The 72,089-nt window shown below is 45.3% G+C and overlaps 1 protein-coding gene and 1 long non-coding RNA gene across 3 annotated transcripts; one reads left to right on the forward strand and one right to left on the reverse strand.

Moving 5' to 3' along the window:
* Positions 1-3,219: 3,219 nt before the first annotated feature.
* Positions 3,220-6,120, reverse strand: LOC126501327 (uncharacterized). 2 transcript variants are annotated; one of them, XR_007591644.1, is made up of 3 exons: positions 5,770-6,120; positions 3,986-4,114; positions 3,220-3,855 (listed from the first exon to the last, which is right to left on the reverse strand). It is a non-coding gene; the product is annotated as an uncharacterized lncRNA (long non-coding RNA). The 2 variants fall into 2 exon arrangements; XR_007591643.1 differs by having other exon boundaries at positions 5,603-6,120.
* Positions 6,121-6,218: 98 nt separating this feature from the next.
* Apob (apolipoprotein B) lies at positions 6,219-43,935 on the forward strand. The gene is made up of 29 exons (XM_050141959.1): positions 6,219-6,442; positions 6,769-6,807; positions 7,854-7,969; positions 9,065-9,210; positions 11,224-11,377; positions 12,051-12,206; positions 13,514-13,638; positions 14,280-14,365; positions 15,689-15,908; positions 16,691-16,918; positions 17,159-17,276; positions 17,400-17,546; positions 18,240-18,451; positions 18,700-18,937; positions 19,384-19,560; positions 21,115-21,306; positions 22,940-23,107; positions 23,581-23,792; positions 26,108-26,290; positions 26,893-27,014; positions 28,354-28,564; positions 29,049-29,224; positions 29,336-29,523; positions 30,414-30,559; positions 32,003-32,376; positions 32,858-40,303; positions 40,854-40,968; positions 41,077-41,260; positions 42,107-43,935. Exons 1-29 carry the CDS (start codon positions 6,361-6,363, stop codon positions 43,679-43,681), a joined length of 13,536 nt encoding a protein of 4,511 aa, XP_049997916.1. The 5' UTR covers positions 6,219-6,360; the 3' UTR covers positions 43,682-43,935.
* The last annotated feature ends 28,154 nt before the right edge of the window (positions 43,936-72,089 follow it).

Genomic DNA, 72,089 nt, shown 5'->3' on the forward strand with positions numbered 1-72,089 from the left:
AGGCACACACATATACACGTGAATAGGTGCACACAAGCCACACACACACACATGCATGTGCACATGTACAACACTCATACAGACACATACACACACACACACACACACACACACACACACACACATGCTTATGTATATGGAGGGGGGAGGATCGGGGGATCCACCAAGTCGTACATGGAAACGATGTGGTGCTTCTCCTTTAACAGACTCTTGAATGCCAGCTGACTAGAGAGTTACTTTATCTCCTCAAATCCCATCAGTTAGGCAGCCTACTGATGCAGTATTTACAGATGGATGAGCATGCATATTTTAAAGAGATACTCAAAAACCTCTAGTCCTTTAAGACCCCTAGCCTTTATGTTTCTATGTAATGAACCACAGACTAATATTCATTCTAAATTCAAACCCACAGAAAGTAAATTACATTTTTTTACTTTCATTAAGCAATAAATTATAAGTAACTATACCGATCCTAATTAAAGAGTCATCTTTTTATAGCAATCTCTGAGCAGTTTTATGAAGTCAAAACAGAGCGATTACCCCAGAATGAATATTCTACATTGTAAACGAAGTAAATCCAGTCCCGTTGCTGTTGCGAAACATCTTTTAAAAACCATGTATAGCATTACAACAGCAAAATGTCCAGATCTCAGCTTCTCTATTCTAAAATAATACAGTTAGTCGCAGGGGGATGCCTAAAATCATCTCCTTCTCTGGGACTCTTAATTCCTGCTCCTGCATCTCCATCTCCTTCCAGAGCTCTTGACAAGGAGCCTCCAGCCCAGAGCTCATGGCTTTTTGTGCGATCTACTTTTAATCCCAGACATGCCCTGCATACTTAGTGTTCAGTGTGTTGTGTGCAGCTGGAGTAGCCTGCAATTAAAGTGGTGACTTCAATTAGCCTGGCAGCCCTGGCCCTGACCCAAGCCTGGCTTGTGGTACTCCCCCCAGATCCCAGGTCACACTTGCCTCAGCTTCTCCAGGGGCTCCAGTTGGAGGCTGCATCCCAGATCGCCAGACCCTTCAAACATAATCCTAACTTGCTGCTGTCTTCAGTAGCACCGTTCAGCCAAGGACACAAACTCTGCCCAGCATCCAAGACTCTGCTCGGTTTCATCCCTTCTAGACCTGTGGACCACACTGGGCCTCTGCAGTCCAACTGTATTGATGACACAGCGTACATTCGTCCTACACTCAGGATCTTGACCTTCTCCTCACCTGTAAACTCTCAGAGGTCAGTGTTGAGAAGGATCCCTGAATCCTGACCCAGACTCTGAGGATCAGGCTTACTTGTGTCTCCAGCACAGGTCTTACTTTTCTGAGTGCACTTCCTTTCTGGCCCTAGTCTTATGAGAATATAAAGTCATGTGTTTTTTAAAGAATTAAAATGAAGGTGGAGCCAGATAGGTGATCAGAAGTAAGCGCTTGCTGCACAGATTTCCAGAATCCGTGGAATCAGCTGGACACGGTGGTTCATGTATCTAATCCCAGCACTCTTACAGCAGTGTGGGAGATAGAGACCAAAGAATCCTTCAGAAGCTCATGGGCCAGCTAGCCCGGAGTACACGACACAGCATCCAACAATAAGAGCCCCGCCTCAAACCAGAAAGGAGGCAAGGACCATCTCTCAAAATGGTTCTCTGTCCTCCACACACTCATTGGCACACACCCATGCATGCACACATGTGCACGCGCACACACATACAAATATTTTTAAAAGATTAATAAAAATCAATTGACAACACCGAGGTGAATGAGGTCAAGGCATGGATGAACCCTACCCAAGCTTGAATAAGAAACTGCAGAGGTTATGATGGATGTCCTTGGGGGAGCGTGTCTTCTCCGCACTCAGGAATCTGCTACCCTCTACTTTGTAGGCAGCATAAGCAATCTTGGAAGAATTGGAGAGCCTCTCAGAAACCCAGCCTGAACAGGAATCCTGAATCCTCAGCCTGAGCTCCGAACCACCACAAAGTCTGAAAGCAAGGTGATCTATGTATTCATTTCTTAATCCCAAAGTTTCCACACAGTCAGAGCTAGAATAAGCCTGGGAGATCATCTGAATCTGTCCTTCCATCACGGGGAGAGACTGACACCGGGCTCAAAGGCTGTCACAGGATCCAAGCTCGTAGCTTCTTCTTCTCTCATAGCTTCATATTCAGTGCACTTCCAAACTCCAAATATAAACCACACTTAGCCATGCTGAAGAGTAATCCTGACCCCTCTGCCAAGGGCTGTGGAACAAGCAACCGCCATGCTCTGCCTCACCTGGCGTGAAGCCCTTGTGCTTAGGAGACGAAGAAAATGACATGGAATGTGTGCACTGTGGCCCTTGCCTGCCAAGCTGATTGCTCTGGATAGCAAGATAACATGTGAACAAGTGAAAAAGTAAAGAATGTTATGAGCCAAAATATAATTAATTTTTTGTCCCTATTTATCACATGTGTGTAAAGATCCTTCATGATTCCTGTTCCATACTGACACAAACTGACAGGAAATTAGGACTGGAAGCCATGAGATCTACCTGGGATGGTCTCCAGGATGGAGGGAATGACCTGAGGTAAAGGGAGAGATAACCCCTCCCCCCAGGGAGCTCTCTCGTCACTGAATACCTCTGCCCTCTGACCCTTCTCCCCAGTAAAACCTGCCACTTGGCATTCTGACCTTATCTCTCGGGTAGCAGAAAGACAGGAGAAAAATGTTTGTTTTTGCTTCCTCGTGGGAGATGAAGAATCATTCACCTGTGGTGACTCCATTCAGCTGACACTGACGTACCTTAGAGCCTTCCACGGGAGACAGTCAGCAGCTGCAACTGTGTGTGTATGTGTGTGTCTATGTATCTATGTATGCAAGTTTTTGTCTGTGTTTTGTGTGTATGTGTGTGTGTTGTGCGTGCTTTGTTATGCGCATGTTTTGAATTGCTGGGCATGGTTCCATCTACCATCTCTATAATTCTTGAAATTTACTTCCTAGCTGCTGGGCATCATTTGCAATTATAATGCTGTCACCGGCGGAAAGGAGATAGCCTGATTAATCACTGTCAATACCGGTCCCTATTTACCACGGGAGTTTTGCTGTTGCTCTTGGAACAGGCTGACTGGGGATAATTTATATAAAAATGTATTTCTTCATTTTATATCACTGAAAACGTTTCCGTAGCATCGTGGTCACTGTACATAAATTCCCTGGAAGCAATGGGGCATAACTAAATGGCATGGATTCATTTATTATATTCAGCAAATTATGTCTGAGCCGCTACTCCAGCACTCCGGCCCCCACAAAAAGATGGAATGAAGAGTCTGCTCCCAGGGATCCAAATGGGGCTATTTAACATAGTCTGTTTCCTTAACATTCCATTGGTCACATGACTTCCTAATAGAAACCCCGGCGCCCTATGATTGCTCCATTGATTGTCCAAACAACAGGACTTTGCATCCAGGAGCTGATAAGTCCCAGTGACTAGCTGAGCTCAGTCTGCCGTCACAGCCATAACAGTTCCTTAACCAGCTTGCTCCAGTAGAGCCTCCATCTTCTTTAGACCGGGCAGCAGTTTTAAGCATTCAGAAATGAGAAATGCCAAATGGAGGATTAGTCGTGGTCACCATTCCTCACAGATGCCCTGCCCACACGCTCCTCTCCCTTGGCCTTGATTTGCCGCCTGTGTTCGCCTGTGTTCTGTTAACTCCTCTTCCTACACAGGGCTGCTGCACTCAGACAGGTACCCAGCAAACACATGTAACCACGTACACATGAGGAGTGGTCGCCATCTTCCTTTACCAAAGGCTTTTTCTTTACCAGACATCTTGCTAGGTGGCTTGTGTTTCCCACGATTTTCCTGGATTTTCAGCAAAATCCCTAGGAAGTAAATATTATTAATCCAGTGACCTCACAGAGATCTAGCAGGCTGATGTCACTTACAAACTCTGGTGAAACCAGCTAGACTCCAACCCCACCTCCCCCTGAGCCGAACACCCCCAGGGATTACCTTCGGAGCCACTGGCCCCTCGAGGGACCAGGATTGTCTCTGCTCAATGAGTTATCCAGGATCCCCTGACTCTCCTTTCTAGTTGAAATCTCTCTTCAGGTTGTTCTTTGCAATAAGCTGAGATGGAATCTGCTTAAGGAAGATGGATGAAGGTCACAGGGGTAGTCACAAACACGTCCAGATGGCTTTTAGTCAACCATCTAGGCAGATTTTGTAATTTAAGAAAGATCGACTTGTGGCCCTTTCAGCGTTTCTGAGTGTCCTCTGTTAGCTCAGCACTGTGGCATTTGCTGTGTGGGGCCTGTGCGCTGGACCCTGTCCGCAGATAAGAGCACAGGCTAAGCCCCAGCCCAGGGGACACTTTCCAAAGGCCATCAAGGAAAGAGAAGAAAAGCTGAACTCGGTATTTCAGAGACTGCAGAGATGATTCTCGACATCAAAATATCTCAGCATCTGCTCTGCATGCAGGCTATCAGATCCATCCCTGACACCCAATTCATAGAAATTACATCCTCCCCCACCCCCCCCATTGATGATAGTGCACAGGCTTCATCTGTATCCATCTCCTTATTTCTCTGCTTGGAAGTATTCTGCCCATTCTCTTTGGAGCAAGCGTTTATGGGAAAAGCAGAGGCCTCTCCTTGAACACTAACAGTTCTAGTCCACGCTCAGAGAAATAGGGTTTCAGAGCAATGATAACTTTGCTAGTCCTTCTGTGCTGTTGGTCTTGGCTAGCCCTGGGGTAAGACTTCTGCAATAGTCACCTTTAACCATATGGACGTGCACAGCCCAAAGTAACAAATCACTAAAGGGAGTTTAACCGCCCATAGGGAGTTTGTGGTTACAGACAACATCTAAATGGAGACAGTTCTGAAGGGTCAAATGCAGAGAAGGAGGAGATTCTATGGAGTCTCTTTTGAGGAAACCAGGGACTGTGTACACTTGGTCATGGGTCCCTAATGATGCCCTGGATTCTAGAGTCTAGACCCATCTGCCGGACTCATCCAAACACCTGAACAATATCGTAAGACACATGTCACTCTGGCTGTATCATAAACCAATCACAACTGATACCCTGTGGGTTCTGGACATAGAGGGCTTGCCCTGCAAGCGGGAGGACCTGAGTTCAGCACCCACGAAGAAAGTTCGGGGTGACAGCATACGCCTATAACCCCGGAGCTGAGAAGTCAAAGGTGGAGTCCTTGAAGCTTATTGCTGGTCAAACTAGTCAGTGAGTCCCCAGTTCGGTGACAGACCCTGCCTCAAAAGTTAGGGCAAAGATTGGTTTCAAAAAAACACTATAGGTTAATCCATGGCCTTCGTATGCATTTACACACAGGTGCATACACATCTACACATGTGTGCCCTTGAGTCTACACACACACACACACACACACACACACGACATACTGTGGTGACAGATCCTGACTTTTACAACTGTATTTCCAGGACTCCAGTCCGTTTGGTTCCACCCCCATTGTCCCTAGGCCATCATTCATAACCATTCCTTCCCAAATGCCCCTCTGTCTCCAAACACCCACCGGGATTAACACTCTCTCCAGCCTACCTTAATGGTTTTTTTTTTTGTTTGGTTTTTTTTTTTTTTTTTTTTTTTACCTGCAGCTTCTTCTTTATGAGGTAGAGTACCCCCAGCTAGTTTGGAGGTGCTGTGAGGACACAGCCCAGCTCAGACACTCAGCTTTCTAGGCCATCACAGCCCCACCTTTCATGACTGACACTGCCCACAGTGGACCGTGGGGCTGGTCTCGGAGACTTGGACTCACCAGACTTCCCAGGTTGCCCCCTCTTTCTCTTCCCTCCCCACGGCCACCTCTGCTGGTTAAATTAGTCAGGACTGGGCTGTCCATTCAAGCCCAACAGTCCACCGAAATGGGAGAGAATTTAGGAAGAAGCCTCCACCAAGACATTAAGAACAGCTTTTTAAATGGCTCCATAGTCAGAGAAGGAACAGGGTCCACTGTCCCTATGGCTGGTTGTTTCCTGATGATAGTCAGGGCAGGCTTAGAGGACAGTACGACCACCATCCACTGCTGAGCCCCCTGAGAAAAGTTTCAGGTGGTGGTGGCTGAACCAGCAGCGAGACCCCCATCAGACTCGGTCTTAGCCACCCAGATATAAGCTTGTGTGGAAAAGCAAACAGGCCCGGGCCATGCCCTTTGGACCTTTGGCAAGTCTCCCTAAGCCGGGGCCTCCTATAAAGGGAGCGCTTTTCAGGTGGCCGGGCATTCCCAGCAGTGCCTGCGGCGAATCGAGAACCTGTCTGGGTGCCACCTCGAGAGAGCCTGCGGAAAGAGCAGCGGGGCTAGGCCGTGGCCAGGCCAAAGCCAGGGTACCACCCCACCCATCCACCGGCCATGGGCCCACGGAGGCCCGCGGTGCGGTCGCCGCTGCTACTGCTGTTCGTGCTACTGTGCTTAGACACCGGCGTCTGGGCTCGTGAGTGAGGGGAGAAGGCGGGGAGGAAGTCAGGGTGGGACCAGAGCCCTCGGCTGTGGCATCAGGGAATGGACACCGGTGGCAGGGAGACCTCCTCTAGGTGGCTGGGTTTGGGGAGGGCAGCTGCAGGGGTTCTAGGGAAGGGGTGGTGAGAACTAGAGCTAGCAGGTGGCTACTCCGGACCCCAGGCGAGAGTCGGGGATGGGAGAGCTAGAAAAACTCTCAAGAGCCCTAAAATAATTAGGGTCTCTGAGAGGTCCATCCTGTCAGCTCCTGGAGCACAACGGAAAACACCAGAAAGCCAAGGTTTAATTTTTCTCTTACAGAAGATGAAGTCCTGGAAAGCTCCAGCTCGAACTGTCCAAGTAAGGCATTTCCTCACAGCGCACGCCGGGCTCCTCCAACTCTCTTTCTCCTCTCCATCCATCCTCCTCTGCCCCTGTTCCTAAGGGCCCTCCTTCCACACAGTACCCACATCCTAAGATTAGGGGACACTGCTCTGACCCCTGGAAGCCAAGGTTTTGTGTCTCTGCGCACACAATTTCCTTTTGCAAAGGGAAGGAGACTTTCTATATGTCCTTTCTGTCCTGTTCCAGCGCTTGGTCCAGAGGTGGGGTAGAGAAGAGAGAGACCTTGGGCATTGTGAGAAGACATTAGTGTGCTGTTTATCACGGACTTAATCATTGATTCCGAGTATGTGAAGATGAGGAAATGCCGACTTTAACCTTTGTGCAGAACTCCAGACCCCTCCTCCCCTTCCTATTTACCTGACCCTCCGGGTCACAGGATCAGTACTTGCAGGGATACGCAGTGTTCTCAGGAGCACGCCAGGGTTGGCCTCTCCTCTCATGGGGCAGCACCGCCATCTGGTGATCATTTGGCAGTAGTACATCTGGATTCGTAGCCAGTTATTTTTCTCAAGTCAATCAGAAAATTCCTATCAAGCATAGCGGAAAGAAACTTCCAGAAGTTTCTTCTTGGGGGTCTCCAAAAGTCAACTAGACAGCCCTAACAACTAACATTGTCTCAGGCATTTCAAAGTCAGATCAGGACATCATCTTCACACGGAGAAAACGCTTAGCCTTATCCCTTTGATAACTTTAATAATTTTTCAAAGTGTCTTTCTACAGATTTGTGTAGCTCTACTAATTGATACTTAGTGCCCTCCTTTCCATGTACTTTAGATTATCTAAAGAATCCCAAATAATTTAAAAAGCAGACTCAGAAAAAAAAAAAAGGTGCCGATGTTAATCTATAAAGACAAATTAAGCATAATGCAAAGTCAACTGCAAGTGACTTGAGTTTGGCCACCACTTTCATTCCCTCTGCCGCTGCCCCTCTCTGTCCAGCAGTAGCTGCCTTAAGAAAGTTGCTGCAGCTTCAGGGCTGACGTATTTTCTCCTCACTTCAGAAGATGCAACCCGATTCAAGCACCTCCGGAAGTACGTGTACAACTATGAGGCAGAGAGTTCCAGCGGCATCCGGGGCACTGCTGATTCCAGAAGCGCCGCCAAGATCAGCTGCAAGGTATGGAGGATAAGGGCGAGAAGGACCTGCAGCTACCGAGCCTTGTCCCACCGTGGGCCCCTCAGAGAACGGTCCAGCAGTTCCCAGTGTATGCTGGAACTTCAAACTACAATAAGTCACTGGAATGAGTAAACTGCCACAGAAAAAAAAATTCCAGACAGATTATTCTCCCGTTAGCTTGCAAAGTATTGGCCATGTCTTCCAAGTTGGTCACCGTCTAGGAGGCCCACAGGATCAGCCTGTAGGTCTGACCATGAGAGAGGCCAGTGAGGACTCCAAAGAAGGTAGTTACTGCACAAGAGCGCAGAACATGCAGCTTTTCTGATGTCAAACATAATATGGAGAATTTGAAAGTACTTGATTTGGTAAAATGCAATGTTACTTATTGAGAGACATACTCTATCCCTGGCTGCTACTGAGGTCTGTGCGGGGAGGAGGAGCCCATTTTGCTGAGCTGTCTTTTCCCTCTTGGGCCACAGTGCTGATCTACACACACAGATGGGCATTAGCCACAAGTGGCCGTTTAAGTTGAATAAAATTTAAAATTCAGTTCTTACTCTCACTAGCGATATTTCAGTATAGCCAACATCCACCTGTGGCCCATGCAGTTGCTTTAGATGACACCCACATAGAGCTTCTCCGTCGTGCCGGAGTGCTCTTTGAATAGCTCCAGAAAACAACCAAGAACCAGTTTTGAGCTGCCCAGGTTTGATGCTTTCAGCAGGCTCCTGTGGGTAGAGTTTGAGGGAATATCTGTGGGAAAACGTTTGCTTTTCCTGCTTGCTACTTTTTGTTGCTTTGTTTCATTTTGTTTTCTTAACTCCCCTGTGCATTTCTCCTAAGCAGTCACCCCAGATTCTTTATAAGTAAAATGAGTACATTTAAAACCAATGCCAGGACTCATAAACTTCTTAACTCAGGAAGGTGAGCCGTAAGCCTAGGGACGCATGAGATGTGCTTAGAATGTGTGGTACTGGGGACTCGATGACCATGTTCTCAACGCTTTCCCTCAGTTTCCTGATTGGAGACTGGGCTGCATGGATGTCCCCCATTCTGGGTGGAGAAACTCAGTGTGTCACTACTTTCCGTTCTCAGGTAGAGCTGGAGGTCCCCCAACTCTGCAGTTTCGTCATGAGGACCAGCCAGTGTACCCTTAAGGAGGTGTACGGCTTCAACCCTGAGGGCAAGGCCTTGATGAAGAAAACCAAGAACTCTGATGAGTTTGCAGCTGCCATGTCCAGGTAAGGCATGGGCTTATGTCTCCGAGTACCTAAACTTTGCGAGTGCTACTTGAGGCGAGCATGGTACACGCGTGTATGCCTGCGTCTGTGGAAATATGAGTGTGTGAGCCATGACAGGCGTGCCTCTCGGTGCTAGCATTTGTAGTCAGGGCTTATCACAGATCAGGTTACTGTGGAGTTTTCATGTTTATCAAAAAGAGGGAAGAATTATTGACCCTGCTTAGTTAAGTTTCCTTGATTATCATCTAAATCGTTCTGCCAACAGAGCTCACGGTTGAAGCACTTTTGCGACTCTAAAGCTGAGATGGTTTGTTTAAACAAGTAAGATCCTGTTTAAACTGAACAAGGATGATGCCTTCGGGTCTTCGGGTTAGGTCAGGCAGCACTCACTGCTCTGAGATCATAAACACAGCATGGACCCCCATGTACTTATGAGGGCGTGGCGTCGGTCCAGCACAGGACAAAGGAAAGGCAGTCTCCTGCCTGTGACTGGTAGGCGGCCACTGTGCACTGGAGGCTGGGCTGCCATTTATAACTGGCATCTCTCCCAACACAATAGTGAAAGTGCTGTTCCGATCGTCAAGCACTGTCAACAACACTGTTGGCTTGCACCCATTTAGTTTAGGACACATTAAGTGTGTGGAACACAAGTAGTTGCAGGGACATTAACTTGGTAGCAGGGGAAACTCTCTTCCCATGCCTATTTTTTTTGTGAGATTTGCTAAATGTTAGAATCTTGTCCTTTCTCTGAAAGACAGGCTCCCCCCACATCTATGTCTCTAATAAAGTAAGGCGCCTTACTTTATTAGAGACATAGATGGGGGAGAACTGTGGTGGTAGAGGAAGTAGCAGTTATTCTGTGGTCCTTTCTCATCTTCAAACACAAGAGGCTTCTCCTTTGGACCACAAGGACTTGCCAGACTTGCACGGCTGAGTCTAGAATACTCTGAGAGGTCCAAAGCTGTGGCAGACGGACCTGGTGTTGTTCTCCCAGGGGCTTAACTAAGAGCAGGTACAGCCAGGCCCTTGGCAGCTCAAGCAGTCCCCAACGGGAAGTCAGTTCCTAAGATCAAAGTTGGCCTGAACCTCCATCTTGGTCTCAGAGTGAATGAATGATAAAGTGATGTCCGACAACCGTAGGAGAAGAAGGGTCAGAGTCACTGGAAGTCAATACATGCACATGATGTGTTACAAAAGACTGTCTTAGCCACACCCAGAGAGCTACAAAACTTGAGATGGCACCCATGGCTACAGGGAAGGAAATATGTTCTCGTACACTAGTGGTAGACACAAGAGTCACTAAACAATGCCCAATCTCATCGACAGTATTTGTCCTTTGACATAGCAGGGCTCATCTCTGCGACTCCGGCTCATCTAAATTAAACAGCCATGTGTGAAAACAGATGCATAAGGCTGTTTATTTCTATATCATTTGTGGGACCAAAACAGAAGTCCAGGATGAGAGAAAATCAACGCCCTTAAGTGAGGCAATATTTAAGGACCCACGAATAACCAAAGGATGAAATGCTGTGTAGCCTTAGTAGGGACGCTAGTGGATCTACACCAAGTGATTCAGGTCTTCCCAGAATATAATTAAATGAGAAAATTAAGATGAAGGCAGGTACACATAATGCAATGTTCCTTGTGTAAAACATAAAATAAAAATCTCTGTGTTTGCATTCTTGCAAGTCTGTATAGAATTATATTAATGGGGTGATGACATTGAAGGATGCAGGAAGATGCCCATAGGAAGGGTGAGGATGAAAGAAGACAAGGGGAACAGAGAAGGGAGAGATGAGCCAAGCCAAAAAAGAAGGGCAAGGGGAAACAGAAAGAGAAAACTGACACATATTTGTAGACTTTGGGAAAATGTATGTGGAAGATGGACATATATATAAAGAAAATGTGTCTAAAGACAAACTGAACAGTTGCCCACATTTCTGGCTCCCTCTGTGGGCTTACACTGGAAGAAGGTCTTTACTGTGAGCATGCACCTCCTTTCTCCCGGGACAGGTTCGAGCTCAAGCTGGCCACTCCTGAAGGGAAACAAGTGGTCCTTTATCCCGACAACGATGAGCCTAAACACATCCTGAACATCAAGAGGGGCATCATTTCTGCCCTGCTGGTTCCTCCTGAGACAGAAGAGGACAAGCAAGTGTTGCTCCTGGTGAGAAGTTTAAAGGCTGGTGACAGTGGCCTTGCAAAGTCCTCTTCACATGTCAGAAGCCATGTTTTCCCTTGACGGGCAGTAGAGTGGTTACGTGGGAAACCCTGGATTGATATGAATACCAAGGATCAGAGTCCCCCCATGTCCCCAGATCTTATCAATAGATCGTCTTGAGCAGGTTAGTGGTGCTGAGTCTAATGTTAAAGCTTTTCCTGGGGTCTCTTAACCAATCCATACGCTCTGGTTAAGGGGTTTTTTTTCCTGTGCTCATAGTTTAGCACAAGAAAGTCTTGTGTATTTTAGACACCAAAAAAAATGGAATACATTGTATTTCAAATCAACCTCAGAGAGAATTCAATGTACTCAGACACAAAAACATGAGCCCATCCTGTGTTGTAAGCTCTCAACTACACTTTGCCTGAACAATAGAGAGTCAACCTGCCTGGCCCTGCCCTGGGAACCACCTCTCCTGGGTCTGACCATGCCCCCTCCCCTGCCATACCAGCCGGCCTTTCATAGCACTGCTACCCTCTTCCTGGGAGCAAAGAAAACTCTCCCTCGCAACAATCCGTATCCCCCCTGCCTCTGTCCCAGGCCTTTTTCAGCCCCTCTCCAGCTCCCGAAGTTGTTTTCCCATACTGAGCAGACCTGACCTTACCTTGGTCTCCCACAGGATACCGTGTACGGAAACTGCTCAACTCAGGTCACCGTGAATTCAAGAAAGGGCACCGTAGCAACAGAGATGTCCACAGAGAGAAACCTGCAGCAATGTGATGGGTTCCAGCCCACCAGCACGAGTGTCAGCCCTCTGGCCCTCATCAAAGGCCTGGTGAGTCTTGTACCATCTCATCATACACAACTGCTTTCTGTGGAAAATTCTGGAATGGTCTAGCTAGTATAGATCTCAGGGAAGATCCTGTCTAGCTTGTCCACTATGTAGACTCCAGTGGGACCCCAGGACCAGAAATGGGAAAGACTACCAAGGCTGAAGGACTGTTATTAATTATGATGGACTGGATTTGGGTGCTGGACTCCTACCCCAGAGCTTGGTCCTTCCCGATATCTCTCTGACACAGTACCAAGCCATCTACCTGTCTATCTCTGAGATGATGTATTTGTCACTTCTCTTCCCCATTCAAGATCTGGGTGTCCTAAGTGAAGGACCCATGCTCTCTCACCTTTCTCAGTCCAGGAAGTGACATGATGGTGTCTCAGCTTCCTGTTCTTCCATCCCCAGTAGATGCTACTAAAGCTAAGTCCTCCAGGTCCTGTCTAAGCCACCCTCTCAGTACTAACCTCCTTTGCTGCCACACAGTGTCCTATAGTACATGTTATCTAAGTTTTCCCAGTCCCTGTAACATGTTCTAAAATATAAGTCACAGGTTGTCCTGGTCAACATGAACTGTTGAGCAATTCCTGCCATCTCTCCCAATCTTCCTAGACATTGTCCTTGAAGCTAGAAAGAGATAATCTGATAACCATGGGGACCAGATTTATACAAGGTCAATGCACTGGTTTGGCATCTGAGAATCTGTTCTGTGCTCATCCTTGCTCTGGGTAGCACTGAGGGAAAGAGGAAAACAGGAAGGAAGAAAGGAAGGCAGGCAGGCAACTGAACCATGGACAGTGGACAGCATCCCTTCAAGGGATGTGGCAACAGAGTTTACATACCTGCTAGTAAAGGACACTGCACACTATGGTTGATAAAATAATAAACTTAATTGTGCAGAGAAGCATCCCTAGGCCTGACCAGAAAAGATCAAGCATCCGCCATTCACCTATTACACTGGCAAATTCCACAAGGAAGATGTGGGACAAACCTGCAAAGTCCCAAGCTTGTATAAATGGAAGCTGTGAGGTGTGCACCTGCATGAAAGGTTTTGTAGGATGCAAGGTGCCCATGTTATACTTGATGGACACTCCACGGGTATCGAACAAGAAGAGTCTCCATCCTTGAGTGTGCTGTCTTCTGTTCCCTTAGCTAATGTCAAGTGTTGAGTTCTCTTTCTTTCCCTGAGTTCCCTCGTGCTGCAGACATCCATCCTCTACTTCCTTAAAGACAACCCCTTGTGGCAGAAGCCTCAGCTTGAAATCCCGGGGACTGACCAAAATGCTCTCCTCTGCTCCTGTTTCTAGGTCTGCCCCTTGTCAACTCTGGTCAGCAGCAGCCAATCTTGCCAGTACACCCTGGACCCCAAGAGGAAGCACGTGTCTGAAGCCATCTGCAATGAGCAGCACCTTTTCCTGCCTTTTTCTTACAAGTAGGTCACCTGCTGCTTACAGAGCTCATCATTTAATGGACTGATGTAACTAAGTACCTCCTGGGTGTAGTTCAGACAAGGCTGGTCTTAGAGAAACCTATGGGAGATACAAAGCAGAGTCCATCTCAGTCCTGCTTTTAAGTTAACATAGAATTTCCCAGAAAGGTGTTGAACATTGGAAGGCTTTGAGAACAACAGTAGGTATCTCAGACTCAGACCTGAAGGGTTTGTAGATCCATAAAAATTGTGAATTGTATACTCTATGGTGCTCTACTTAGGTTTTCATGAAGGATTTAAGATGGAGACTTATATATCCAAATCCATGTTAAACAGTGACGTTCAAGTGACATTCATTAGATAATTGTTATGTCCTTGAGATTGTACTAAGAGAGCTACAAAAGAGTTTCGATGCTCAGCTGTACCCTAAACCCTCTGGGAATTCTAGATGGGTGTAGAGTATAATACAGGAGAATTCATGTGCGCAGGAAGAGGTGGGCCCTACCCACTGGAGGATCAAGATGGATGGATTTCACCATCCTTTGAAAAGTGACAGAATAGATGAAGACCTTTTACCTTGAAAAGGAAAGCATTTTCTTCAATAACTGGTAATCCATGATGCCATGTACTTCCTGTGTTGCCAGGAACAAGTATGGGATCATGACTCAAGTCACACAGACACTGAGGCTTGAAGACACACCGAAGATCAACAGTCGCTTCTTCAATGAAGGTAAGACTTTATGTCTCTGTGGAACCAGGAAATCTGCCCCCGGGTACCAGTCATGGCTCAGCTCCCTGTTCAGTGTCTGTGGACCAATGTGGACTCTGGCGTTCTGGCCGCTAGACTGTAGCTATCAAGAAAGTATTTCAGGGTGCTAAGCAGTTGTGGGACAAAGTGAAGGGAGACAGTATCCACAATCATCTGGTATTATATGGATAAGAAATGGGAAGTCTAAACTGGATGTGAAGCTCTGGTAATGCTGACAACATCATGTATCCATAAGACTCAGAGCCATGATGTCAGATGATGTGAAACAGGAAAAGGAAATACAGAGTCAGGCCAAGTAGTAATCTAAGAAATTGATCTTTAGAGATAAAAAGAACTTTAGAGAATTCCAGTCTAACCCCAGGCCAACGATGCTTTTGTATGTCAATCAGGCATCCCTTGGATTTGTGCATTATTTTTATTGTTGTCTTGATGGTAGAGCCTATGAGTTCAGTGGGCAGAGACATGTGCTTCCACATCCATCCCACAGAGGGAAATGACACGCTGTGGAGCTTTATGAGGTAGTCTCAGTCATAGGATGAGACCTAATTCCAATCAAATTCAACACTATAGTTCATTTATATGAGCTGGTGGGACTGCAGGAGATCTTCCTTTCCACATGCTGCTAAGAGGTCCAGGTTCCAGTGGAAGACCTGATGGGTGAGGACCACTGAGCCTCAGTGTTGCTATGGTAGCAGAAGTAACCTCCTTGCCACTCTTTGAAGCACAGGATGGTCTGATGCCAGATTCACAAAAGCCTGGCTTCAACTCCAGGTTGAATCTCGCTGATCTAGAGAGTTCTTAGGTAAGAATTCTCAAAGCACTAGACTGGAGAGGCGGTTAAGAGCACATGCAACTCTTCCAGAGGAACTGAGTCCAGCTCCTAGCATCCCCACTGGGTGGCTCACAACTTCCTGAAACTCCAACTCCAAGGGAACTGACTCCTTCCTTTGCCCCTTGTGGGTACCTGCACTTGCGTACACAAATCCACACAGAGATACACACAAATCAACAAATAAACTGTTAAAGAATTACCAAATTGAGTTGCTCATATTATTTCCCTTCTCACTTTAAGTTGTAGAACATTCTTCCCCCCACACCGCCAAGGAAGGCTGTGATGAATGAGTGGAAACATCCAGCTCAGAGTCTGATGTCTAATAAGAGTTGAGAAAGAATTAATTGCCTTTTTCCCCCTCCCCTGATTGATTCCTACGCCATTTCCAGCTTAGACTCAACAAAGATGTTGAGCTACAGAAGCAAAACTCATTGACACTTCTCTTCGTCCAGGTACCAAGAAGGTGGGTCTGGCCTTTGAGAGCACCAAGTCCACATCACCCACAAAGCAAGCTGAGGCTATTTTGAGTACTCTTCAAGAACTGAAAGGACTGTCTGTCTCGGAGCAGAATGCTCAGAGAGCAAATCTCTTCAATAAACTGGTTACTGAGATGAGAGGTCTCAGCGATGAGGCGGTCGCGTCTCTCCTGCCACAGCTGATTGGAGTGTCCAGGTAGGTCTTTAATGGTGGTGAAGCAGATTCTCAGATGACCTACAGAAGAAGTAGAACCTTTAGCCCAAGAATCTTTGGAACTATTTAATTGTCAACCCACTTAAACAGTTGATCAGCTAATATCTACCACAGGGAAAAACCATCATCCTAGGAGCTTAGAGTTCCATAAGCAACACACACACACACACACACACACACATCATTGAAGCATCCATGCATCTGTGTGATAACACGGAAGGGTACTGAGTGGCTCCCACATTATATGGGTATCTTCTAATTCCTTATGCTATTGTGAGCAGTATGAAAAGCGAGAAAGAAAAATTCTGAACCTTTCTTGAAACTTTCAGGCTAGTAGAAAGAGAACTCAGGGGAACAAAATAGTACAGTTTTTCTACTTACCACACAAACAGTACTTGCTCTACATGCTGAGAAGGTCACAGGAGGGACTGAGGCCATGAATGGACCATGCATGTGCTGGCCAGGCACAGTTTATGTCCCAACAAAAGGACAGAGATAACCATCCTCATTGGCTTCCAGTCTGAGGGTTCTTTAACTTCCTTCTTTCCATGATGTCTCTGCCGTGGCAATACCCCTAGGGTGAACACCATGGTGGAAGTCATCGTGGTTCCTGGGCTCTGAGCTGTAGTGTGAAAGATGGTTAGCTCCAGGTAGTGCAGAAAGGATGCAAGGACTCTCCTGACAGGAGACAAACCAGGAGATGAGGATACTGGGTTCGACGTTATGGTCCTCTGTGTAACTCCATTCTGCACATCTCTCCTTAGCCCCATCACTCTACAAGCTTTGGTCCAGTGTGGACAACCCCAGTGCTACACTCACATCCTCCAGTGGCTGAAAACGGAGAAGGCTCACCCCCTCCTGGTTGACATTGTTACCTACCTGGTGGCCCTGATCCCAAATCCTTCAACCCAGAGGCTGCGGGAGATCTTTAACACTGCCAAGGAGCAGCAGAGCCGAGCCACCTTGTATGCCCTGAGCCACGTGGTTAACAAGTGAGTCTTTACCTCACCTTGCTCCATCCTACATCACTCCTCCTGGGAGCAAGGGAAGCACTGGGTCTCTGCTTCAATGGCGCTTTCCCTCACCTTCGAATCCCAATGCTTTTTCTTCTGGTTTTCTATTGTTCATATTGAGTGAGAGCTTGAAATAAGGACCAACAAACACAAGTTTGGATTTTAACAGAAGTTTAACTATGCTTGCTAACTTGAAATCTCTGTTCCTTTCCTTGGTAGCTATTATGATGCAGACCATTCAAGGAGCCCCGAACTGCAAGATGTTGCTAGTTACCTGTTGAAACAGATTGACAATGAGTGCACGGGCGATGAAGACCACACCTACTTGATCCTGAGGGTATTCTTTAAGTCTTTTGCATTATTATATTTTACATCATTTTACATCATTACAAAGTTGCTCATTCTGGATACCCCTTACTTCTGCACTGTGATGAGCTCTGGTTTCATTTCTCCAATGAAGGTCATCGGAAATATGGGCAGAACCATGGAACAGGTAATGCCAGCACTCAAGTCCTCAGTCCTGAATTGTGTGAGAAGTACAAAACCGTCGCTGCTGATTCAGAAAGCTGCTATCCAGGCCCTGAGGAAGATGGAACTGGGAGAAGAGGTAAAGTGTGCCGTGGGGTTCTAAAAGTGAGAGCTGATGCTGGCCAATGAGGTTCAGATCGTATGAGGACATCACTTTTCTGTTTCACCGTCAGGGCCTCCCTGTACCACCATCTAGGTGTCAGCTTCAGTAAGCCCGTTGACATACTACTCTGTGCACATGAAAGACACACCACTTTGTAGCTCATCCACATGCAGAACACAGACCGTTTTTTCTACATGCTGTCCTGCTACCAAGTTGACTATCATCTCATCTTGCGAAAACATTGGTACTACACAATCTCATCAAACCAGATAGTGAATTAGGATCCAACCCGAGGTGACAAAAAATAACTCCAGAGCATTAGAAATACCTTCTCCAAACTCACTATCATTTTCCATCTTTGTCTTGACAGCAAAATAACCTACAATGAGGCAATTTCATCTTCACTATGGCGCAGGTCATGAGCTGGTCAAGACTTGAGTGCTTTAATGAAACTGAGCTCAGCTCATAGTCTATACAAGTCTTCCGGGTGCCATTCCTTGGGCTGGTTGCCCTGGGGGATGCTGAAAAGAAGACTAGGTATCAGCATTTGTGGCTATTTTAGACAGAAATTAGAGTTTCTTGTAAAACACCAGACACACCAGCATCAGCCGGGCATGCTCTGTGTCTTGGCCAAAAGACAGCGATCTCAGTCTCCTCTTTTGGCTGCAGGTCCAAGAGATCCTTTTTGATACATTTGCGAATGGTGATGCTCCTGTGGAGAAGAGGCTGGCTGCCTATCTCTTGCTGATGAGGGGCCCTTCCTCATCAGAAATTCGCAAAATTATCCAGCTTCTCCAATTGGAGCAGAGTGAACAGGTGAAGAACTTCGTGGCATCTCACATCGCCAACATCTTGAACTCAGAAGAACTGTATGTCCAAGAGTAAGTAAGAGTCATTTTCCCCCATCAGCCACTGAGAACCCTGGGCTGGGACACCAGTCCCTGATTGTGGTACTGCCCGTCCTCGGGGATTCTTAAAAGTGAATTGCGCAGACCCTAAGCCAAAGTCTTGGGACTTCTAAATCTACATATCTTAGTAATTAGAAATTCATAACTGAGTAGGATATGAAGAGACAACCAACAAGTAACGCAGGATTTTTACTCAAAGTATATTCTTTCCTTTCATTTAGTCTGAAGAATTTGATCAAAAATGCTCTGGAGGGCTCTCAACTTCCAACCATCATGGACTTCAGGAGATTTTCCCAGAACTATCAAATCTCCAAATCTGTTTCTCTCCCGTCGTTTGACCCAGTCTCTGCCAAAGTGGAAGGGAATCTCATATTTGATCCAAGCAGTTACCTTCCCAAAGAAAGCATGCTGAAAACAACTCTCGCGGTCTTTGGACTTGCTTCAACTGATCTCTTTGAGGTATGTGTGAGAGGATCTCAATAGTTAACCCATCCAGTACAATACCATTGGCCTCCACTAGGGGTCACCTGAAGCATGACTCCTTAAATCAAACATTATCAAAGAAGTCTCAGAGAAGCCCCTGAACCCTAAACCCTAGAAACATGCATGAGCTCTCCATTGAGTTAAATACATGATTCTCACCCACCAAACCCTGAATCTCTTTTCAGCTCTGAGTCCTTAGTGTAATGATTTATCCTCTCTGAGCCTTAGCTGTGTCTTCTGGGGCAAGCCAGAGGAGTGCTACCGTTCAGGAGCCTAATGAGATTTAAACAAACAACTTCCTTGAAGGGTTTCTGTCATGTTCGCCTGCTGCTTGTTTAATTATAAGAGCAAAAGTGGGGGAGACGCTGTCTGCTGTACAACCAAAAGCCTAATGACATGCTTTGCCTGGTTTTCTTTCTCAGATTGGTTTAGAAGGAAAGGGCTTTGAGCCGACACTGGAAGCTCTTTTCGGTAAGCAAGGATTCTTCCCAGACAGTGTCAACAAGGCTTTGTACTGGGTCGACGGACAAGTTCCCGATCGTGTCTCCAAGGTCTTGGTGGACCACTTTGGCTATACCAAAGATGACAAGCACGAACAGGTATGTGTTTTCTAGGTATTCTTTTTCTTTAAGGGAAGCCTACCGTCTTACTGTCAGACATTCACCTCTATGCCTAGAAGACATGAAAGTTCTACCTTCCTGAAATCATCGATGTGGCTATCTGTTAGACACCTTTGAGGGACTAAGAGCCAGTATCCTCTATGGGTAAGGGCCTCTTGGAAATTTAGTGGGAACAAGATTGACTAGAAGTACCTCAGTGAAATGTTTAAGAGTGTGCCGCCTCGGACATGAGTTTGGATTCACACCTCGCTGTCTCCAAGTTGTGAACCCTTGGGAAAACTGCTTGATATTTCATGTGACTGACCGATTCCTGGGTCAACAGGGTACTAATAATAATCCATATCTCACACCATCACTTAACGACTAAATGAAACAAGGTGCACTGTTCCTGACATTACTACTGGTTTTTCAATAAGCAGACGTGATCATAAATTTTAAGTTAATGTTTTTGTCATTATCAGCAACTTTTTCTTGGCTGTCACTCATATCGGTGCGCTGGCTAGAGAACAAATTCCACTCCAAAGATGGCAATGAGCTCCTACTTTAAGGAGTAGAAACTAGGTTGTGTACGCTGAAGTTTCTTGTTTCTCTTCTAGTTTGTACTCCTTTTATGGTGTAGTTTTGTGATTGGCACCATAAAAGAACTTGCTAGAAATGATGGTTCTTGGGCTCACCCAAGACTTATTGAATCAGATCTCATTTTGACTAGACTCCAGGGGACATGGACACACGTTCAAGGTTTAGAAGTAGGGTCAAAGCTTGCTTCCAGATGTTAATTAGTGGTCTTATGCCCAACTTCTGATTTCTGACCTCCACCAGAAGCTGACCGATTCTGGGTCTTTTCTTCACAATGCCTTATGTGAATCCATAGAGCACTTTCTCAAATAATGGATCTGTAGTCCTGTGTTTTTCAAACTCCCGTCTGATTTATATAATCATGGCCACCTTTTCTCAGGAAATCCCTGGCACTCATTCCTAGTAAAGGGTGAGAGGGATAAGCAAGGGAGGAAAAAAAGAGGGCATCCTAATCTTGGGGAGCCCTGGGGATCCTGGAGAACAGGAGCTCCCCTAATTTTCCTTCAAGTTAGGCACTGCTTTGAGAACACTCCTAACCCTGACAAGAGCATCTCGGTTTTTGTCTCTGCTTAGAAGAATTCTCCTTCAGTAAAGGTGGGAGCCAATTCCAGTGCCTGCCCTATGTCCTTAACACACTTGCAGGGGGGCGGGCTGTAACGGCGTATGCGAATGCAGACAGATTGTCAAAATATAGACAGCTTTAATGGAGGAATAGACTTACAGAACCACTGTTCCCGTGGAGACCAGGAAAGCAGAAGAGAGCGCTGGGAGCACGCTCACCAATTTTATAGGAGAACTTTAGCCTGAGGCGAACACGCCCCCTAAGGGGTGGGACTTATCCCTACAGCGGGCTTGAGTGTGAGCGCCTCACAGCTGCACAGATAGGCTGGCCAGAGAGGTCTGTAAGTGCTAAGCAGAGCTGCCATCTCACTAGACATTTTGCTACTAAAATCCTAGGACATGGTGAATGGAATCATGCCCATGGTGGACAAGTTGATCAAAGAACTGAAGTCTACGGAAATCCCTGAAGCCCGAGCCTACCTCCGCATCTTAGGGGAAGAACTTGGCTTTGTCAAGCTCCAAGACCTCCAAGTCCTGGGAAGGCTGCTGCTGAACAGTGCGCACACTCTGCGGGGAATCCCTCAGATGGTGAGTGAGCCAGGCCCTGTATGAGCATTAACTAACAGATCCAGCCTCACAAATCTGAGAAAGGGTTTTGTACATCCTTTGAAATAAAAGTTTGCCTTGAATTTGAGTACAGAGGATTCTCAAGGGCTAAGGAAGGGGGCTCAATCAGTAAAATCTGACCTGTCCTGAAGACTGATCTAGGTTTAGACCCCCAGAAACCACATGAGAAAGTAGGGCGTTTTGGCACACCCCAATAATCCCAGCACTGGGGAGGCAGAGATAAGCAGATTCCTGGGATCTGCTGGCAGACTTAGCCTAGCCAAATCGGCGAGCTCTGGGTAAAACCAAGAGACTGTCTCACAATACAAGGTGAACAGGATCCTGAGGAATGACATCTGAGATTGATGTGGTACACACACACATGCACGCACACACACACACACACACACACACACACATACATGTGTGCATGTACATGAACACCCACATGCAAGTACACACATGTAAGCATGTCTTCAAAGAGTGGCCTGGGGAGGCAGTTCCGTGTCATTGTGAAAGCGTGAGGACCTGAGATTGGATCTCTGACAATCATGTAAAACCAGGCCAGCCGTGCCCATAAGAACCTAAGCGGATCCTGGGAACTCACTGGCCAGCTAGCCTGGACAACACAGGAATACATCCGTGAGAGACCCTGTTCTGCCCTCTACACATGCGTGCACAGTAAAGTGCATCCACATACATAAGTACACATGTACACATGCACACACCACGTGCACACAAACTATTTAAAATATTATTCTTGGTAGCTAAAAAAATTAATAGCATTTGGAAATAAAGCCATTCATAATAGCTGTATCTTTCAAAAATATTAGTTTGATCTTCTAGAAAACAGTTCTAAGTATACTCTCCTCAACCTACGCCAGCGGCGCTTTCAAACACTGAAATGATACAACAATTATAAAAGTTATTAGCAAACTGTAACCCACTATCCACATTTGTGTTATATGGATATCAGTATATCATAAAAGGAGAAAATAAGCAAATATGTTCCCTATGATAAGATAAATAATCCTGTGGATTTTAAAAAGAGAGATCTCAAAACCTGAGGGTATAACTCAGTGACACAGAGGTCACCCAGCATTGCAAAGCCGAGGTTCCATCCCTTGCACTGCAAAAGAAAGAAAGAAAAAAGGACAAAAGTCTTGAATTCTTTCATGAAAATGTTCTATAAGATAGTAAGAATCAATCTATATTAACGGGGGCATTGCCTCAGTAAGCACTCACTTTCGAAAACTTGCCTTTACCATAATATAGTACACTTCCGGTAAAGTCTCATTTGCATTTGGATTTTTACAAGAGCAGAATAATGTCATACCTCATACTTAAAATTCATCAAGCTGCAAGGTTCCACTAGGGACCTCTAAATCAGCAATTTAAAATGACATGACAGTCAAGCCAGAGAAACTGCTTCTACCCCAGTGCGTTGATGCCAGTAACCATGAGCTTACATTCATCAGACCACCAAGCTAGTCAGAATTCCTAGCTCCCCTCCATGAATAAAGAGGCATCTTGTGTGGCGTTTGGGAGATCACCTTTAACACAGCTCACCCACATCCGGCTTACTTTGCATTGCTGCCTCTCGTTGCATTTGCAGATTGCACAGGCCGTGAGAGATGGGTCAAAGAACGACTTGTACCTTCACTACATCTTCATGGACAATGCCTTTGAGCTCCCTACTGGAGCCGGGGTACAGCTGCAAGTGTCCTCCTCTGGAGTCATCACCCCCGGAACCAAGGCTGGAGTGAGAATGGAACTAGCCAATGTAAGGCTCAGCATTGATCACCATCAATGACTGTTTCTTTTCCTTCCGGGTGGGATTTTTGCACACATGTTTAAGATATGCTCCAACTCAAGGCAACGTGAATCATGATTACAATCTTCTTGCTAATTTTTATGAGGAATTTGGGGATTTTGCCTGCATGTATTATCTCTCACCATCTCCACTTAAGATGCAGTAATGAAAGGGGAGCCTGGATGTTCGCCGTGAATGAAGACCCTGGTTATCTTTGTATCCAGTAGTGCTTAAAGTTAGTTCAGGCTTTTGCTAGTCCTGGGAAATGCACACTGGCTCTGGGGAAACTGGATGCTTCAGCTTTTCCCCCTCAGATCACAGTTATGGTACCTGAAGTGTGGATTAGCAGAGGCATTTGTCAGAGTTCAGAAAGAGAAGTCGAGCTGTCTGTCCGGGTTCTGAGGTCCGGGGTGAAACTGAATAGGTCACCTTCTGACTTCCAGATTCAGGCCGAACTAGTGGCAAAGCCCTCTGTGTCCGTGGAGTTTGTGACGAATATGGGCATCACCATCCCAGACTTTGCCAAGAGCGGTGTCCAGATGAACACCAACTTCTTCCATGAGTCAGGCCTGGAGGCTCGAGTGGCCCTGAAGGCAGGAGAGCTGAAGGTCACCATCCCTGCTCCAAAGAGGCCGGTCAAGCTCTTCAGTGGCAGGTAATCTACCATCAAGGTCTACCTGGCCTGTTTGGAGGAGACAATTGAGTATGCCTCTACAGGGGTTAGCCAGACTAGCTAACTAACCTGGGTAATTCAAGGTCCAGTGAAATGGTTCTACTCGGTATATTTTCCTAAAGTTTCCTATGCCTCTTAACGCCAACACTTCACATCTGCGGCTCTGTCAGGAGTTACTTGACTCTGGGGCGCTGTTTAACTTCTCATTTGAGAACAGAGAAACGGCAATGCCGGAAAAGTCCTGCCTGGGAAACAAGCGTTCCTGCCCAGGAGAAACACCAAAGGTCACACTAGTTTGTGGTGGCCAACTCTGAATGAAACATCCATCATGCTCGGGTTCATATCAAGAGTTCCTGTTTCAATAGCATCCTGACACATTTGTTCGCTTGCTCAGAAACAATGTTTAGTCGCCCGGTTTGTATCAAACTTGCTGAAGGAGATACAGGAGGACCCTGGTCTTCTAGATTTTTAACTGTCCATGGAAGGCACACAATTAAGGAAATGGCTTGTAATAAAGCAAGGGCTAGGTCAGAGAAGTGGGAGACTGTAAAATTGTAGATCATAAAGATTTTGGGAGCCAGGATGCTATTGAAAGTACCCACTTCTGATCTGCTAGAAGGCCTGTGTCAGGGTTAAGCAAGCAGAGGAGAAAGGAGTGTGTGTCCATGCAGTGGGTAGAGTGTGTGCAATGATTTGAAGGATAAAGAAAAGGACTGGGTATGCGAAGGCGAGCTGAATTAGTAAAATGCGCAGGGAGTCTAAGGGCTCTGTGGTAGAAAAGAGCAGGCCATCTCAGACCATGGCCAGCCTCTCAAGGCCATGGAAAGGGTGTAGACCCTTCGGAAGCCAAAGGAATTGAGAAAGGGAGTATAAATTCGATGAGCTGGTGTTTTTAGAGGAAGTACTCCAACTCTGGGGAGCCAAACTGGGAGAAGGGAAATGTGAGTGGAGCTCAGCTAGGAGTGGGGCGAGACAGGGGCTCGCCCTGGGGGAACATTTAGGGAGGCAAGCGAGTGAGGAAGCTCCACAGATTATAAGAAAGCAGAAAAATTAGTGTTTCAAGATTGACTTGTTAGAGAGGAAAAGGAAGCAAGAAAGGGAAGTGGTGTGGCCTTTGTTGAGATAGGAGGCAGAGAGAAAGCTGCAGCTTGGGGTGAGATGCTGAATTGCTGCTTTTGGAGTCCTGTGAAATGACTAATCTAAACTGCCTAGACATGAAATGGACCTGACCTCCAAGCCTGGTAAAGAGATCAGCATCTAGAGGCAAGACCAAACAATAGCCAGGGGAGGGCAAGCCAGGAGAAACTGGGGCCAGAGCACAGATGATAGAATCGTGTGGATGGAGGGGGGAGGAATAATCAGGGAACAGTGGTAAATGGGGAGCAAAGGAGATATTCCCTCAGCTGGCATCAGAGCTATCAACACATCAGCAAAGCTTGACTTAAGACACCACCAAAAGCTAGGGGTGGGGATCCCGAATTTAAAAGCACGTATTTTAAAGAAGAAACCAGGGCATGGGTGGAATTGGTTCTATTTTCTCATTCTTGAAGTAAATCTCTAAAGTGTTGCAAAATTCTCAGAGGTTAGACTCTGATACCTTAATGTGGATATGTGTGAGCATCTCTACAAAACACTTGTGAGGGGCCAAAGAAGATAAATAATACACATAAACACACACACACACACACACCATCGAATTAAGGAGCAAGAAAGGGACTGATAATACCAAAGAAAGCATTTTCAGGAGCATAAGGAGGAAGAGGCAGTGTAAAGTGTTTAGAAAAGACACTTCAAGGGGAGAAAACCCTCTTCGTTACAAAGGAGACAAATCGGGCTACGAAGGAAATAAAGGGATTTGCAGATGGGGGTCAGGATATAGGGTGGGCAGGTGCTAAAACTTGAGCATTTAGTGCTAGTAGAAAGAACTCAGAATGTAAGAAAACTTGCATGGGAAAAAGGCAGAGTCCCTACATCCAGCCTGCACCCAACCTCAATGATAAGCTTCTCTCCAAGCTTCTCTCTGAGCTGTAAAATGGGAATCCTAGGCCTGCAACGGAGGGATCGAGGGTAATGCAGAGAACCCAGTGTAACATCTGAAACAAGGGTCCTTATGATCATGTTACTGATGCTCTCTATACTCATATTTGTTTCCCCATAAACCAAATAATGTGAGGTGGGTGTGAACAAAAGAGAAGGATCGAGGATGGGGCCTGGGGCGGGGAAGGCATGTCCACAGCGAGATTCAACCATTTCAGGTCATAATACAAAAGTAACGCTCCCTTTTCATTCCTCGCAAGCAACACGCTGCATTTGGTGTCTACCACCAAAACAGAAGAGATCCCTCCTCTGATTGAGAACAGGCAGACCTGGTCAACTTGCAGACCTTTCTTCACTGGCATGAACTACTGCACCACAGGGGCTTACTCCAATGCCAGCTCCACAGAGTCCGCTTCCTACTACCCACTTACAGGGGACACCAGGTGAGAGATACTCGTTGCTAGCCTAGCATCTGCTTCCCCGCTACCTGGAGTGGGGGGACAAAAAGCAAAATGCCAAGGATTGCAGAACCATGTTTCCAACCTTAAGAGCTCACATCATTGTCTGGGAACTTAAAATGGTGGCCCTCTGGTCAACACTGTGGGTCCCCCCTTGAGGTGCTTCATGCACTGGATGAAGAGATCACAGTGTCATATTCAAGTCTATCAATTCCTTTTCTGAGTCTCCAGACCTATCACTGTAAGCTTTGTGAAGCTGGCCAGTGTGTGTGCTCAAAGCCCTCACCATGCTTTGGGGCTCATCATCCCTCCTCAATCCCCATTCCCACTGCTTGTTCTCAGCACGAAAGGTACAGGTCAACTTTTTAACTCATCCAAAAGCCCTGGACATCCTGGGAGCTTCCCTTGCCTAGGGCTCTTGGGGAGATTAAGTAGAATCATAAGGACTATCACTAGCTAAGAGAAAGAAATGGTATTAAAACCGTACACGCATTTTTGTGGTGTGTGAGGCTGGATTGTTGGGGGGCATCATTGTCATCCTTGAAAGGAGCTAACAGTTTGTACTGAACATGCCGTGACATCTTTAGGTATGAGCTAGAGCTGAGGCCCACAGGAGAGGTGGAGCAATATTCTGCCAGTGCAACCTATGAACTCCAAAAAGAAGATAAGGCTTTGGTGGACACACTGAAGTTCCTAGTTCAAGCCGAAGGTGAGTATCCACAATGAGGCTGCTCCATCACTGCCTCTGTCTTGGGTTCAGGACACACATCTTTATGGTGACGCATTTCACAAGTATTTCCTGGGTTCCCAGTAGGTGTCAGACATTTTCCTAAAGCTGAGGCTAGAAATGAAGGCTTCGCCTTCATGGAAGTTATAGTAATCAACCAAACATGTCTTCAGGTTTGAGGGGGGGGGAAATCGAATATAAAAGGCTCTAGGGAATAGTATACACCGTAGGGAGAAAGGAAGGTGGAAGAGACAGTAAAATGAGGATGATACGGGAAATTTTGTTTGTCTTTTGTTTCCATTATGCTTTTTGAGACAGGGTTCCCACCCGCATCATGTAGCTCTGGCTATCCTAGAACCCACTCTGTAGACCAGGCTGGCCTCAAACTCAGAGCTCCACCTGCCTCTACCTCCTGAGTGCTGGGATTAAAGATGTGTGCCACTACTGCCTGAAAATCTTTTTAAAAAGAGAAAGAGGGAAAGATGACAGGATAGAGAGGCAATAAGCCACAGAGAAAAGAGTTGCAGGCTAAGGGACTAGCATGTGCAAATACTCTAAGGTTGGAACATGTCGAGAAAAGATGGGAAGAAGACAGAACTGAGAATCTAATACACGAGCGATGTCAGTAATCCAATCAAGAGATGGAGGTGTTTGCATTAGAGGAAATTTTCAGACTACTGAAAACAACAGAGTTGGGTTCAGGATATGACATGTGGCTGTGGAAAGAAAAGGTTGGGAAGGAAGGAAGGCAAGAAAAATTGATGAGGGGCAGGGCGAGGTGAGAAATCATATTCTTGTTAAATTTTGAAGAATTAGAGCTGCATTCCTTGATCATCTGAGCATCCCCCACCTCAGGCCTTTGCCTACATGCCCCGCATCCAGAACTCAGCATGACTCAGTCCTCTCTAAACTGTGGTCTTGCCCACATATCCTTTTAACAGGAAAATATTTGTGTGACCAACGTGTAGAAAATAGCCCCCCCCCTTTTGTCCCTCTCTGTTTCCTTCCCTCATAGCCTGTTTCCCATGTCTTTATAATATTTATTGCCCTCTGACACAGGTAACTGATTTGCATACAGTCCACAGACCCCATTGACCAGGAAAAGATGAACCATACAAGGCGTTGCCCAGCTCATTATAAGCCATCAGTAAATGCTTGGAAGTGAAGTGAATGGACAGCAAACATGGTCCATGGGAAAATCTTATCAGGCATCCTCACTTAAACCCATGGTAGTCAGGGGTTTTCAGCTTTCTTCCCTGCCTCATTTTTTCCTTTGCATAGCCTCACGGCACACTCTTGACTCTCCCATGAACCCTTTCAGGAGTACAGCAGACTGAAGCCACCGCAGTGTTCAAATACAATCGTCAAAGCAGGACTCTCTCCAGTGAAGTCCTAATTCCAGGGTTTGATGTTGACTTTGGGACAATCCTCAGAGTTAATGATGAATCTGCGAGGGACAAAAATGCTTACAAACTCATCCTGGACATCCAGAACAAAAAAGTCACTGAGGTCTCTTTTGTGGGCCATGTGAGGTAAGGAAAGGTTTAGGTGACCTGAGCTGAACTGGAAGCCTTGGTGTCTCTTTGCTTTCTTCTCCAAGCTTCATATCTGGCCAAGCCACCTGCAAATACAGTTCCCAACATGTTCCCCCCTACACATATTCAGTTGGACATTTCCATTATTCAATAAGCATTTATCATCTATTTACACATTAAAAGTTGTCTCAGCCTCTTGTTCCTATTTACTGACAAGGACATGATAGCTCGGAGTGGTTTAACTGCTTGGCTAAGGCTAGAGAGAAAAAAAAATAGTTTTTTATAAAACTTATCTACCTCCCTGCAAGCTCTATATTCCATGCTGAATATTGGCTTTCTAAGTTAGTGAGTTTGGTCTATGTATGGTCAGATCTCTGATTTATTCATGTCTGGCTTTCATCACCAAAGAAATGAAACTTCTAATTATTGAATCCTGGATACCTTAAAAGTCATTGATGCCAACTGATTTCTCTTTCAATAGCTATGACAGAAAGGGAGATGGCAAGATCAAAGGGGTTGTTTCCATACCACGTTTGCTAGCAGAAGCCAGGAGTGAGGTCCACACCCACTGGTCCCCCACCAAACTGCTGTTCCAGATGGACTCATCTGCTACAGCTTATGGCTCAACAATTTCCAAGAGAGTGGCCTGGCGTTACGGTATGTGTCCCTTCCATCCCGTGAGCCCTTTCCAGGGCTCTGTGTGCTTAAGGGTAAAAACTATAGGCCGAACTAACATCACTGATGGTCATGGTACATGTGCATTTTCAGACAATGAGAAAATCGAATTTAACTGGAACACAGGAACCAACGTGGATACCAAAAAAGTAGCCTCCAATTTCCCTGTGGATCTTTCCAGTTACCCTAGAACTTTGCATGAGTATGCCAATCGTCTCCTGGATCAAAGAGTCCCTCAAACAGACATGACTTTCCGGCACATGGGTTCCAAATTAACTGCTGTAAGTATGACCTTGCAGCAGAATAAATGAATGGCTGTAGATGCTAACTGCCTCAACAACTGAGCTAGGTGCAGAAATATCCAGAAAGACATAAGCAAAGCATGAGTGGCTAGTTTTCCAAGCACACAAAGCTGCATAGAACAAATATCTAATGGACGCCACTAAGCTGAAGAGTTTTCTGTGTTAAGAGAAGCTTCAGAACACTGGCTAGAGGATCGAACAAATATATACACACATACCTATAAATACACACATGCATATATACACACACACATATGTATATGTGTGTATATATTATATATGTGCATATATATGTAGTTTATTATAATTATATATGTTACATATATTTATAGAAAATATATAAAAAGGGACGAGGATAGCTTGGCCAATAAAGTGTTTGTTGTCAAAGAATGAATATATGAGTTGGAGCCCCATCACCCATATTAAAAAAACAAGCAAGATGGTATGTGCTTGCAATCCTACCACAGGTAGTGGGAGACAGAAGAATCCCTGGGGCTCGGTGGCCAGACAAATTGATGAACCCCAGGTCCCAGTGAGAGACCTTGGCTTAAAAACAAGATAGGCAAACAGGGTTAAAGAAGGAAGGACTTCCAAGGTTGGCCTTTGGCCTGCACACACACACACACACACACACACACACACACATACACACACACACACACACACACACACACACATAAATGAGTAAAAATAAAATGAGAGAAATCAGGCACTGGAGACCCACACTTTCCAGTAACTTATCTTTAAGTTTCAGTGCATCACTTTGTTTGATAACTGACCTGCAGACCTGAGCTGTCGGTCATGTTAGTTGTACTTGGAGGGCCACTGAGACCCATTTCTTGCTCTTAAACTCTCCTATCGCTTTGCAGGCAACAAACACATGGCTTCAGATGGCATCCAGGGGTCTTCCTTACTCCCAGATGCTACAGGATCACCTCAACGGTCTCTCAGAGTTGAACCTCCAGAAAATGGGATTGCCTGACTTCCACATCCCAGACAACCTCTTCCTAAAGAGGTAGGAGGGGGAAACAGGGAGCATCATCTTTGTATTCTACAAAGAAAAGGGAATATTTCACCTAGCCTGATTTACACTTTTCTGTTAAAAAAAAATTCAGAGAAGTTATTTAAGCACTTGGTGACAATGAACAGCTATAGGATAAATGCCAATGGTTTTGTATCATTAAAAATGAGGTTCCCATGTGAACAGCAGCATAGTCTGGAGAACTTAAGAAAATAATTGAAGATTCTGAAAATCCTGCTCTTTAGTGTTACATCTATCACAGCTTGAGTTTGCAAGATATTCAAATTCAGCTATGGAGGGCAAACAGTCACTAAGCATTAAATGAGAGCGAGAGAGCGAGAGAGCGAGAGAGCGAGAGAGCGAGAGAGAGAGAGAGAGAGAGAGAGAAACACACCTTAATCCTAGCAGGAAATTCAGAACCACACTGCTGACTTCCTATCTGTGATAACAAACGTGTGTGACACTTTATTTATTTTATAAAAAGTGGTGGAGCGTGAGCTAAAAAGACAATTTTGTTCCTAAATTGATAATTCATATAATCCTCACAGTCCAGAATCTAAATGCCCTGTGTTATATGGGCCCCTTGGAAGGTTGTGGCTGAGTACACAATTGAGCATGCCTGATGACTAGTTACTGGTCACAAGGCTGAAGTCCTCCCATTCCCCCGACAGACCAACACTGCTGAAGATGAGATTTTTTTTCTTGCTACTGAAATTTCAGTGCATGGGGATAGAACAGGAATGCGGGGGGCAGAGCAGGCTGCATCCTGCCCATTTTATAGTATACAATGAGAGGTTATTCAGATATAACAAATACTACCTGCCTGACCACCTGCCTGATTTTTATAGATCATCATCATAGTCTGCTGCAGGTATTTACTGAGAAGATTACAAACCCCATTTGATACCCAAGGCCATTTCTGGGGTTCAGCAGAAAGGGTACTATGTAGATAGCATCACTGAGACTCGGAGAGGCTAATTCCTAGATAACATTCCTAATTGGCAGAAGCTAAAGCTACCATCCACCTTCCCTGACTCTTACAGTTGTGTTCTTTGACATACCAAGTTGCTTCTATTAGGTTTAGCAAGTACTTATCAAGTATCTACTATATGCAAAATACTAGAGCAGAAACAGTGAGAAGACAGAATCAGGGTAAGGTTTTATCCTTTCTGCCAAATAAACTAATGAATGAACCAATAAATGACATAATCAGAATTAGGACGGGCTCTTTGAAAGTGATATAGGGATCTTGATATACAGATGGCTCTTGGGAGGGTTTGGGAAGTATTTAGTGGGCAGTGTGAAAAGATACCCAGGCATAAGAAATATCATGGAGAAAAGAACATAGTAGGCTGGGAGAAGTGGGGGGGGGGTCAAGACTGAGGATTTTGAGTTCTTGATGTCTGACTGTGGGGACACTGTCTCTGTTCACTTCAGTGATGGCCGGGTCAAATATACATTGAACAAGAACAGTATAAAACTTGACATCCCTTTGCCTCTGAGCGGCAAGTCTTCAAAGGATCTAAAGATACCAGAGACTGTGAGGACACCAGCCCTGAACTTCAAGTCTATGGGATTCCAGCTACCATCTCAAGTGTTCCAGCTCCCCACTTTTACAATCCCCAAGACATATCAACTGCAAGTACCTCTCATGGGTGTTCTAGACCTTTCCACAAATGTCTACAGCAACTTGTACAACTGGTCAGCATCGTACACTGGTGGCAACACCAGCAGAGACCACTTCAGCCTTCGGGCTCAGTACCGCATGAAGGCTGACTCTGCAGTTGACCTGTTTTCCTACAGTGTGCAAGGTGAGGCCTGCTCCGGTAAAGGGTCCATAGGGCTAATAGATCCCACATTCTGATGGGACAGCTGTAGGAGGGAAGAATTTAGACTTTCCTACAAATAGTTTTCTCGCTACATGGAAGTCTTTTCATTCATTCACTAATGGAAATATTTATTAAGCATGTGGTAAGTATTCAGTAATATGTTAGGTAGTAACAATAGAGCAGCCATTTCTCTGCAGAGTTATAATTCAGTGTAAGAAGTGTTATGATACTGTATATACTATATAGTATGAGGTGCCATGAAAATGTTTGATAAGGGAACCCAGCAAGGGGTGCAGCAAACCCGGAAAGCTTCCTGAAGGGATGCCTTTTAGCCTTTTGACTTCAAATTTCATGTATACATTAGAAATGCCACTATTACAATTGGCTCCTGTTGACTTTAAACATAAAGGTTATTCTAGAAATTTGTTGCTTGATTTAACCATATCTCGGATTTTTCTGCTAGGATCCGGAGAAACAACGTTTGACAGCAGGAACACATTCACCTTGTCCTGTGATGGGTCTCTGCACCACAAGCTTCTAGATTCAAAGTTCAAAGTCAGCCACGTAGAAAAATTTGGAAACACCCCAGTCTCAAAAGGTTTACTAACCTTTGAAGCTTCTAGTGCCTTGGGACCACAGGTGTCTGCTACTGTTCACCTGGACTCTAAGAAGAAGCAACATCTGTATGTCAAAGACCTCAAGGTTGATGGGCAGCTCAGAGCATCCTCGTTCTACGCTCAGGGCAAATATGGCCTGTCTTGTGAGAGAGACCCTACCACCGGTCAGCTGAGTGGGGAATCCAACATGAGGTTTAACTCCACCTACTTCCAAGGCACCAACCAGATAGTGGCAACGTACCAGGATGGAAGCCTCTCCGTCACTTCTACGTCCGATCTGCAAGATGGCATATTCAAGAACACAGCTTCCCTGAAATACGAAAACTACGAGCTGACTCTGAAATCTGACAGCAGTGGGCAGTATGAGAACTTCGCTGCTTCTAACAAGCTGGACATGACATTCTCTAAGCAAAGCGCCTCTCTACGTTCTGAGCATCAGGCCAACTACAAGTCCCTGAGTCTCATCACTCTTCTTTCTGGATCACTCACTTCCCAGGGTGTGGAATTAAATGCTGACATCTTGGGCACTGACAAAATCAATACTGGTGCTCACAAGGCAACATTAAAGATCGCACGAGACGGACTATCGACGAGTGTGACCACCAACTTGAAGTACAGCCCCCTGGTGCTGGAAAATGAGTTGAATGCAGATCTTGGCCTCTCTGGGGCATCCATGAAATTATCAACAAGTGGCCGCTTCAAGGAACACCATGCGAAATTCAATCTGGATGGAAAAGCTGCCCTCACAGAGGTCTCGTTAGGAAGCATGTACCAGGCCATGATTCTGGGTGCAGACAGCAAGAACGTCTTCAACTTCAAACTCAGCCGAGAAGGGCTGAAGCTGTCCAATGACATGATGGGCTCCTACGCGGAAATGAAACTCGACCACACACACAGTCTAAGCATTGCAGGCCTCTCGCTGGACTTCTCCTCAAAAATGGACAACATTTACAGTGCTAACAAGTTCTATAAGCAGAATTTTAACTTACACCTACAGCCCTACTCTTTTCTAACTACTTTAAGCCATGACTTGAGATACGATGCTCTAGATTTGGCCAACAGTGGGCAGTTACGACTAGAACCGCTGAAGCTGAACGTGGGTGGTAACTTTAAAGGAACCTATCAAAACAATGAGCTGAAGCACATCTATGCCATCTCTTACACCAACCTAGTAGTGGGAAGTTACAGAGCAGACACCATAGCTAAGGTTCAGGGCACGGAATTCAGCCATCGGCTTAATGCAGACATTAAAGGGCTGGCTTCCTCTGTGGACCTCATTACCAACTATAATTCAGAACCGCTAAACTTTAACAATGTTTTCCACTTTGTTTTGAAACCGTTTACCTTGGGCATCGACACACACACGAGCGGCGATGGGAAACTGGCTTTCTGGGGACAGCACGCTGGGAAGCTGTACAGTAAGTTTCTGCTGAAAGCAGAACCTCTGGCACTCAGCTTCTCTCATGACTTCAAGGGATCCACCAACCACGACCTAGTGTACAAGAGCAGCATCAGCACAGCTCTTAACCATGAAGCCACAGCCCTGCTCACCCCAGCTGAGCAGACAAGCACCTGGAAATTCGAAACCAGACTGAATGACAAGGTATACAGACAGGACTTTGAAGCCTACAACACTAAAGACAAAATTGGTGTTGAGCTTAGCGGACGGGCTGACCTCTCTGAGCCTTCCTGGCCATTTAAACTACCGTTTTTCTACAGCGAGCCTGTCAGTGCCCTTGACGACTCAGAGATAAATGATGCTGTGGACAAGCCCCAAGAATTCACAATTGTTGCTTTTGTGAAGTATGATAAGAACCAGGATGTTCACACCATCAGCCTCCCATTCTTTAAAAGCCTACCAGAGTATTTGGAGAGAAATCGAAGAAGAATTATAACTCTACTGGAAGCCGTGCAGGGAGAATTGCAAAGCATCAATATTGATCAGTATTTGAGGAAATACAAAGCAGCCCTGAGCAGACTTCCACAGCAAGTTCATGACTATCTGAATGCATCTGACTGGGAGGGACAAGTAACCAATGCCAAGGAAAAGCTAACTGCTTTCATGGAAAATTATAAAATTACAGACAATGATGTACTAATTGCTTTAGATAGTGCCAAAATCAACTTCAATGAAAAACTTTCTCAACTTGAGACATACGTGATACAATTTGATCAGTATATCAAAGACAATTATGACCCACAGGTTTTAAAAAAAACTATTGCTCAGATTATTGAGCAAATCATTGAAAAGCTAAAAATTCTTGATGAACAGTATCATATTCGTGTAAATCTAGAAAAATCAATCCATAATCTATATGTATTTGTTGAAAATGTTGATTTGAACAAACTTGGTAGTAGTACAGCCTCTTGGATCCAGAATATGGATACTAAATATCAAATCAGAATCAAGATACAAGAAAAACTACAGCAGCTCAGGACACTAATTCAGACTGTAGACATTCAACAGCTGGCTGCAGAGTTAAAACAACAGATTGAAACTATTGATGTCACGATGTATTTAGATCAACTGAGAACTGCAATTCTATTACAAAGAGTAAAGAACATTATTGAGCGTATCGAATACTTTGTTATGAATCTTATTGAGGATTTTAAAGTAACTGAGAAAATCAATACTGTAGTCCATGAGTTAATTGAGAAATATGAAGTAAACCAACAAATCCAGGTTTTAATGGATAAATTGGTAGAGTTGGCCCACAGTTACAGCCTGGGTGAGACTCTTCAGAAACTAAGTAATGTGCTTCAAGAAATTGAGATAAAAGATTGCTATGATAAATTTGTTGGGTTTATTGATGAAACTGTTGAGTGGCTTAAAGCATTGTCTTTCAAAAAATTCATTGAAGAACTAAATAGATTTCTTGACATGTTGGTGAAGACTTTAAAAGCATTTGATTATCACCAGTTCATAGACAAAACCAACAGCAAACTACGTGAGATGACTCAGAGAATCAATGCTGAAATTCAAGCCCTTGAACTTCCACAGAAAACGGAAGCATTAAAACTGCTGGTGGAAGACTTCAAAGCCACGGTCCCCAGCTATCTGGAAAAACTCAAGGGCACCACAGTAACTGTGTTCTTTGATTGGCTGCAAGATGCTTTGGTTCACCTAAAAGACCATACCCTAGATGATGTGCGAGACATAATTTATCAAATAGACATTCCATGGGAACTTGAGCGCTTCTTGTCTCTGGTAAGCCAAGCTTACAATACACTGGTCTCTTACATTTCGGACAGGTGGATTCTAACTGTGAAGAACATTACAGACTTTGCAGAACAATATTCTATCCAAAACTGGGCTGAGCGTGTGAAAGTGCTGGTGGAGCAAGGGTTCACTGTTCCTGAAATCCAAACATTTCTGGGGACCATGCCTGCCTTTGAGATCAGTCTCCGTGCTCTCCAAGAAGGTACCTTCCAGACTCCTGACTTCATAGTCCCCCTGACAGATTTGAGGATCCCATCAATTCGGATAAACTTCAAAACGTTAAAGAATGTAAAAATCCCATCAAGATTTTCCACACCAGAATTCACGATCCTCAACACCTACCATGTCCGCTCCTTTACAATAGATTTGCTGGAAATAAAAGCAAAGATTATCAGAACTATTGACCAAATGCTGAGCAGTGAGCTGCAGTGGCCTCTTCCAGAAGTGTACCTGAAAGATCTGGGGGTGGTGAACATCCCTCTTGCAAGACTCACTCTGCCAGACTTCCAGATACCAGAAATCGCAATTCCAGAATTTGCAATTCCAAATGTCAATTTCAAAGATTTTCAGGTTCCTGATCTTCACATACCAGAATTCCAGCTTCCTCGCCTTTCACACACAATTGAAATACCTGCTTTCGGCAAACTTCATGGCGTCCTGAAGATCCAGTCTCCCCTCTTTATATTAGATGCGAACGCCAACATACAGAACGTAACTACTTCAGAGAACAAAGCAGAGATGGTGGCTTCTGTTGCCGCGGCAGGAGAGTCCAAATTCGAAGCTCTCAATTTTGATTTTCAAGCACAAGCTCAACTCTTGGAGTTAAAGCCTAATCCTCTGGTCCTGAAGGAATCCATGAACTTCTCCAGTAAGTACGTGAGGATGGAGCATGAGGGCGAGATGCTATTTTCTGGACAGGCCATTGAGGGAAAATCAGACACGGTAGCAAGTTTACACATAGAGAAAAACACAGTGGAGTTTAATAATGGTGTGACTGTCAGGATAAACAATCAGCTCACCCTTGACAGCCACACAAAGTACTTTCACAAGTTGAGTGTCCCCAGCCTGGACTTCTCCAGTAAGGCTTCTTTTAACAATGAAATCAAGTCACTATTAGAAGCTGGACATGTGGTATGGACTTCTTCAGGGACCGGGTCATGGAACTGGGCCTGTCCCAACTTCTCAGATGAAGGCGTACATTCATCCAAAGTTAGCTTCACTGTGAAAGGACCCATTGCCTCCTTTGGATTGTCTAATAACATAAATGGCAAACACCTAAGGGTCATCCAAAAACTGGCCTATGAATCTGGCTTCCTCAACTATTCCAAGTTTGAAGTTGAATCAAAAGTTGAATCTCAGCACGTGGGCTCCAGCGTTCTGACTGGCAAGGGAACAGTACTGCTCAGAGATGCGAAGGCAGAAATGACTGGCGAGCACAATGCTGACTTCAATGGAAAAGTTATTGGGACTTTGAAAAATTTGCTTTTCTTTTCAGCACAACCGTTTATGATTACTGCATCCACAAATAATGAGGGAAATTTGAAAGTTAGTTTTCCCCTAAAGCTGACCGGGAAAATAGACTTCCTGAATAACTATGCTCTATTTCTGAGTCCTCATGCCCAACAAACAAGCTGGCAGGCAAGTGCTAGATTCAACCAGTACAAATACAACCAAAATTTTTCTGCTGTCAACAATGAACACAACATGGAAGCCCATGTAGGAATGAATGGAGATGCCAACCTGGACTTCTTAAACATACCTTTAACAATTCCTGAAATTAGTCTCCCTTATATCGGGCTCACAACTCCCATGCTGAAGGATTTCTCCATCTGGGAAGAAGTGGGCTTGAAAGATTTTTTGAAGACAACAAGGCAATCATTTGATTTAAGTGTAAAGGCCCAATATAAAAAGAACAGAGACAAGCATTCCATTGTGATTCCTCTGAGTATGTTTTATGAGCTTATTCTCAACAATGTCGATTCCTGGGACAGGAAACTAGAGGAAGTCAGAGACGGTGCATTGGATTTTCTTACCTCACCCTACAATGAAACAAAAGTTAAGTTTGATAAATACAAAACTGAAAATTCCCTCACTCAGCCCCTAAGGACCTTCCAAAGTCATGGTTTCACTATCCCATTCGCCAACATTGATGTATCTCCATTCACTGTAGAGACACTGGCCTCCAGCTATGTGATCCCCAAAGCAATACGTACCCCAAGTGTCACAATTCCGGGTCCTAAGGTCATTATGCCTTCATACAGGTTAGAGCTGCCATCCTTGGAGCTGCCAGTTCTTCGTGCTCCTAGGAATCTTCTCAGGTTTTCCCTCCCAGATCTCAAGAAATTAAGCACTATTGACAATATTTACATTCCAGCTCTGGGCAATTTTACCTATGACTTCTCTTTTAAATCAAGTGTCATCACGCTGAATACCAATGCTGGACTTTATAACCAGTCAGACATCGTGGCTCATTTCCTTTCTTCCTCTTCATATGTCACGGATGCCCTGCAGTACAAATTAGAGGGTACGTCACGTCTGACGCGAAAAAGGGGACCGAAGCTAGCCACAGCTGTCTCTCTCACTAACAAATTTGTGAAGGGTAGTCACGACAGCACCATTAGCTTAAACAAGAAAAATGTGGAAGCATCAATGAAAACAACTGCCAGCCTCCACGTTCCTGTTTTAACAATGAACTTCAAGCAGGAACTTAACGGAAATACCAAGTCGAAACCCACTGTCTCGTCATTCATGGAACTGAACTATGACTTCAATTCTTCAAAGCTGCACTCTACTGCTAAAGGAGGTGTAGACCACAAGTTCAGCTTAGAAAGTCTCACTTCCTATTTTTCCATTGAGTCATCTGCCAAAGGGAATATCAAGGGTTCCGTCCTTTCACAGGAATATTCAGGAAGTGTTGCCAGCGAGGCCAACACATACCTGGATTCCAGGGCTACTCGGTCTTCAGTAAGGCTACAAGGAGCTTCCAAAGTTGATGGGATCTGGAACATTGAAGTAGGAGAAAATTTTGTTGGAGAAGCCACTCTCCCACACATCTATGCCACATGGGAACACAATATTAAAAACCATTTGCACGTAGACAGCTTTGTCACAAAAGGAAAGCAAACGTGCAAAGCCACCCTGGAGCTCTCCCCATGGACAATGTCAACCCTTCTACAGGTTCATGTGAGTCAACCCAGTTCCCTCCTTGATCTCCATCACTTTGACCAGGAAGTGACCCTGAAAGCCAATACTAAGAACCAGAATGTTGACTGGAAGAGTGAAGTTCAGATTCACTCACGGGTCCTTCAGCACAATGTGAAGTTCTCCAATGACCAAGAGGAGGTTCGCCTTGATGTTGCAGGATCCACAGAAGGACAACTGTGGGATCTTGAATCTATCGTTCTACCAGTATATGACAAAAGCTTGCAGGAACTCCTACAGATGGATGGAAAGAGACAGTATCTTCAGGTTTCAACTTCCCTTGTATATACCAAAAACCCCAATGGCTATCTCCTCTCACTCCCTGTGGAAGACCTGGCTGATCGGTTCATTATACCAGGGCTGAACCTCGGTGGCTTCAGTGGGATAAAAATCTATAAGAAATTAAGTACTTCACCATTTGCCCTCAACCTAACAATGCTCCCCAAGGTAAATTTCCCTGGGGTTGATGTGTTAACACAATACTCCAAAACAGAGGACTCCTCTATTCCTGCTTTTGAGGTGACTATACCTGAAGTTCAGTTAACTGTGTCCCAGTTCACACTTCCAAAGAACTTTCCAGTTGGCAGCGCTGGCTTTGATCTGAAGGACATAGCCCAACTGATTGCAGGTGTTGATCTGCCTAGCATCACCCTGCCTGAGCAGACAGTTGAGATCCCATCCTTTAAGTTCTCTGTGCCCGCCGGAGTTTTTATTCCTCTCTTTGGAGCACTGACTGCACACGTTGGGGTGGCCTCCCCTGTGTATAATGTCACTTGGAGTGCTGGTTTGAAAAACAAAGCTGACCATGTTGAAACCTCCCTGGATTCCACATGCAGTTCAATCTGGCAGTTTCTAGAGTATGACCTAAAAGGTAAGGAAATGTTCTCCCACCTCTCCTGGATACTATGTGTTTTCAATTGGGTTCTTGAGTACATAATTATTTATTTGATTACCATCAACAGTACCATCGTTCAGTGTAGAAAAATATAGAATGAAAAGAGAATATGCATGTTCCACCATATATCTTAAAAATGAAACTAGAAAATCTACTGATACTGATGGATAAATTTAAAGAAAATAATTTTTTCTATAATAATTTAAAGACTAATAATAGTTTCTGTTTATTTAAAATAGAAAAAAATTATAAGGATTTGGAGTATAGTTCTGTGGTAGAGAACAGGTTTAGCATGTATGAGGCCCTGGGCTCAAACTCCAGTACTACCACAAAAAATATTAACTTTTTTTAAAAAAAATATCTATGAACTGCATATGGTATGTTTTAAACTTTTAAGTTAGATGTTTGGTTAAGTTATCTGTCCAAGTTTTCACTACACACACACACACACACACACACACACATGCACGCACACACACAAACACACAATGATGTGCCAATGACATATAAAATCTCTTCTATACAGTTGTGGGAACACAGAAAATGGAAGATCGCATGTTCATCTATAAGAACAAAGGGACACTTCAACACCGCGACTTCAGTGTGGAGTATAGTGAAGATGGTGTATTTCAAGGACTGTGGTATGGAAGCTTTACTGCCACTTGATATCTTTTCAAAACTCGCTGTGATGCTTGCCGTCTCTGGACCTGTCTGCTTCTGGTTCAGCTACCTTTCCTTTCTGATTTCAGGATCTGGCTGGGAGAAGCTCACCTCGACATCACCAGCCCAGCATTGACTGAGCTCCGTCTGTACTACAAAGAAGATGAGAACAGTCTGTGGGCCTGGGCAGCCTCCCCATCCATAGGCACTGTGGGTCTGGAGTCAAGCACAGATGACCAGAGGCTGAGGCTGAATGTCTACTTCCAGCCTCAGGTGAGTCCCAAGTGATGAGTATCCCATGGCCAAAAGCAATGTTTCATCCTAGACAGTTCTCTGAGAGCATTCTCAAACTAGATGAAAGACAGGTGGTGAGCCAGTCAAACATCTACATTGAGGTACTACTGTCCTGAAAACATTACAATAAATTTTTGCTGAGCTTGATAGACACACGATGATACCCAAGTAGCACTGTTGATTGATGGCTTTCTGGGTCAAGACAAGAGTCACACCTCATCTCCTGAGACATGCAAAAACTGTGCTACATTTTTTTTAGAATCAGACTTTCTGGAATCTTTCTTTTCCTCCCCACAGTGAAACTGTTTGATTGGGGCACATCAAATTCATATCATGCCATTTATAAGCTCTGGTGGGACCAAATCAAAGATAAGATATTGCTGTAAGGAGAGTTATAAACTGAAGCCAGTCATTAGCTTGGCGAGTGAAGGCTGAAGTTGAAGCTCTTGAGCTGGACTCTTGTTAAATCCAGAATGTGTTTTTTTACCTACCTCTTTCCTCATTTTTCCCCCAATGCTTCTTCCTCCTTCTCCCAATTTTCCGATCCAAGAAGTCCTTAGTGTTAAGTGTCACTAAGTAGCTAACATACTTATCTTTTTATCCTCCCTGAAGCATGTGATAAAGAGAAATTACCATCAGTTGGCCTATTTATTAAAACAAACACATGAGCTAAAAAAAGAAAGGTTAACCCCCCCCCTTCAGAATATGAAAGACACTCTTCTGGTCTTTTCTTTGATGTGGTATTGAAGTTTTGGTGTAGTATATTATATAATCAGAGTCATTGAGAATATATTCTTTTCATATGTTTTATTCTTCTGGTTTTAGTCCCCTCTAGATAGAAAACTCAACATATTCAAGACTGAGTGGAGGTACAAGAAGTCTGATGATGGAAGGTACATCAAAATTAATTGGGAAGACAAGGCAGCTTCCAGATTGCTAGGCTCCCTAAAAAGCAATGTGCCCAAGGCTACAGCGGCTATTTATGATTATGTCAATAAGTATGCTTCTTCAAAGCTAAAAAGAAGTCTGCAGAACAATGCTGAGAGAGCTATAAGGACAGTTAATGAAATGAACATGGATTTCCAGAGGGCAGCCCATGATGCTTACCAGGAGTGGAAAGACAAGACCCAGAATCTGTATGAAGCAATGTTGGCTCAGGAGGGCCAGAGCATCACTGAAAGACTGCAGGAGAAAGTGGTAGACAGAATAGTAAATGTTACTCGGAAGTACCACGTGGCAGTCGCGCTTCTCACTGACTCATTCATCCATTTCCTGAAGTACAATACATTTAAGCTCCCAGGTAATACAGGAACATACACTGCCGATGAACTCTGCACGATGGTCATGGGGGGGATGGCAAAGTCACTGTCTTGGCTATATTCAAGTGTCCATAACAGTTTAGAAAAACTGCTTTCCTATGTCCAAGACCTAGTAGAGAAATCGGGTTTGTTCAGTGACATAAAATTTAGATTTCCTTTAGTTCCAAAAGCCAGTGAACTAAAAGATGTGATTCTGGAGTACAGGTTGCTCTTAAACATTTCATCAGACTTCATCCAAGGATACTTCGAAGACTTCCAGCATGCCAACTTTACAACGATACTCAGTGATGTTCAGGTTGTGTTGGAGGAAATTTTAGACGAGGTAGTAGAAGAAATTCAATACCTATGCGACGAAGAATCTGATTGTTTCACTAACTATATCAATACAATCTTCAAAATACACATCCCAAATGCTTTTCAATTCCTAAAAGAAGAGCTATATTCTATCTTCAGTGATTTCAATGACTCTGTTCAAAGTCTACTTCAGGAGGTGTCCTATAAGCTACAGCAGGTCTATCATTACATAAAGGCTCTTCGTGAAGAGTATTTTCATCCAAGCATGGTTGGCTGGACAGTAAAGTATTATGGAGTCGAAGAAAAGATGGTTGACCTGCTTAAGTCCTTCTTAGTTATCCTTAAAGATTTCCACTCTGAATACAGTGCCAGGGCTACTGATTTTGCTTCCAATATCACAACTCAAGTTGAGCAGTTTGTGTCCAGGAATATCCAAGAATATCTTAGCATCCTTGCTGATATAGATGGACAGGGGAAGAAGAAGATTGCAGAGCTCTCTATCACGGCAAAGGAAGCAATTAAAAGATGGGCCCCTGCAATGAAGGAAATCATTTTTGATTACCACCAGCAGTTCAGTTCCAAACTGCAAGATTTTTCAGACAAACTCTCTGATTACTATGAAAAATTCATTGCTGAGTCCACAAGGTTGATTGACCTGTCTGTCCAGAGCTACCACGTGTTTCTAAGATACGTCACCCAGCTACTGAAAGAGCTTCAGGTGGCCACAGCCAATAATGTGAGTTCCTATGTAAAACTTGCCCCAGAAGAACTGATTATCACCTTCTGATTCATTTATTCATCTATTATAATTAAACCTTTACATAGTAGGAGATGTGATGCTACTATAAAAACCATCCAACTGAGCCAGTCCTGCAGCTGCCAGGAAGTGCAAGATGCACGTGTGCCCTAGGCATGCAACCAAGCTGGCCAGAGAACCAAGAAGTCAGGAAGACATACTTTTACAAGTTAGATAAAAATCAAGATCTGAGTTATTTTGTTAAGTGTGGAAGGGGTGAGCAAATAAATGACTTCTATATTGTGTATCAGACCCTTCAACTTGGCTCGTTTGTATTGAAACATTAGATTGAGTATATTAGTTCAAAGGTTCTGTCTTTCCTAACCTCCACAAGGACACACACTCACAATCAAGTGATAAAAATAAAGAAGAAAGGGAAAAGTTATAGAAGAAAATGTTTTCCTACTTAATTAATCTTCCTAACTGCATTAACTATGTGAGCAAGAAAGGGTTTTGTATAAATTTAACCAGATGAACATTGCATGCACCTCATATGTCATTAAGCGCCACACAATCTTCCTTGACAACTTGTCTGTGTCTGTTGGGCAAGATTCTTCTCTGTTCCAATCTGGCATCAACCAACTAGACTTTCATCTGACTTGGTCTCCTAGTAGGGAAGAGGGAATAACTTGGGAGTACTAGACTCAAGGGCTTCATTCAGGATACAAGACACCCAAGCTATCTCCCTATAGCTCAGCCAGGACTTATTCAAAGCAAAAAACAAAAGGTATGAGGGAGAAACAGACATGGACTCCCTAAGTGCTTCTACAAGCAAACATGCATTTAAATTCTCATATTCCTTTGTTTTAAATACAGTATCTGATGATACCAAGTATGAGCAAAGTCTGAGGGTTACTCTGCCAGGAGCACCCACTTCGAAGGCTAATTTTGAATGTGAACACCGTTTATCTGCCCCTGAGTAGAGCTCTTGGGAAGCCACAAAGGACCTGGGTGACAGAAATTCTACTGAGACAAGCGAGGAGGATAGTGATCAAATGCCACATCGCATCAATGGTGTTGGAAAACAGTGAGAGTAGGACCCTTGAGAAATTAGAAATCAGTAGTTGGTGACTTCTGAGTCCTAAATGAGGGCTCTTTAGAAAAGTGTCATTTCCGATCGCCACCATTTTCCCGTTTGTGTCATTTGATGAAGCACACTGTTAAAATTCACAAGCATTCTTCTAAAATGGAAACACAGTTTATCAACTGCTAGGCTTCCTGAGTCTCCTCATTCCCCAAGGAAAGGTGAGTGTTACCCGCCCTTTCTGCAACCCAACAACGCAGGACAATCAGTCATGATAGGGAGTCAAGTCAAAGCAGGAACTCAATTTATTACTGTGAGCATCAGCTTATACATGTTTAGTGACATCCTGTGATGTGGGGGTACCTACAGCCAATGAGAGGCCGCCAAACACTTCCTCTGGCTGAAGGGGCATCTACCTAGTTTTACCTACCTTGCTCAAACTCGAGCCAGGCTTTTCTCTGTCCAATAGGGCTCAAGGTACAGGTCCCGAGATACGTTTGGCTCAACAATCGATACCTTAGCATGATTCTTCTGTGCAGAATTTATGAGCCAAAAAGACAATTCTGGGTATTAAAAAGGTAGAAAATTAGGCTCAAATCGCAGAGTGATACGCAACTTGCTCCAAAGTTAGTTCTGTCAGAATTTCCATAATGAGCTAAGAGGAGCAATGCCACAACCTAGGGAATCTTCAAACTGCGATGAAGCCTGTAATTATGGCTACATTCAAAGGGAAATGAGGAGTCTAAGGAAGACCTGGGTACTGAGGAGATGATACCAACATCTGGAGCTGAACATCTGGAGGGGAAGAGGGCTATGAATTCTATGATTGTAAAATTACACACTACCCCAGCTCAGCTCCCGGCCTGCTATCCCTCATATCATGTGCAGTGATCAGCTTCGAATGCCTGCATCATGTTGAATAAAGTTGGAAGGAAGGTGAGTCCCCAGGAAGGTCTGGACTCTGCTATTCTATGCATCGCTCATGTATTTCAGGATATTTTACCAGGTTCAAATAATAGCTGGAATCCTTTCTCTTGAACCTCACAGAGTTTATTCTCCTCAACCCCTGAATCCTCAATTCTATTATCTATAAAACAGGGTAATAATAAACCTTATATTTTGTCACTTTTAATATTGTCTGCAAGCAACAGACTATTATTATGAAATGAGGTGACTGTTTAAGGTAAACTTATGTTAAAGAAAGAAAAGAGGTAGAGCAATTGATCCTCCTCAGTGATCGTCCACTAATCACCGCTTACAATGGTGAGGTAGATTAGTAGGTAATCTTCCCATCTGTCTACCTGGAATGATGGCTATTGACAAATGACAGTGATGGTTATATTATAAATAGAAGAGGTTAAGGAGCAGAAAGCTGTTGTGGGGAGGGTTGGAAGGTACCATGGTGATATGTGGACAATAAAAGACAAGGGACAATTCACAAAGAGGAGAAACATGGGTAGGAAAAGAAAAACGAGCATGTTGCATGAACACTGGATTCCATGTTTTAGACAGAGCACAAGGGGAGTAAAGGAAGACCGCATGGATGGGCCAGCCCGGCAGGACTTCAGAGTATGTGAGCGTTGGGGAGAAAGGGGATACTTGCACTGTTGGAGAAGGGCATCCAGTGGAACATTTTGACCAGTGGTTACAGAAATCAATGTGGTAACATGTGCATGACTTAATCTGGAATACAAGACTGTGCCTGGGTCCATATATTTTTAGAAAAAAATGGACTTGAGAAGTCATGAATATTGGGGATGGTGAGCAGGATCCAAATAAAAGCTGACATAAAGGCAGGGTTGAGAGGATCAAGTGACTCATAGTTCAAAGCAAAGACTGTAAGAGACCAAGATGACTTAGTGAGTTCAGGGTCGGAAACTGGAGGAACTGGTGAAAGAGATGGAAGAGCATGGAAGGACTGGGTAGGTTATAAGGGAAAAACTGTTTTCATAGTTTTAAAAAACAGGAAACGCAAGTGCAGCATCAGTGTCTGATGAGGGCTTTCATGTTTGTTAGGTCATTGTCTTAGTCATGGTTTCTAGTGCTATGATGAAACAGCATAGCCAAAAGCAATTTGGGGAGAAAGGAGTTTATTTCACTTGCAACCTCCATGCCACAGTCCATCACTGGGCAGCTAGGGCAAGAATTCAAATAGGGCAGGAACCCAGAGGCAGGAGTTGACACAGAGAGCATGGAGGAGTGCTACTTACTGGCTTGCTCCCCATGGCTTGCTCAGCCTGATTTCTTATAGAATCCAGAACCACCAGCCCAGAGATGTCACCACCCACAATGGGCTGGACCCTCCAATATCAATCACTAGTTAAGAAAATTCACTACGTTCTTGTCTTCAGTTTGGTCTTATGGAAGCATTTACTCAACTGAGGTTCCCTCCTCTCAGCTGATTTTAGCTTCTGTCAAATTGACATGTGGACTAGCCAGCACAGTCATGAAATGGTAGAATGAAAATCAAACTCAAGAAAAAAATGATAGAGGTGGGAGGAGGAAGGAAGGAAGGAAAGCAGGAAGAAAGGACAGACATCAAATTCCCGTTTTATAACTAACCAAGTCCCTTGTTTAAAAGGCCTTATTCATTGATAAGGTTTGTGTCCTTATAATACTGCTGCTTTGGAGATCTCGGAGAAGACTTTAGGGGTACTCTCAAGCCATAGCAATGAGCAAGGTAGACCTCTGAGTTATAATATTTTGAACCTGTGTAACCTACACAAATAGAACTAAAATGATATGCTGAGCAGATTACAGGTGCGGGTGACAGACTCCGAGATAGTCATAGTCACAATGCAGCATGGGACCACACAGGACAGCCCCAGTTACACTGTTGTGCTCAAGTGGAAAATTCCTACTTGGATGAGATCGTGATGTGTGCCAGAGAACAACAGCCAGCAAAATGGGGACAACATAGCACAGATTAGACATATGCTTAGAAAATTAATAAGCAAACACATTGTTTTCTCTTGTAAAAATGAGTGGGCCTACTATCCAGCAAGTGAATCACCTTGTACATCTCCTAAGAACATACTGTCAGGTGATGTGGGAAGTCCTATAATCACAGATTTTCCTCTTATAAAACAAACATCCATGGTTCCAATCAAAGGGGGAATCAAAGAATGGCGCCCTGCCCAGGTCCCTAAAACTCTGTAAGCATGATCAAATCATGCTGTGACTTGCCTCCCAGGTCCAGCCCCAGCTCATAGCACTGTCCCCAGCAGAAACTCTGTATTGAATGGATTAATATGAACTGAGCTCACAACGTGCCCTTGGTGTGGTCTCCTCTTTCTTTGACTTACCATTTGAAGACTGAACAGTTGAAGATACCAAGTCTTCCTTTCTTGGTGAGATGAGTAAATATCCCCCTCTGACAATCCTGTTCTAGGGCCCCCCTCATGGTTCTAATTTATGACTTAGTCCCCATTCAGTCAGGGAAAGGGCCAAAACAGCCTTCAAGTAGGGCCTACAATATGAGAGCCAGAGTGGCCAAACAGATGTTCTCTCTAAAAGTGTCTAATAACCAGAGATAAATGTGCAGAAACAGACCCTTCCTCTTAGCTCATCTCTGTGCATGCTGTTTCACATTAAGAGGTCACTGCAACTCCCTTTGGGGTGCTCCATTTGTTGGTGGGATGGCTGGGTGGTCACCAACAAACAACATTCCAGAGCCTCATAAAATGTTGGTGGAGCAGGTACATGTGTCTCCATGAGCTGAGAGCCCTCTTCTTATCCTCCAAAATGGTTCCTGCCTCCTGTATCTGAGAGGAACTTCAGTGCTACTCAAATCAATGGACACTTAAGCTCTGGTCCTGTGTCCTTCTTTTACGTCCTGGATTGACATTATCTAATCCAGTCTTAGAGTGGAGGAATCATTCAAGCCTCAGGGATGACCTCGTATCTGAGCTGCAGGCCTGTGGTCCCACCTTCGTCTCTTAACTTTGACTCAAGCTATCAGGTGTGTAATAGGAACAACAAGCCTCAGTGTATAGGGCCTGGTAGAGATACTGTCCTGAAACCAGACACTGTCGTGAAGGGGGACGGCAGCTCTGTGAAAAATCTAGGTCCACAAATATCCCCCAGCACACCAAAGGTTCTCTTGGCTTCATTCCCTTCTCCTCCAGTAAAGTGTGCCCACTGAGAAGGGTACCAAGGTCCTCACAGAGTAATAGATACCAAGATGACTTCAGGACCCCCAATGCCCTTGAATTAGAACTGGACTGGCTTGAGCAGAGCAGCATCACTAGGACATTGATGTGATGCATTGGATCCTGCAGGAGGATCGAGTAGGGGGACACAGCACTGTCCCATAGCTCCGCTGAGCATATATTAAACAAGAAAAAAAGTCCAAAAAGCCAGACTACCCCTCTCACTCAGGAAAAAAAAAAAAGATCCAGTGCTGAATTCAAATTTCAGCTGATTCATGAATTATGTAACTTGCCTTTTCTAACCCTCAGAGCACAGAGCACAACAGAATAGGTTTGCTGGGAAATGAAGTCGTTGTTAGAGTAGGTGGGAAGAGTGTATGAGATAACAAATGTCAGCTCTGGTACACAGAACAGAGATAAACCCACCATGTCCCAGTGCGGCAGTCAAAATTAGTGATGTGTAAGTCCAATAAGGATGACACAGAGTTGTACCAATGTGATATAGGATGAAATGGCAAGTCTCAGAAGATGGAATAAAGTTAAAACTCAATGAAAACCAATGACTTTTGTTTTTTTTTAAGTAGAGTTTTAAACAGGAGGTCAGTAAACTGATGATCCAGGATGGGTTTCAGAAGAAAGGACAATGACAGCTCACACTGGGTGGAAGGGACCCTTACTGCTGTGGCCGTATTGTGATACTTGAGGAAGTACCTGGAAGTAGCTGGCTACTAGCTAAATTATACTAATGAACCGACTAATAAAATAGAAGGAAGAGAGAAAATATTTAAGAGCCTAGAATACACTAAGCACTAAACTATCTAAAGTTGCCTTTTCCTGTTCGTGACTTCAGGGTTTTTTAGAGGGACAAACACCATTTCAAGGGGAAATTATTTCATGCCTTTGTTTGCATTTAGCAAGCCTCTTCTCTGGAACAGGCATTATCCTAAATTTCCAGGTTCAAAAAGAAAATGTGCCAGTCCTTCCACGGGACACTGGAGGTGACCTTCACCCTCAGGAGAGGTCCAGATGAGGACTCACAACAGTCCTGGGGTCATGGAGACAAAAGGGAGCAAGAAGAAGCGTGTCACCCCTAGGTGGCTGAGCTGGCTGTGAGTTCTGAGTTTGCCACCCAAATAGCTGGAGCGCCCTGGGAGATGTGTGTCACCCTTGCTCCTCAAGAACTTCATTTGCAGAATGCTAGCTCAAAGAATAATAATGTCATCTAGATGAGCTGGCTGGATCTGAGTTCTTAGACTTTCAAGACCGATTCCTCTCTGTGCCACTGAGGATAATTGTTCTCAACCTGTGGGTCGGGACCCTTTTGGGGCCGCACATGACAGAGGTTGCCGAAGACCATTGGAAAACACAGTTATTTACCTTACAATTCATAATGGTAGCAAAATTCCAGTTATGAAGTAGCAACGAAAATAAATCTATGGTTGGGGGATGGCGGTCACCACAGCAAGAGGAGCAGTATTAAAGGGTTGCAGCATCAGGAAAGTTGAGAACCGCTGCTCTAGGGAAATCCTACAATTCCCACAGAAAGCATCTTTGGTCCTTGCATCTCACCTCTGACCGCTGCTCAAGCTCATCTGGCTGTGTGCCACATTAATCTCTCACCCTGACCCATGCTGCTGCCCAGACCAAACTGGGTCTCTACCAGGACTATTTCTAGGACGTTGCTGGATGTCGCCTGTGTTTTACCTGACTGGACAGTGAAAGGCCTTGTAGTTGCTTCCTGATTGTTTACTGAAACAACTATTCCATCTAGAGTTTCCTCCAGGATACCTCACTCAGCTCCAGGATGTGCTGTCTGGTCACTGAAAGATTAGATGCTCTGTGAAACTGCTACAGTTTGAGTTTCCTCTCATGGGGGCTGGGGAATGGGAGTCTTGTAAGGCCAACTTAGTCCTAGAGAACGATATTGTCCCTATCCTGTGAAGAAGCTGAGCTGGCAGTGGTTTCACAGAAAAGCACCTCTGTCCCTTCCTCTAAACCAACTGCAAGCCATAGAGCTACCCTATCCCTTACTAGCCCTTCCCGCCTCTCTCCTGATAACCTCTAGCCCCACCCTCTTGCCAGCTACCTTCCCAGACCCCAGCCTTAGCCACCTCTACTTACTTTGTCCTCAGGAGACACCTAGGTAGGGATTAGGGTTTTATAGAATTAGAATTGAGTCCACTGGGTCCATCTCTCATAACTTTTCTCACTATTTCCCCTTTCTCTGAAGTCTTAGACCAGTGATTCTCAACCTTCCTAATGCTTCACCCCTTTAATACAGCTCCTCATGTTCTGCTAACCCCAAGCATCATATTATTTCATTACTACTTCATAACTATATTTTTTACTACTGTTATGAATGGTAATATAAACATCTGACATTCAGGATATCTGATATGCAACTCCTACGAAAGGGTCGTTTGACCCCTCAAAGGGGCAGCAACCCATAGGTTGAGAACTGTTGTCTTAGGTCAGTTTACTCAGGGTGTTTTTAAATCCATGGTGTCTGACAATGCCGTGCTGCCTCCAATGGCCTAAGGCTAGCACCTTTGAGTAAATGTTTTCCGTGCCAGCTGCTCTTTCCTGCCATGTGAGACTGCGTGTCAACTCTGCCCCATCACTCTATCCCATACACATGCCCAGAGGCCTTGACCCACCAGCTCTTTTTCTCTGACAGCAAAAGATGGGAAGTGAGGGTTTAAGATCTCCCCTCAGCCCTGGGTACAGCAAAGGCACAATGTTATGACGGGATGCACACACAGCCCCAACTCCCCAGTAATGCCAGGCCCAGAGGATAACATGAAGAGATAGACGACTTTCCAACTTGTAATTTCCGTCTCCTCTAGGGGTAACCAGCTCCTCCAGGCTCCTTGTGGGGGCTCTAGGACCTGAGGGGAAAAGCCCTGAAGAAATAGACCTCCTAGAACCTTTATATCCTGAGCTGGTAGAGTTCTTCTATAAACAGATCTCTCCACCAGAAGCAGGTCTCTACGCCACCATAACAGGCTGTGTGACCTTTGACACCACAGCTTCTAGGTCAGTATCCTTAGGGCCTGACCAATATCGACATCCTGCGAATTGAGTTTTTCTATAGTGTGCCCTGTAAGCAAATCCAAGGAATAAGGAATTGACAAGTCTAAAAGTTGCTATTCTCACGTGCTGGCTGCCTGAGTCTGCAGAGCCATGTCCTCTTTAATATCTGGATGGATCAATTAAGCCTCATCCCACATACCCTTCTGATGTTCTCTGGTCATTCCTACAACATGCCTGTCCCTGTGAGCCATCTGTTCCCATCTCTATATCACTTTCTTCCCATTCCCCTTCAACTTGTCCGCAGCTCCCCAGATCCAATCTTTCCCACCAAGTATCAGAACCCTGTAAATGGAAGTTTCTCTGTCCTACCCTGTCCTGTGGCTGCTTCCAAATAATCACTCAAAGGCTTATACTAATTATTAATGCTTGGCCAATACCTCAGGCTTATTGCTAGCTAACTCTTACCTTTAAATTAACCCATTTTTATTAATGTATATATTGCCATGTGGCTCATGGCTTTACCTGTGGTCTAGTACAACTTGTTTTTCTGGCAGCTGGCTGGCATCTGCTCCGACTCTGTCCCTTCTCATCTAAGCTCTCATTTTGATTGTTCTGCCTAACCTTATCCTGCCCGGCTATTGGTCAAACAGCTTTTATTATTAACCAGTGAGAGAAATACATATTCACAGCGCACAGAAGGATCATCCCACAGCAGAGGCCTCTGTCACAGAAATCTGTGGCCACAGCACCCTCACGTGGGCTGTGCATGAGGCGTTGGAAGAGACTCACATTCTATAGTCCACAGTGCAACTGTAACCCTTCAGAAAAATCAAAGCTAAGCCAGGTGGTGGTGGTGCATACCTTTAATCACAGAACTCAAGAGGCAGAGGTAGGTGGATCTCTGTCTGAGGCCAGCTTGGTCTATAGAATGAGTTACAGTACAGCCAAGGATATACAGAGAAACCCTGTCTAGAAAAAAAAACTTCCTCATTTTAAAAATAAAATTAGGACAAAGTTTCATGCTACCCTAATTTTTACAGACTCCATTTAACAAAATTTTCAAGCCATTTTCCTGGAACAAGGTGGGTGAGTAAAGAGACATCCATCCTGGACACATGTCTTCTCCCAAAAGCAGAGATGGGAGTTTGCATAGAAAGGGGTCAATAAAGCCTGTAGCTTTCCAGGAGAGAGGGCTTGCAGATTCCAAGTCCTGACATAACACTCTCTCCCGCACCGTGCCTAGTAGGTGTGTCCAACTTGTGGGCCACAGGCTGCATGTAGGACCTAGGTCCGAGGATAGCTATGAATAGAGCGCAGGGCAAAATCACAAACCTACATAAAACATTATATGGTGGTCTTTTTGTGGCTCAGTTGTGCAGCTCTTGACTATGAACTTTGTAAATGACAACCCGCAAGGTCAAATTATTAGGTACTCCTGGGCCCCAAAGGAAGAAATGAAGGGAGACTCTCAGGGGACGGGGCTTACAGACGATCACTGCATTGTGACCTGACTTCATTTCTGCTCCACCATGTCTTCAGTAGATCCTGGAAAACACGGGTGGCTGAAATCAAAGAGTACTTGAAACTTACAAATATGGGACAAGTTGATGGGAAATCGTCTTTTAAAGCAAAGCTTACTCTTGTTCTATGAACCCCTCTGGAGAAAATATATCTTCTGTGCAGATTCCAGGGAACTGGGGAGCTTTTCTAAAGCTCATTAGTACCAGGTCTGCTGAGGCAGTTCAGGAGAAGTATTCAATGAGTACACTCGGTAGCAAAAGGGACCTGTTCCTGCTGTCACAGACAAACCTCTAGTCCAAGAAATAGTCAGAAAAACTAGGCAAGTTCCTCCACTTGTGTTCACAGTGTACTTTCCTCACTGGGCCTGGACTGGGAGTGGAGCAGGTGATATCTCTCTCAATCCTCTGACCCAAGCCTTGGGCAAGGCTTCCCTGAGGATTCAGTCCACAATTCCGGTTCCACCCTTCCCTCTGGGGCAAACTTCACTGTCTCTTAGTCACATACCATCCTGCTACCCAATCTTGGGTTTCGTTGCCTCCCTTTCCCCGCCAGGAATGCCTTCTCCAGGTCATCTCAAGTTCTGTCTCCTCCTGGAAGCCTTCCAAGAACATTCAACCCTCGCCTGAGCTCACTCATTTGACTGTTTGTCCAATGCTTCATTTCCCTGTTTTCTCACCTCTTTCGGGTAGGGCATCCCTGACACAACCTGGCATTCCAGCAGGAATGAGTCCCTGGATCTCCTGGGCTACAGGACGCAGGATGGGAAGAAGGGTCCTGGACCATGCTCCATCTGCTGTGTAAAGAGGCTTTACTGTTTCTCTGCAGAAGGAGATACTCCATCCCTAGAGATTGCAATTTTGTGGGCCTGTGGACTCAGCCAGATAGATGCCCTTGTTAGTGTCTCTCCAACCCAAGAAGGGTGTGGCCAGGCTGGAAAGGTAAATCAAACTGTGAAGGAACCTGGACTTTGAGGATGGAGTGGGGACCCAGTGGTCCTGAGTGCTAATCTCAATTTTGCCTCAGTAGTACCCTGTCACACCATCTGCTGACATTGTACACCCACAGCCTCACACGCTTCCTGGCTCCTTGCAGAAGCTATGAAAAGGTCTAAAGTGTGCAGATTAGGGCGGGTGGGCTAAACTCTTCAATGCCAGATGATTCTAGCCCCACACAGACCCTGACAAGTGGGGTTCTGTCCCCGGGAACCAGCAGCTCAGCACTTGCGCAATCCAGCCCTTGGTACTTTCTTATTCCTCCTTGTAGAAACTTTCCCCTGCTCGACAGGGCACACACTTCCTGTCAGTTTTTATTTTCGTGATGGCTTGCTTACGAGTGGGGCATTCTGTTCTTGGAATTTCTTGTTAAAATGTTTCATTTAATTAAGTTTTTACAGCCAGCTCTGCTTTCTGTCTGCTAGATGGCAGGAGCCAGAGTAGCTCTACCCTCTGCTCTCTGGGAGGCCAGGTCCCGAAACTCTCAAGATATCCAAGCCCAGGCTCTCAGGCTGCATCCCAAGGCTTCCAGCTTTCCACCTCGAAAGGTCTGGGTGTGTCCAAGTCTGGATCCCCATCACAGGCCCCACTGGAGACTAGAGGGCCACCAGAATGTTGCCTAAGTACTCTCTGTTAGGATTTGTTCTCTGTCTGGAGACAACCTGTGTCTAAACCCCAAGGTTTATGCAGAGACAATGTGCTATGAACAGTCACAGGTCTAAGCAACTCAGGGCAGCAGCGCCATTCTGCCCCATTCCTTGACCCACTCTTTCCTGTGTTGCTCTTCCATCCTATCCCTAGCTCACCTTTTTGGCTATGCCAACATTGTGCTTACTCTCCTCCCCTAGGGCAGAATGCCACGTCCTCTGTCCACCTTCTGTATGTGAATACGACCCTTGCCATCCGCCATTCCGTCTCTTTCCCAGTGCCGTCCTTTGTACACACTTGGGCCCCGGTGGAGCTCTACCGTCTCCTCCAAAGGCTGGAGGGATCCCTGAGGTGCTGAACAGGATGAGGATGGCTACCTTTTCCAGAGGCAGGGGAATGGTCCCAGGTAAGATGGTTTTGAAAGGGGCTGCCATCTCTGAAGTACAACCAACCAGTCAGACTCCCCTCTCCTGTGTCCCACTGCAAAGCCTAGAGCAAGGATGGCCCAGGATGAACAAAAGCCAGGCCGCCCCTAGGCTCCCACCAGTTTCCAGCCTGGCCACAACTATCCTCTAATTTAAAATCACAGGGTTGTAATGGAGGCTGATCTCCGCTTTTTGGCTCCCCTTTATCCCAAGCAGGTGGCTTCCTGACCCCACCCAATACCTGGCCTTAGGGAAGCGCCGGATAATTCTGGGCTCCTTGTGATGTTGCTAAGATGCTGCCTGCCACCTGTCAGGAATGTGCAGCCAGGGATGTAGCAGGACGCGCTGTTTTCCCACACTTGTGTCTTAAAAGGTTACAGGCCGTGGGTGCCTAATAGGCAGAACATTAGATCACTTGTCTCATTTAGAACAATAATCCGTTTTGCTAGGGGTCAGGTTGACACAAAGAATCTGTCCAGACCAGGTCTCTTGATGGGACTTAGCCCTCCCCTCAAACTAATGAAATTTTCAACTCGTGGGTACTTGAGTTAATAAAGTGTGCCACACATCTGCCTGGGCTGTGGGCAGAAAAAAAAAGCCCTGAGGTTCAATTTTGAGATCACTGACATAGTATTTGAGTGGTCTCCCACTGGCACCTGGTGGGACACCAAATGAAGGAAAGTCGCACAATGCCTGTGTGAGGGGAAAAACACATGAGTGTATACACAGAGAGGCCAGGGACCCCCTAGAGGAGGGTGAGAGAGGGGAGGCCTTGGAATTATAGGAGGAGGGTTGATGGGGCGCTACTGCTGAGGTTTCACGCCAGTGGCCTACAGGTAATGAATTATTTTAAGAGGAAATTGGCACCAGTGTGATCTTAGGTCAAAAGTAAAAGGAACGTGGTTTCTATGGGTGCTGAATTAACTGCAAAAGTCTAATATGAATGCTTGTGAACCAAACATAAAGCTAGGGGTGGCAGCCCCCAGAGAGGTGACTTCCAAGCCACAAAGACCCCTGAGACTGCAGCTCTTCTGCCCTCCCCACGCCACTGCTCACCTCCCCACAGAGGGCATTGTGTTGGCCTCAGGCTTGCTCAGGGGCGAGACGAGCCCATTGCCTACTGGGATATGAACTAGTCACCAGCTAAGAAATGAACTTACAATTCTTTCTTGTATGTAAATCCTAATGGGACTCCTCTCCTAGACACTATAAGATGCTGAGCGATGGGAAAAAGGTGGATCTGAATGTTCTGTGGGCTTCCCTGGAGAAAGACACGGAGCCCTCCTAATGCCAGTGGCCTGTCTCCCAGGAAATTCTCCAAGACTAGGCCAGGGATCATGCCTCTCTGGAAGTTAAGACACAAGAGGCCTTAACTAGGGCTGTCCCTTCCTCCTGGCTCATCCAAGCATCTCCCGCAGGCACACAATATGGGAGAGTGTGTGGTCACAGGGCTGCAGGCAGAATATCAGGGGGAAAAGAGCAGTCTCCCACAGTGCAGTACCACTAAATAGCCACAAGAGGTCTCTCAGCACAATTTTAGATACAAAGTCTAGAGAATTCAGGGGTTGGGGAAAGGCTAGACCCCCTCCAGCAAGTTTGGAGGTGGGCTCAGCTGGGATACTCCAGCAGGGTGGGAGATACCTAGCTACTTGTCTTTAGTTCTTCTGTTACCACAATCTATTTACCTTGAGCATCGCTTCTCTGTAGTGTGGACAGAGGGACTGGGAGAATTGAATACACTTAAATGACCCAGGTAAACTCTGTTTATGCCTGTATGAGGGCACCCTTTGACCAAAGCTCCATCACTGTACAACCGCCAGTCCTGCTGACAAAGGATGCAAGCTCACAAATGGCTGACCAGGCTTTGCCAGTAGCCCTCAGCGACTTAACTTCGTTTGCCCATTGTCACCTCTTTACCCCTACAAAGTTCCCGACACTATTCTCCTCCGGTAGACTTTCTCTCACCCGACCTCTCCCCTACCAAGATTCTTTCTCCTCTTGGCTGTCAGTCCTCTCTCCTTTCTGCTGGCACAGCTTGGGAACTCCCATAGCCAGACCTTTGATTCACAAACCTTGATCCTTCTGTAGCTAGTGATGGGAGCCCAGGCCTCTCTGGCAGGGCTAAGCAAAGCCGTATCAACCAAACTGGGCACAGCTGGTCCCAGCCACAGATCATTGGTGACCCCAGGACCCCATCCTAGAGTATCCAAATATGCTCTTCCTATGGAAGCCCTTTCTCATGGAGAATTCTAGAAGGAAAAGGGGAGAGGCAGGGCAAAGCAGACTGTCCCTACAAGGGTCCCCGTGATTAATGATGTTCCCAACATTCCCTTGAGGTTCTCTAAGCAACTGTGCATGGCTGCCTTGGAATGTGGCATCAGCTGCCCTTTGGGAGCCCTGACTGGCCCCTCCTCACAGCTCCGGAGCCTCCCTCTGCCGGCATCAATGCCTCTGCTCTCACTTTCCCAGCCTTCTGCCCAAATCCCACCAAAGGGGAAGAAGGGGCTTTGTGCTCTGTCCGATCCTCCACCTGAGGCTCAGAAAACTCAGGCCCCATACCCCTCCTCTGGGTTCTAATTCCTCTCCTTCTTGTGAGGGGCATGGCCTGGCAGCTACTGAATGTTTAGTGCTCCTTGTTTCTTCATATGGAAAAATGGGGATTTCCCTGGACTCAGGGCAAAGTCTCCTTGTGCAAAGTGTGAAAGTTAACATGTGCTGTTTGCTTAGGTATTTGACAGACTGTACATGTCCTGAAAGTTTTGCTATCATCTCTGGATCTTCCTCCAAAAACACACTCTGCAGAGTAGCAAGCAAATACATCACCAGCCTCTAGCCCTCCCACCATCCCTAAAAGCAGCAACTGGCTTCTGTGATTACTTGGTACCTGGGTTCCGGTAGGCCTTGTCAAAATGGAATTTTTGCCTGTGCCACTAAAACATCAACATCCCAGCATCAACACAGGCCTTGCAATGTGAGAAGAAGCTTCTTGGGTGAGAGAGCCAGCTCACTTGGCACACACAGGCAAGCCGAGAAGTCCTGAGGTTGGTCCTGTCACACCTCTCCACCACAGCAATCCCTTCCGTGAAATGACACGGACAGTCCAAAGGTCTGTAAAGGCTTTCAGGTTCTGACAGTCTAGAGAGTGCTCCAACCTATGCCATTGGAAAAATAACAACAGGTCTCATCTATAGATCACCTGGTATGGACAGTGTTCATGATGCTACAATAAACCAAAAGGGCCATATTGAGATCTGTATTGTACAGATGGAGAAACTGAGACTTGTAGGGGTATGGGGTATTAAATAACTTTGCTTTGGTGATTTATTTGTTTACAGCAAACTAGGCATAAACTCTGGATCTGTATTATGTCCATAACTATTCATGGAAACACACATTGTTATTTTCATAATGAACATGATGGTGTCAGGAATATCAACTACTTCCTCGTGCCTACACACTGCAGGAGTGTTATCTGGCTTCATCTTTCACAGACTTACAAAATGTGCATCTGGCCACTCCAATTGTGTCAGTCTTTGAAATGAAAACCAAGCCCACCTTGGTCAGAACTTTCCTAATTACTCACTTAAGTTTATCCTCAGTAACATCCGAATCAGTGTTCAGTACAAAAAAAGGCTACCCGCCACCTAAATGTTGAAATATTTTAGCTGCTGCCCCAGACTCCCAAAAGCTCCCCAGCACCTGTCACTCTGATCCCTCCCATGGGACCTTTTTAATTTCCAATGACCCCCTAGTCATTACTTATAGTATCAGCTCTGGTGGCTTGGTGCCCCTGGGAGGCTAGGTGTTAAATAGTCTAAGCATCACCTCTTGACATGATAACCAAGGCAGAAACCAAACTCAAGCATGGAGGTGTGCATGTTGCATTGGCATCTGCCCTATGCATTCACATGCGGGACACAAAAATGTAGAATGTTTATGTTGAAATACAACTTCACACACACACACACACACACACACACATACACACACACCTGCATGTATACAAAATGAACAGATTATTCCACAAGTTCACACCTTTAGTTCAGTCTCTCGCCCCACGCCTCCTCCAAGTAAAGACACCATGTATTAGTTACTTTGTTGTGACCAAATGCAGGAAGCAATTTAAGGGAAGGAGAGTTTCTTTTAGCTTCCAGGCTGAGGAATATAGTCTGTTATATCACCAAAGCAAGGTGGTGGCAAGAGCTCGAGGTACTGGCCACATTGTGTCCACATCAGGAGCTGGAGATACTGTTCACATTGTGTCCACATCAGGAGCTGGAGATACTGTTCACATTGTGTCCACAGTCAGGAGCTGGAGATACTGTTCACATTGTGTCCACAGTCAGGATCTGGAGGTACTGGCTACATTGTGTCCACAATCAAGAGCTGGAAGTACTGGTGACATTGTGACCACAGTCAGGAGCTACAGGTACTGACTACATTGTGTCCATTGTCAGGAGCTGGAGGTACTGGGCACATTGTATCCACAGTCAGGAGGCAGGAAAGGATAAATGCAGGTGAGCAGTGGGCTTCCTCCTCACATTTTTTATATTCAGTCCAAAAACAGCCTGTATAATGGTGTCCCCACAACCCCCCACACACACTCTGCTCAGTTAGACCTCTCAGGAAATATCCTTATACATATACCCAATGGTATACCTTATTAAACCCTAATGTTTTTTAAATTAATTAAATGATCTGGTTTTTTAAGACTTATTCTCACTATGTAGCCTGACTGGCCTGGAGCTTGAGATGTAGCCAGGCTGGCCTCAGAATTGTGATGCTCTTTCTACCTCTGCCTCCTGAGTCCTGGGATTCCAACTACATGCCACTGTACCCAGGTGCCTAGGTGTGTATTAATCCAGTCACGCTGAAAGTGAAAATTAAGTTAAAGTTGAAAATATATCCTTACACACCCCATGCAGCCTCACATTGAGGCTCTGGCTCCTGAAATTCATTCCACTCTCTGACACCCTCTTACCCAGTCCCTGGAAAGCAAGGGCTGTGATACCCAATCCCTGGAGGTAGACAGGATGCAGCAGCCATAGCCAAAGGACTGGTCCTTGAGAAAGAGAGCCAACAGAAAACTCTGCTATCCAGCTAGAGTGACCTACATGGGATGTTATCCTGTCTCTGGTGTGGGTTTAACAAGCACGGGGCTCTCAAACACAGGCATCCATGCAGTAGATCTTCAAGTGTTCTTAACCACGGTGCCATCTCTACTTACTTGATGTGGGAGTGTCATATATCAATCTGTTGATTTCATTGGCTGAGCAATAAAAGAAACTGATTGGCTGGCCCTGATAGGTTAAAAGATAGATGGGAGGAGGAAACAGAAAAGAATTCTGGGCGGAAGAGGAAGTGAGGTCAGACTCTGCTCTGCTCCCGAAGAGACGCCATGCTCAGCTCTCCCGGGTAGACGCGATAGCTCTGCTCTCTGAGGCACACGCGATGAAGATGGACATAGGCTAGAATCTTCCTGGTAAGCGCACCTGGGGTGCTTACAAACATTACTAGAAATGGGCTAGTCCAGGTGCGAGAATTAGCCTGTAAGGGCTAGAGTTCATGGGCCAAGCAGTTAAATGAATACAGTTTGTGTGTTGTTATTGCGGGCATGAGCTAGCCAAGCGGCTGGGGTGTTGGGGACGTAGCCCCACCGCTCCGTATTTCAACACTTACTATAGAGACCAGGTTCCAGGCCAGTCCGGGCTAAACAGAGATACCTTTTCAAAAGATAAACAAAAAGGACAGCTTTCTTGTCTATACTCTGCCTCAAACTATCTATGAAACCTTCAGCAAGACCTCTCCCCCTCCATCCTCCTCATTACTCAGCTGACCATCCACTCCCCAAACACTTCGAAACTGCTCACTGCATGCTGGCTCCTTCTTAGCCTATGTATTCCTGTCCATGGCAGACATCACTAGTTGATCACTGAGCACTTTGCTCCAGTTCCTTCACTTAGCTCCATGGGCACCCACCAAAAATCTCTGTCTCTGGGAGTCAAATCATAGACTTGGCATCCTTTGGGGAGATGGCTTTGTGGTCAAGCCGCTTACTGTGAAAGCGTGAGAACCTGAGGTCAGATCCCCAGCACTCATGTAAAAGCCAGACACAGCGATGTGCACCTATCACCCGGTACTGGGAGGTAGAGAGACAGCAAATCTTGGAGACTTGGTGGCTGGTTGGTCTCGCTGAAAGGGAAAGCTCCAGGTTCAGTAAAAGCCCTGTCTTGAAAATCTAGAGTAGATAGTAGAAGAAAAGCATACCCACTGTGTACATTGTGTATCTCTGGCCTGTAAACACGTGTGCATAGGTGTGTACATGTGCAAATACAGAGAGAAAGAGACAGACAGACAGGGGGAGAGACAAAGAGAGACAGAGAGAATGCCATCTTCAGCCTGAACAGGCAAGAGTCAGCAGAGAAGACAGATCAGACACCATAGCCACAGAAGGTAACACAAGAGTCGCCAGTGCTTAGGGACTCAGCAAGATTCTGGCATGGGAAGAACCAGGTTTGCTCTTTCCCTGACACAGGAATTCGCCCATTCATAGAGGGATATACTGCCTGCATGGAAGAAAAAAAAACGAGCAGAATTCAAGCAAATGTCCAGAGCCAGTTTAAAGCTTTAGTTCTGGCCAAACTGAGCACCAGCAGCAAATGCCTGACCACACAAGGACCTGTTTGGTGACTTTTCCTGGCTGCCCCCAGCCCCTGCCGTTCCCAGAGAGGCTCCACATTCCATTAGTTAATTGGTTTGTTCCTCCTACAAGGGAATGTGCAGAGAGCACTGGTCACATGACAGTTGCATTATTCTCCACCCTCTTTCAAATGCTATCAATTCCTGGGCTGACCGCTGACTGAGATTCTCAGATCCCGCGTGTTTCTCGGGGCCATTGAAAGGGCGGTGGATGCGCCTATCAAAAGTGAAAATGTAAAATGTCTGCAACTTGGGTTGCAACCAAGCCATGGCTCAAATTTCCTCCTCTGGCTAAATTTCTAGAGACAAAAAAAGAAAAAGAAAACACACACACACACACACACACAAAAGCTATGGCTGTGGTGGCTTCGCCTCTGATAACTAGACCACTCTTAGTAGCTGAACAAACAAGGTGGTTGGCTGGAAATTCAATGTTCTTTGGCTGACATCTCCAATATATGACAGACTCTTCCCTGATACCATTTAAAGAAGGCAGCTGGCGGCTTCCCTGCCTCTCTGCACTGCTAACTGCCAACCTGTGCTAACATAGGGCAGAATATAGCACTAACACCAGGGGTCTGTCAGTAAAGCCATGCTTGCTGAGTACATTCTTGGCCACCGGTGACAAAAATATTTGCACACTTTTTTTCCCTCTCATTTAACCTTCACTCTGAAGTTGGAATTATAATTATCTCCATCTGACAGCTGGGGAAACTAAGACTTTGCGAGGTTATGCATGTTAGCGAAAGACACACAGTTAGCAAATCACAATGTGGGAATGTCGGCCTACGTATGACAATAAGAGTTGTGAGCCAGAGGGATGAGCTTCTCAGGTCCTAGGAGGAATCAGCTTCATGGAGTGGAAAGCTTTGTTCCAAGGAAACAGGAGTCACTTCGTGGCCCCCGCTCCACCATCTCTGAGCAGCTGTTTCTTTGTCCATTCAGGCTGCCCCAACAGCATGCCTTTGACTAAGCACTTTATTAACAATATAAATGTCTTGCCCATGGTTTTGTGGGCTTGGATTTCAAGATCTAGCTCATTCAACATGGGTCACTCACATGCACCGCACCTTCTGCTTATCCCTCAAGTGGTAGATGAGACCAACAAGCCCCATTGCAGTCCTCTCTTATAAAGGTACCAGGCTCATTCACGAAAGAGCCATTGTAGCCTAAGGATATTCCAGTGCCCCATCTCTTAATTGCTTCACTTTAGGGGATACATATCAACATATGGGTTTTGGAAGGACACAAATGACATTTTGCTGCCATTTATCTATCCAGGTCCCAAAGGTGAGAAGTCACACATTGGGTTTCAGCCTCCGCAATCTCCTGGGAGTAGCTTTCATTCTTCTTGGCCCTCTCTACACAGGCTAACATCCAATAAAGGGGAAATTCTAAAACTCTGCCCCACTGGCCCCACTGATGAATAAATACTGCCACGTTCTTGAGCCATGATGGATGTTTTCTGTTTTTGGTACTCCCAACCTGCCAGGAGCTTCTGGATTCAACAGTCTGAAGTACAAGTCAGTGTCCCTCAGATAGAAAACGAACCTGTAGCTTCCTGACCTGCACCCCCTCCCAGATAGACAGGTTCTGGGCTCTCATCTATCTGTCAGCACAGGGAGTCCCTAGACCAACTAGGCTACTTCTCTTTCTGCAGGATGGAAAGCAGGTGAGTGGGGGTAATCCTCCTGGTTAGCTCTCCCAGGAAGGGCCAAGTTCAGCATTGAGGGCTAACACCAGTCTATGGAGTGCTGATCTTAGTGTCATGTCAACGTTGTTTGGAAATGTGCAAAGATGGGATTGATAGTATGGTTGGCATCAGTGGTGGGAGGGACAATGAGGACACTGGCAAGAAACAAGCATTCGGTACCCGAAGACTGACCCCCTGCCAAGTGCACCAGGGAGAGGGTAGCTAAGTCATGCGGAGAGGCTTTTAGTTTGCTGGTCTTACTGCTCTTGCCTAATTCCCAGAAACTTCCTGAATGAAATCAGGCTTGAAATGAAGCGCTCTCATCCAGAGCAGCCCCTCAGGAGGAAACTTGAACTCTGAAAGGCACTGTGGTAGGAAATGGCCAAACTCCTTTAAGCATTCCAGTTACAAGAGGAAAATAAGAGTGATGGCTGCTCTTGATTTTTCTGTGACTGCTGACAGTCACAGGAGGTCAGGTGACATTCACAGGTCAGCTGACAGTCACCAGAGGTCAGGTGACATTCACATACGCTCAGCCGACATTCATATTCGTTAACCTACGACTTCCATATACACAGGTGAGGTGACTCTTGGCCACCACACAATAATTATCTAAATCCGTTTTCTGTCCTAGAGTTTAGCAAGGGCTACAGAGTTCATGGCAAAGATGGCAGCTGCAAGAACTCAGCAAAGGCAAGATCAAATGGTCATGCTGGTAATTTGTTAAATGAATGTGTCTTAATCACTGTTGTTAATGTGGCCAGGAAGAGAGCTCTCCTCGCCCTGGCTCTGGTGTAAATCAGAATGGAGACGCGTTGGAAGGCAGCAAAGCATCTTCTAGCATCAAAGCCATAAGGAGAGCCAGGACTCCAAGAAACACACCCAGCAAGACACCCCAAAACCAATGAAAATGCTCTCGCCTGCTTCTCTCCCCCTCTTCCCTTGTGGTCTCTTGCCTTTGATTCTCCATGAGTGCCTGGGGAAACTGTAGTCAACCAGAAATAGTGCTTGAATCCATAGCAAAATAAAAGTGCACTTGAGTTATTGGTTTCCTATGTGCTAAGCCTGTTGTCAAAGCACCAACTGCAAAGCGCGGATTCAGCAGACAGGGAAGAGACTGACTACTTGATGGTTGGGCCATTGCTAAGGTACCGGGCCTTTGCCCAGGACACCAGAGAAATAAGGACAAACAGGAAAATGGTATCCATCACCAGTAGTGCATGTGTGTGCGCGCGCACACACACACACACACACACACACACACACGGACGCACATGCTTGCATGTGTAGGGCCTCCCCCGTATTAACCTAGGCTACATTCAATCCTGTGAACATCTTGCCTCAGCTACCCAAGAGCTGAGATTACTAGTATGGACTACCATACAAGGCTCCTAAAGTATCTATTTCAATTCCTTCTTCCAGAAGAAATTCAGGGTCCAGAGGAGCAGTGAGAATTTCAAATATTTCTCCATTGTCAGGGGCTGAGCAAGGCAGACCCCACCTTCCCTCACTTCTCATCAGAGAGCAATAGTGGAAGCCATCATAGGTGGCCCAGAGCCAGAACTGTTTGCTCACCCTAGACATTATAAGCGTGGTATTTGAATTTTCATGGTGGAATTTCTTACCTTGATGGTTGACTCAAGAGGTGGGTGGTTTGAGGGTAAGAGGTGAGGATGTAAAAAGGATGTGGGAAAGTTTCCAGGGCAGCATCTCAGTAAGGACAGCCCCAGCAGATATAATTGTACACTCCCTATGGGCAGAGGACACAGGGGGAGACACAATCTGAAAGCATTCAACAAGTTTTTCGTTTGGTCTGGAACAATGGTCCCTGTACTAGGGTCCCCAAGTCTTTACCATGACCCAGAGCTACTCCAAGGAGCTCCATGAAGCTTTCTGTACACTGAGCAAGGCCTATAGTCTTAATACATCTTATTTCATATGAACTTTAAATGCTTTTTAACACATATAAAGGCCAGCATGATTAAAGATACAAATTTACTTTAAGATTTTCTCAAATTCACAGTAACATTTAGTTATTAAGTAATTTCTTTCAAACATTCATTTGAAAGGTCCTTGAACTATTTTGCAGAGTTTCAGAAATTTTTTGACATTAAAAATGAATCCTTATAATCTCTCAAACGCTGGCATTCTTCTCAGATTTCACTTTCCTGAGTGACTTTAGGGACTTCAAAAGGTTGGAAGCAAACCCTTAAAGCTAACAAACGCATGGGGGACACCTGTGGTCAATTGCAAAAATTGCCACAATTCTTTGCAGCTTCTACCGTTAAGAGGTGGACTCCATTTCTTGACCGTGTGGTTTGGTTTAAATAATGGAATGCAGAGACCAGAATGTTATATGAGCCCAAACATCGTGCCTCAAGCTTCTTTGCATGCTTCTACATGCATCTTGGGATTAGGCCATTACTGTCACGAGCTAAAATCTAGACTTGGCAGATGGCAGATTACATGGGTCAGAGATGAGCCATCTCCACGAGCCCTTTTCAGCCAAACACATCCAGTCCACCCAGTAGCTGACCACAGACAGGTGAGGTAGTCTAACCAAAAGTAGCCAAAGCTGGCCGACCCAAGTGATCCCAGCCCCAAATCTCACCTATAGAATCATTAATTCAATAGATAGCTGTTGCCTTCCATTCTTCTTTATATAAAGGTCCCTTTATCATTGATACATGAAAATCTTTAGTCCACCTTGTCCTGTGTTTCTCTTCCGGACACATAAGAGCACTCCTCAGTGTATACAGAAACTGTTGCCACCACTTAAAAAGAAAATGTAAGCAAGGCTATTATTAACTGTAAGATGCTGATAAAATCCAATACCTCAATTGATGGAGGAAGGTCATTGGTTAAGTAATAAAGGAACTGCTTGGCCTCATAGGTTAAAACATAGGTGGGAGGAGTAAACAGAACAGAATGCTGGGAGGAAGAGGAAGTGAGCTAGGAGGCCATGCTCCCCTCTCCTGGGCAGACCCAATGAAACAAGCCGCCAGGTCAGACATGCTGAATCTTTCCCAGTAAGCGCACCTTGGGGTGCTTACACACATTATTAGAAATGGGATATTCCAGGTGCAAGAGTTAGCCGAGAAGGGGCTAGATATAATGGGCCAAGCAGTGTTTAAAAGAATATAATTTGTGTGTTGTTATTTCGGGGCATAAACTAGCCGGGCGACCAGGAGCTGGGGAGGCAGGAACACAGCCCGCAGCTCCTACAACACTCAATATGCCTCAAAAATCTTTGAAACTCCTGAGAGAGCAGCTTGTGAAGCTCTGTCACCATCTGGAAACATTGTATTCTTGAGTTTAGGTAACCATAGCCTTCTAAGGCAGAGCCTCCACCCTTGATAAGCAGAGGGCACCTCAGATTTGAGAACAAGACAACACAACTCACATAGTAGACATCTCCCCGCCCACTGTGTAAAAGTCTCAAAGATGCATATGAGCTAATTACACTGAAAAAAGCCACTGCTTCAGCACAGGGACCTTCAGCCCCTCCCTCTCTCAGGTATATCTTTTTGGCCTGCCTGGTTTGATTATCCTAGACCCCTAATTGGGATTTCCCTTTCCATTCTTATAGCCCAAAACTGAGATGGTACCCATACCATTCCATACCATTGGGCATACCTCAGATCATCCCAACGAAGTCACAGCCCCTAATACAACTGTGAATAAAGGATTTAGGGTCACCTGAGTATGACGTGGTGTTCTCATGTTCTGGAGGGAGCCAGAGTCAACACAGCACATTTGAATTTCCCTACTATGTTGATAAGAAATGCCTGTAAGAGGATAGTTGTGTGCCCACATTATTCATGGGGCCAGATCATCCTTGATAAGCTTTGGGTCAGGGCAGGGGGAAAAACTGGAAGACAGCCCCACTAGGGGAAAGCAAAGCAAAGCTTCACTCTACAGCTGTCAGCCTCCAGCTGTGACTTATCCTAGCACCATCTTTTCTAGCTGTTCCAAAGACCATGTTGGCCTTGCGATGCCATAGGACGTTCGATAAATCTTTTGAGTGTGGAACCCATAATAGCGAGGGAGAGGATGTCGATTGAAGGTAGAAATGGGATTTGCTATAGTGTAAAATTCAAACAGCTCCGGGTAACCCAGCTTCCCACATCAGGTTCCCAGCTCACTTCACTTCACCTGTTCAGCCCCAGGAAGACCTGACCTCTTCTTGGTGCAGAACACAAAGAAAGAAAGAAAAGAAAAAAACTAGAAACCTGGAGTGCTGGCTTTGTCATCCTCGGAGTACTAAGCATGGGTCATAAGAAGAAGCTTTTCACGTCCAACGCACTTCCCCTGACAACCAAATACTCGACAGAGATTTCAATCGTTCTCCCAGCAACATGGGCAGTTCACTCCCAGGAAGGAATGAGCATCTGTAGTCAAGAGGAGAATCCCTATGTTATCAATAACTGTGGCTATCTGCATTAATTCAGTGCCGCAGGCTAAGTGTGCCTGGGGTTATACTTGGTGCTGCCCTGCTCTCTGCAGCATGAATATAGATGTCCTCCAGCATTCCTGCCCACAGGGTGGCCCACGAGTACTCCTAAAGACATACTAAATTGACCGCCTCTTAGTCCAGAGCCTTCAGAGTCTGGCTTGCTTTAAGCTATGCTAAGTAAGAGATTTTTCTAGAACAAACAATTCTGTACCCAGCCCTGGATGGCCAGCCCCGGATGGATGTTTTTGTCATAAGGAACAAAGTCATCATCACCATCACCATCACCACCACCACCACCACCACCATCATCACCATCCTCACAAACACATACTGATCCCCGCATGCCTAGCGATATTAACTCGTGTACATTCATAGCAACTAGATGGGTCAGATATCATTAGCACGGTCACTTCACAAATTAGGAAGCTGAAGCACAGAAGATGGGGTCACTGACTCGGGTCATCAGCTGCTGGGGGTAGGGGACTAGAATTCAGGGCTAAGCACTCAGCTACCATTCCATGTGGCTGCCTCTCCAGGAAAGACAGAGCCCTGATCAACTCGAGGAAGCATAGCCCCAGCAAAAAGGCTGTGAGGGGAAGCAAGGACAAGTACTATCAGGAGCCTTTCCGCTAATCCAGGCCCTGTGCCGGGTCCTGGATTCTCATGAGCGCTAAATGCCCATGCCTGGGTCACACCTTGTCCTGATTTCACACAAGAGGTGATAACCAAGCTGCCCTGCGCTTGCAGTTGCGGAGGAGCGAGCTGCTCTCAGAACTACAGAGCATGAGCCAGGCTTATTTGAGACTGATACAGGCTAGGGGCAAGGAAGGCCTGTCAGAAGGAGGGATTCTTGGGACCCCTCCACAGGCTGCATGGTGATAACTTAGCTGTTATCTACCATAGATATCTACTGTAAAGACACAAATCTATAATTGACCTACTTCTCATTAGAATCATCCCTCTTCTGATTTTACAAAGACATATCCCAGGGATCTGGAGAGAGGGATTTCGTGCCCTTACAGCTGAGCTCCATTGCTCTAATTCTCAGAGTAAGAGTGTGCAATTAGTCTATGATTCATACTCAGGAGCCTGGGGGAGGAGCTGCTGAGGGAAAACCTGTAGCAGTAAAAATCGTCACTAAATAAGTGGTCAACAGGAAGGGCTAAATAAGGAAGATGTGTACTCTTGAGACTCAGCATTTTGAGGGAGCAGAGGAAAATTATCATCTTCATTGTGGATTGGTACAGCAAATACTGGAATTTTATTTAGTGCCTAATGTTTACCAGATCTTATGTCAAATGTTTACACACAAAAATCCATATTTTATCCTCATGACAACAGTGTAAATTGGTTCTTACCTGAATAAAGTCTAGTTTCCTGGTTGTTCTCTTAAGAATCTTGACTCAGAAAAGAAACTTTGGACTGGTAATCATCAGTTTCTTAAACTGACCCACAACTGAGACCACCCTGGCTCCACTTTCCCTTCACGGTCCCCATTCTAGCTGTCCTGTTCTTCAGTCAGAGGTCCATCCAACAGAACTCCCAAGACCTCCATGCTTTCCCCCTTTCCCCACCTCCCAGCCTGAGTAACCAAGACCTCAGATCTATGAGGTAAGACACAGCTCCTAGCAGAGAGAGAACGGCAGGCTGAGATGTCCTGACATGCTTAGCGCTGCAGGTCTGGTGTCTGGAGCAGCATAAGTCAATTATTAGTGATTAGCTTTTAGATCAGGAAATGAAAGAGGTTCATAAAATTGAGAAATATTTCTAAAACCAACTAAGGTGGGGTTTGGAGCTGGGTCCATATCCACACAAGGAATCAAAATCAGCAGAACTGCTGTGGTCCTTTCAAACGATGGAGAAATGAGAAACAGGTCAAGTTTGTGGTGGGCAATTGGTTTTTATAGAGCCATATAAACCAGTAAATAATCTTTAACGGCAATAGAAAGTGTTATTGTTATCCAAGGGAAATGACATATTTTAAATTATACTTTAGAAAGATTAGCTTGGCTACTGACTGCTGTGTTGAGAAGGGTTTCTCTGTCTAGAGTACTTTTCACCTTTTGGAGACAGGAATTTGTTGGTGGTGTGTATCTTATTCAAAGTAAAACTGTCAATGTCATCAATGGTTTCTACCCATGAGATACCAGATGCCCTTACCTCCGTGATAACAGGAGTTACAACCAGAAATATTTCCCAAGATGGTCAAATGTCCCCTGGAGGATGAAAAAACCACAGGATGAGAATGTCAGCTCTGGAAGGACAAAAGCAGAGACAGGAACCCCAGTTCAGAGATTGCCGCTGTGGTCCGCATGAGGAGAGGTAGCTTAGAATAAAGTCCCCAAGGTGACTACGAAGAGTGCTTAGGGTGCGAGACTCATTCTGAAGTTAGAGCCAATGTGATTTGCCCATGACCTGAACGTGAGGGATGAGATGAAGAGGGAACTCAAGGGAAACACTCACAATTTTTACCTGATCAATTGAATGGATGATAATGACATTCATCAATATTAAAAAGCATAGGATAAAGGTGAAGTGTTGGAGAAAAGAGGAAGAAAAAAGTGATTGGTTAGATAATATTATAATTAGATACCCAGGTTGAGAATGCAATCAGATATTTAGAGTTCTAAACAGAGGTCCAGTCGGGAGACTCCAAAACAGTGCCATTATGTAGATGCCAGGGATTCAAACATGTGAGTCTGTGGGGTCAATTCACAGTCAAGCCTTTCATGGCTTTCCCCCCAGCAGCACAAGGACAATTGGCTGAACTGGGAAGGTGGCAGGTTTAAACAAAGCTAATATTGAATATTAACTCCCACAAGATGAACCCTACAAAATATGGGACACCTATTTTTTTATGAAATTTGTCAACCTTGATGGTAACTGACTGTCAACTAGGTAGCATTTAGAATCACCATGGAAATAGATGTTTGAAGATGCATGTGAAAGATTCTCTATAGTAAGTTGACTGGAGCGGAAAGACCCACCCTGAATATGAACAATAACATCCCCACGAGAACGGTTTCTAAACTGAATACAAAGGAGATTAAAAAGTGAGGGCAAGCATTGGTTCACCATTCTCTATTTCTTAGCTGTGGGTCCAATGCGGCCAGCCTGATAGATTCCCTCGAACTGTAAACCACCATAAAACCTTCCCTCCTTCCTTCCTTAAGTTGCCTTTGTCAGGCATTTTATCACAGCATGCAACTAATATATCCCTCATTCTGTTGAGATTAACTCTTTACACACCAAACAGGACTAAGTGGCAATTACCTACCTCTCTAAGTGGCTGCAGGATGCTCCTTTTCTTGCCTCTGAAAGTAGCTTTCTCTAGAACCTTTGCAGCGTTCTTTAAGCTAGCTTTCCTGGTAAATGAAGAAATTGAGCCTCATTACCATGGATGCGTGTGTAGGTCAGGTAAGAGCAGACAGCCTATCTAACCTGTCTAGATTGTAGGAATGGGAGATGGGACCATAATAAAACCACCTAGCTCATCCTCTGAGCTGAATTATTTGACTTTCAGGAGAGTTTGATATTGCATCCATTCTGAATGCCATCTGTAGCCTTGCAGAGGTAGCCCTGGAGGCAGGGAGTAAGGTGCATTGTGCCAGGAAGACTTGGCAACATTTTCCATGGCAGTCAAGAAAGCACATCAAAAGAAAAACCCCATTTCCCTCCTTCTGTTCCCTTTCTGTTTCCTTGAAGCCAAGGGGAATGACATCACAACACAACAGAGATGCCAAGACATACTCTACAA

The sequence above is a fragment of the Alexandromys fortis genome, unplaced genomic scaffold, assembly GCF_014885135.2.
Source record: "Alexandromys fortis isolate MF-2015 unplaced genomic scaffold, M_Fortis_MF-2015_v1.1 scaffold_30, whole genome shotgun sequence".
Taxonomy (NCBI): Eukaryota; Metazoa; Chordata; class Mammalia; order Rodentia; family Cricetidae; genus Alexandromys; species Alexandromys fortis.

Excerpts from the sequence above, each read along its gene's own strand:
- Apob (XM_050141959.1), top strand. The coding sequence starts at position 6,361 with ATGGGCCCACGGAGGCCCGCGGTGCGGTCGCCGCTGCTACTGCTGTTC. Across the intron at positions 21,307-22,939 it reads TGCGGGGAATCCCTCAGATG|ATTGCACAGGCCGTGAGAGA; the intron begins GTGAGTGAGCCA and ends TTGCATTTGCAG. Across the intron at positions 23,793-26,107 it reads GTCAAGCTCTTCAGTGGCAG|CAACACGCTGCATTTGGTGT; the intron begins GTAATCTACCAT and ends ATTCCTCGCAAG.